The 72,089-nt window shown below is 47.2% G+C and overlaps 1 protein-coding gene across 1 annotated transcript; it reads left to right on the top strand.

Moving 5' to 3' along the window:
- Positions 1-42,161: 42,161 nt before the first annotated feature.
- Positions 42,162-44,960, top strand: LOC109783549 (tryptophan decarboxylase 1-like). Its single transcript, XM_020342147.4, has one exon. The coding sequence runs from the start codon at positions 42,298-42,300 to the stop codon at positions 43,828-43,830; it is 1,533 nt and encodes a 510-aa protein (XP_020197736.1). The 5' UTR covers positions 42,162-42,297; the 3' UTR covers positions 43,831-44,960.
- The last annotated feature ends 27,129 nt before the right edge of the window (positions 44,961-72,089 follow it).

Genomic DNA, 72,089 nt, shown 5'->3' with positions numbered 1-72,089 from the left:
ATGTTGCATGTAATAATATGGATTTGATGATTTGGAAATGTTATTTGTAGTTGTGGAATCAATTTTTTGTGTGTTGTCCGGGTCACTGTTCCCGGACGCGTCCGCGGATGTTTGGAGCCGGATTTTGTTGTTCGGTGCTGTAGATCCTCTAAGCACTACATATTTCAATTATACCTTATTTAATTAATGTACTTAACTACAAATGTACAACAACTCAATATATTAACAAAGCTGGTATGCGTGCATTAGAGCATCTACAACCCGACGCCCCAAACCCACCTCAAACGTCTGGGGGGATAGCCTGGTCAGTGACGGGTCACAAAAATTCGACCCAGACGGGCTCCTCAAACGTTCGGGCTGACTGGCACCCCTCATATCGAGCCCAAATATGTGGCAAAAATGGGGGCATCGGGCGCACCGGGCCCGTCCGCCACCTTGGGCTGACGATGGGGTCCCACAAGAAAACAGTTTGAAAACCAGTGGTCCGAAGCTCGTCTCCTCGTACGGATCTATGGCGCCACATGGCGAGGCTCCGGCGGGCTGCGTAGTGCCTAGCCCATCCATTTAAGTCGACCGCCGGCACCGAAACCCTATCCGTCCACATTTCCAGCCTCCCGCCCGCCGCCGCCGCCACTTTCCACTCCCTATCGGCAATCACTAGTAGTCATGCCCCCCATGCCGTCGAGTAAGGAGCTATCCATATCTAACGCCGGAGCGCTAGCTACAGCTCCTTGAGAAGACCCGAGCAAGGTGCGAAACCCGGATCACCGCGGAGCTACGTCCGGATGCAATGGATCCGGAGGAAGACTTGGAGGAGGAGGAGGAGGAGGAGGAGGAGGACCAGGAGGTTGAGGAGGAGCCGGAGCAGGATGTAGGGGACACAGATCTGTATACGGAGCAGTAGGCCATCCTCGACTCCCTCCGCTCGGAGTTGGATGCGGAGGCGCGACGGCGTCAGCGGCACGAAATGGAGGCAGAGCACACCGCGGTAGAGGAGGAGATGCTCGCCTAAATGGATGAGGTCGAGGAGGAGGAGGGGCACTCCTACGCGCCGGTCTACCCGGCGCCCGGCAATGACGTCGTGGTCATCTCCGACGATGAATCGTAGCTAGGGTGCCATGGTACGTAGGATTATTTTGCATGATTTCTATGGATCTAGGGGATGGAATATGAGTTATTCGGATGCAGAGGTCCAAATATGAGGTGTGAACAGTCATTGTCGGTCGCGTCCGCTGGCGTTTGAGGGGTCGGATTTGTGACCGGCTGTAGATGCTCTTACTAAGTCAACTCGTTGAAGCTTAATTATCATGATCATCTCAGCATCTTTTGTCATTGAAAAAGATTGAGAAAATCTATTTATTTTTTACCATGCATGATTGAGAAAATATGTACTTCATCCGTCCCATAATATAAAAACGTTTTTGACACTAGTGTAGTGTCAAAAACATTCTTATATTATAGGACGGAGGGAATATCTTGGTAACAAGCGTGTGCGCATGCGTATGCATGTAGGCATTCGATCGATGCAGTAGTTACCTAGCTACCAAGGCATAACAAGTGAGAAAGCTCCGATTCGACGTGCACCTACCTAATTGATATTTTAGTTCAACTCTTGTGTAGGCACGCAGTCGGTCGAAAATACAAAAGTGAACATGGGCGCGCGCGTATTCATGTGAATAGTAAATTCATAAAAAATACTTAAATTTTTTATAAATTTCTGAAATTTCGCGGTATGAATCTTAGTCGACCACTCTACTTACACGTGAAGTTTCATGATGTATTAACACCCATGGTATTCTTAGTGAAGAAAATACAAATGCAATCCTACTATTTATTAAACATTGTTTTTTAATATAGCTTCAATTAGCTTTGATTTTGTCATTTTTGCCCAGATTACCACGGATGTGATTTCTTCGTTAAACTTCATATGCGAGTATACCTGTTGACTATGTATATTTAAAAAATAAATTCAGATTTTTTTAATTTTTTCTAGCATTCTATTAAATTTACTATTCATAAAGGGTGCACGCACCACCATGTTCACCAAATCCGCGTCCCGTAGTCGGTTGATTAATTCTGACCGTAGAATCTAATAGAATAGTAGATCTTGTACTGCTCACCAGTCATGACACCATCTTCTCTCCTCTCACAGACGTAAGCTGCTACCCCTCTCACCTAACCTTCTCTTTCCCCACACACACAATTTTGTCACCTTTCCCCTTGCGTGTTTTTGAGTAGCATGGGTGGTCATTTCTACAAAAAGTAGTGTTGTGTGAACTACCAGGCCGCTTTGACAGAGGTTAGGGAGCAAAATGCTCGGTGTTAAAGTTAAAGGTCAAACTAATCTTATATATATACAGTGGTTTAGTTATTGAAAATAAACTTGTTTGATAGTAATTTTTTTTAAATCTTGTTTGATAGTAGTTAGACTCCATGTTATCGGCTGTTCAATCAAAGTAGCCGGTTCCTAAAAGTAGCCGTTCTTTGAAGTACAATTATGAATCTTATGGCCAATATGAACTAGTCAGCACATATTTTCAGGTTAAACTAAGCAAGGTTCGATCAACCTTGCTTAAAGATTTAAGTAAACTAATTTATTATAAGTAAACTAATTTACCACAGTTATACCGATAACATGGAGTCTAACTACTATCAAACAAGATTTAAAAAAAATTACTATCAAACAAGTTTATTTTCAATAACTAAACCACTGTATATATATAAGATTAGTTTGACCTTTAACTTTAACACCGAGCATTTTGCTCCCTAACCTCTGTCAAAGCGGCCTGGTAGTTCACACAACACTACTTCTTGTAGAAATGACCACCCATGCTACTCAAAAACACGCAAGGGGAAAGGTGACAAAATTGTGTGTGTGGGGAAAGAGAAGGTTTGGTGAGAGGGGTAGCAGCTTACGTCTGTGAGAGGAGAGAAGATGGTGTCATGACTGGTGAGCAGTACAAGATCTACTATTCTATTAGATTCTACGGTCAGAATTAATCAACCGACTACGGGACGCGGATTTGGTGAACATGGTGGTGCGTGCACCCTTTATGAATAGTAAATTCAATAGAATGCTAGAAAAAATAAAAAAATCTGAATTTATTTTTTAAATATACATAGTCAACAGGTATACTCGCATATGAAGTTTAACGAAGAAATCACATCCGTGGTAATCTGGGCAAAAATGACAAAATCAAAGCTAATTGAAGCTATATTAAAAAACAATGTTTAATAAATAGTAGGATTGCATTTGTATTTTCTTCACTAAGAATACCATGGGTGTTAATACATCATGAAACTTCACATGTAAGTAGAGTGGTCGACTAAGATTCATACCGCGAAATTTCAGAAATTTATAAAAAATTTAAGTATTTTTTATAAATTTACTATTCACATGAATACGCGCGCGCCCATGTTCACTTTTGTATTTTCGACCGACTGCGTGCCTACACAAGAGTTGAACTAAAATATCAATTAGGTAGGTGCACGTCGAATCGGAGCTTTCTCACTTGTTATGCCTTGGTAGCTAGGTAACTACTGCATCGATCGAATGCCTACATGCATACGCATGCGCACACGCTTGTTACCAAGATATTCTCTCCGTCCTATAATATAAGAACGTTTTTGACACTACACTAGTGTCAAAAACGTTTTTATATTATGGGACGGATGAAGTACATATTTTCTCAATCATGCATGGTAAAAAATAAATAGATTTTCTCAATCTTTTTCAATGACAAAAGATGCTGAGATGATCATGATAATTAAGCTTCAACGAGTTGACTTAGTAAGAGCATCTACAGCCGGTCACAAATCCGACCCCTCAAACGCCAGCGGACGCGACCGACAATGACTGTTCACACCTCATATTTGGACCTCTGCATCCGAATAACTCATATTCCATCCCCTAGATCCATAGAAATCATGCAAAATAATCCTACGTACCATGGCACCCTAGCTACGATTCATCGTCGGAGATGACCACGACGTCATTGCCGGGCGCCGGGTAGACCGGCGCGTAGGAGTGCCCCTCCTCCTCCTCGACCTCATCCATTTAGGCGAGCATCTCCTCCTCTACCGCGGTGTGCTCTGCCTCCATTTCGTGCCGCTGACGCCGTCGCGCCTCCGCATCCAACTCCGAGCGGAGGGAGTCGAGGATGGCCTACTGCTCCGTATACAGATCTGTGTCCCCTACATCCTGCTCCGGCTCCTCCTCAACCTCCTGGTCCTCCTCCTCCTCCTCCTCCTCCTCCAAGTCTTCCTCCGGATCCATTGCATCCGGACGTAGCTCCGCGGTGATCCGGGTTTCGCACCTTGCTCGGGTCTTCTCAAGGAGCTGTAGCTAGCGCTCCGGCGTTAGATATGGATAGCTCCTTACTCGACGGCATGGGGGGCATGACTACTAGTGATTGCCGATAGGGAGTGGAAAGTGGCGGCGGCGGCGGGCGGGAGGCTGGAAATGTGGACGGATAGGGTTTCGGTGCCGGCGGTCGACTTAAATGGATGGGCTAGGCACTACGCAGCCCGCCGGAGCCTCGCCATGTGGCGCCATAGATCCGTACGAGGAGACGAGCTTCGGACCACTGGTTTTCAAACTGTTTTCTTGTGGGACCCCATCGTCAGCCCAAGGTGGCGGACGGGCCCGGTGCGCCCGATGCCCCCATTTTTGCCACATATTTGGGCTCGATATGAGGGGTGCCAGTCAGCCCGAACGTTTGAGGAGCCCGTCTGGGTCGAATTTTTGTGACCCGTCACTGACCAGGCTATCCCCCCAGACGTTTGAGGTGGGTTTGGGGCGTCGGGTTGTAGATGCTCTAATGCACGCATACCAGCTTTGTTAATATATTGAGTTGTTGTACATTTGTAGTTAAGTACATTAATTAAATAAGGTATAATTGAAATATGTAGTGCTTAGAGGATCTACAGCACCGAACAACAAAATCCGGCTCCAAACATCCGCGGACGCGTCCGGGAACAGTGACCCGGACAACACACAAAAAATTGATTCCACAACTACAAATAACATTTCCAAATCATCAAATCCATATTATTACATGCAACATGAAGCCTAATATAAGCGGGACTCGTACAGCTCCGTCGTGCCCATGTCTGACGGTTGGTTGCGCCCCTCGAGTGTTGCTCCGGTTGCCGGCGAGGTAGAGTTGGACATGGGACACGCACTGGCTCATGGGACTCAAGGCGCCGCTGTCTCCCATGCCCCTACTCTTCCTTGTCTGAGCAGGTCGCTTTCACATCGCCGGTCGATGTGAGATCAATGATAGATCTGTGGTGGGAGGAGCCGGCGACGTCCACCACGACACGGTTGTGACACCCGGGGTTGCGATGAACATACGTGACGCCAAAGAGTGGGACTCTGCCTCCCACTATCCGCCGCCATGATGCCTGCCGCCACCTCCCGCAGATGCTACCCCGCACGCCGCGCCATACTTGCGTTGGATGATACGCATGCATTCACCTCCGCCTCGGCACGCCAATGAAGCGGTTGCACATCCGCCGCCTCGTTCGAATGCGAGACGAACCGCACGGCCTCTGGTGAGGCACTGACGACACACCTCCCGTCGGATGTGTGCGCCATTTAAGCGGACGAACTGGATTCCCGATGGAAGGAGTCTGGGCGCTGTCGTCGGTCGGCCTCCTCCCGAGAGCAGCGGAGCTCAAGGCGACCGATCATTGCCTCCTCGGGGTCGCGTGGGACGAGCTTCGGGTCAACAGATCCGGAGGTGTACGACTCAGATCCTTTGCCCGCCATGCCGTGGAAGGTAGGAGATCGCCGGATATGAGCTTGTGGGTGGACATGAGTGTACTGGAGGGCAGCGGAGTGGAGTGAAATGCGACTAGGGTTTTGGCCGAAGTGCGAATACGACCCACTTTATGTGGGGTCGGTGGGCCAGCGTGGGCCGAATCCGACGTGGCAGGCACGTCCGGGCGTCCCCATATCCGCCTTAGATATGGGTTGGACTTGGGGAGTGCCTGTCAATCCGTCCATCTGTGCCGGCTATGGAGAGGCCGGTTGTGTGGCTGTGTTTCGTCCAGGCACTGACCGGGCAGCCCATCCTGTCATTTGGGGGCGAGTATAGAAGGTTTGTTTGTAGATGCTCTTAGTGTTACCTAGTGGTTTGGTTGGTTTTCCTATCGATATGTGGCGATCCGCATAGGCGTATTAAAGATGAGTACACACTAGTAGGAAAAGGGGCTTTTACCCCGGTTTGTAAGGGCCTTTTGTCCCGGTTCTCGAACCGGGACTAAAGGGTCGTTACTAAAGCCCTAACCCTTTAGTCCCGGTTCTTACACGAACCGGGACAGAAGGTCCTCCACGTGGCCGCTGCTGCCAGCCCAGGCAGGGGGGCCTTTGGTCCCAGTTGGTGCCACCAACCGGGACCAATAGGTAGGGCCTTTTGTCCCGGTTGGTGTCACCAACCGGGACCAATAGGCATCCACGCGTCAGCAGCTGGCAGGAGCTGAGGTTTTTGTTTTTTTTGAAAGGGGTGGTTTAGGGGTTTTGGGGGGTTAATTTAGGTGTTTCATATATTGTGTTAGCTAGCTAATTAATAGAGAGAAGTGTCCTCTCTTATCTCCGTGCTTGGTCGATGCTACGTACTATATACGTATGGAGAGGAGTGGACACGCTAGCTAGTAATCAAATGAAGAAAACAGAAGATCGTCATGAACATATGCATACAGAGAGAAGTGATATCGACCACCTCTCCTTCTCCGAGATATTGGTCGAACAACAAGTTCTCGTATATCTATCCGACACTACCGGCTACATATATACAATAATTATCTCTTACAATACAATCTCCTAATTAAATTGTAGGAACACAGGGTCCACATAGTATTCTCCGTTTTCAGCGATCACGTGGTCAAGGAAGAATGCCGCCAATTCCTCTTGAATTCCTCGCATACGATCTGGTGCTAGGAGTTCATCCCGCTTCCGAAACATCTAATTTGAAGAAGGGGGTCAATACATATATATATATGAATAAATGAAACTCAACACAAATGATGGTAATAAAATAAAATTGTGAATATTATTGCTTACGCACTTCATATTGTTCTTCAGTGTAGCCCCGCTCACAGGTCGTATAGCGGATGGACTCGCACACGTAGTATCCACAGTAATTATTTCCGGGTTCCTGCCACAACCACTTTACAAGAAATAGAGGTCAATCAAACTGATAAGCAAGCATGCTAAATGGTATTGATGAAACTAGCGCTTGAATCACTAGGAGATGTGCGGAACATGCTACTTTAGTACTTACTTTCGGGTGATTAAATTGCAGCTTCTTCGGCAGTCCCGGATCTTTTGAGGTGAATTTTCTCCAAACCCTGCCAGACAAAGAAAACAATTACTTGATATCAGGAAATGAACAAAGTTGCTGATATGGTGGATAATGATCGATTTAACTTACTTCTCGAGCATTTGAGTCATGTTCGCATAGTCCTGGGGATCTTTTCGTCTCGAGTCTAAGACGGTTACTACTCCCTGCTCAAGCTTAATCTCTAGGAGAATATAGTGGAAGCTGCGCATGCATGCATAAGTCATCAATTACATTACCATAACCTGGACTAATAAGGGAAACTGAATATGCACAAGACAGTAACACTCACTTGAAGTTGTAAGGAAAGAGTATTATATCTTTGTTTTTATTTAATACCAATGATTGTAGCAAGTTGGCCTCGGCTTCTTTGGGATGTTTTTCAACCGTATATGCATCTATGAGATTTGTGTTACTGATCCCAATATCACCGATTTGTCTTTTCTTCAATTCGGCGATCTTCAATCTGCATAATATAGTGAGGATAATTATAAATACATGCAATGAAAGAGCTGACCTATATAGAGAGACTTAATGACAGAAGTAGTACTACTTACAGACAGTAGCAAGTGATTGTTGTTTTATCGAGGGCCTCTTGATTGTAAAACTGGAAGAAATCCTCAAATGGAACATTCAGCAGATCAATTCCAACGAGGTCATGCTCCGGTTTAACTCTCAGCGTCAAAGTATCCATCCCATCAGACTCTCTGCAGGTTTTCATGTACCAATCATGTAGTCTTCGCATCATCGTTGTTAGAGATCTTTCATCTTTGACGAGAGGCTTCCCGTAATGGTATTTGTGTTCGTCCACCTCCATGATTTCATAATGTACATCGTCGGGCAGGTAATCTCCAAGATTGCTATAACCGGGCACCATACTTGGATCATTAGCGACGATGTCTTTTGACAGCTTGAGCGGGGGGCACGATTGGTTCGCTTGTTCGCCGAGCTGGGCATTTTTTCCCAGCTCGTCGTTCTTTTAACCTTTGATCACTGACAGTACTTCCTGACCGCTCCGCTTCGGCATATTTCTTTGCAAGAATGCGCTCATAGTTGCCTCTCGGCGGAGACTTTGGTGGTTTTGTCAAGGCAGCCAGAGTGCGCTTTGCTTTCACCGGATCTACCTTCTCCTCCGGAGGTGGATGTTTGTTTGCTTTCACCCCTTCAAAGAAGTTTGTCACTTCGGCTCCACGATCTTCCTGGTTTCCTCCTCGGTCCTCTCATATGGTAACTTCTCTGGAGTCTTCAGAGAAGGACCGAATCTGTATTGCCTCCCGCCTCTGGCAGCTGTACTGCTAGACGCCGGCAGAACAGACGGAGCGGCTGCGGCTGTCTTCTTTCCTTGCTTACGAGGCGGAGGAGAAGGACTACGACGCGCCGGAGCAGCCGCAGCGGCAGCGGGTCTCTTCCGCCGTTGCTGATGAGGCGGAGAAGGAGGAGGCTGGCTGCTCTGGCGCGCCGGCGCTGGCGGAGAAGGTGGTGGAGTGCTGCCACGCGCCGGAGAAGGAGGCTGAGTGCCCTGATCACTCGCCGGAGGAGGAGGCAGAGGAGGAGGCGGAGTGCCCTTACTCGCCGGAGCCGTCCAGTTCGGAAGCTTGATGAGCTCCTTCCGCCATAGGCATGGAGTCTTCAGAGCAGAACCCAGCCGAGTCTCCCCTTCACCGGTAGGGTGGTCAAGCTGGAGCTCCTCAAATCCCTCCGTTATTTCATCCACCATCACCCTAGCATATCCTTCTGGAATCGGCCGGCAGTGGTAGGTTGCGCCGGGTTCAGGAGGTAAAACAGAGCCAACAGCCGCCTTGACTTTGAAGTTCTGCCATTCCGCCATAAGGTGGCAATGTTGAGACTCCGTGATAGCATCCACGGGGTAGCTAGCAGGAGCCGCATGCTCCAGCTGAAGCAGCTCGGTGGAAGCCACGCTGCTTCTCCGCTGAGATGGCGGTGTAGCTTCGGGGGCAGTTTCGGCATGTCGATTGCCGTCTCGTTCCTCTAGCGCTTGAACCCTTTCGTGCAGCTTCTGAATTTGGATCTGCTCCACTTTTTTCCTCCTCTCCTGGCTTTTGTAACCGCCCGCGTCCGGAAAACCAGCCTTTCACGGAACGGAGCCTGGCGTGCCTCGTGTCCGTCCAGGGTGCTCAGGATTCCCGAGGGCCATTGTGAGCTCGTCGTTCTCTCTGTCTGGAACGAACGTCCCTTCCTGTGCTGCATCGATATATTGCTGAATCTTCTTGACTGGTATTCTCAAAAGCTCGTTCATCCAAACGCACCTCCCTGATACAGGGTCCAAGGTTCCGCTAGCCCCGAAGAACCAAGTCCGGCAACGGTCTGTCCAGTTCATTGTCTGTGGTTCGATCCCTTTTTCAAGCAGATCATTCTCAGCCTTGGCCCACTTAGGTCGGGCTTTGAGGTAGCCACCTGACCCCGTGCGATGGTGAAGCTTCTTCTTTGCAGCATTCTTCTTGTTTGTCGCTGACATCTTCTTACTCTTTTCCGATGTCTTGTGGGCCACAAATGCGGGCCAGTGATCTCTGATCTTCTCATACCAGCCGATGAATTCTGGTGTCTCTTCTTTGTCGACAAACGTTTTCAGCTCATTCTTCCACCTCCTGAATAGGTCTGCCATCTTCTTAAGAGCATGAGACTTGATTAATTGCTCTATAACTGGCTTCTCCGGATCCTCCTCTGGCGGTAGGGTGAAATTTGCCTTCAACTCAGTCCAAAGATCATCTTTCTGCATATCATTGACATAAGACACCTCAGGGATGCTGATCGGGATCTTGTCCCTAACTAGAACCCCGCACTGAGCAGCAAACGCATCCTTTGCCGGATGGGTTCAATCGGTTGGCCGTCGCGCGCGATTGCTGTGATCTCAAACCTTTCATCCGAGCGCAACTTTCTCTTCGGGCCTCGTCTCTTTACCGCAGTTGTGCTCGATCCGGAGGGCTAGAAAAAAGAAGAAAGACGAGTGTTAATTAATATGTGTACATACCAAAATAATGAATGCATCAATTAGCTAGTCAGCACAGGCTTAACTAATATATTTACCTGGCCGGACTCTGTTCGGTCACCGGAGCCGTCACCACGGGCTCCTTCTTGCACCAGCATTGGGTCACCGGAGCCATCATAATCATGTCTTTCCTCCTCCACTCTTCGATCACCGTAGCCTGCTTCTTCACCCTGTTCTTCCAGACCATCATTGTCGTTAAGATACGACAAGATATCACCTCCGGCTAAGATTATGTCCCCCAACACCTCTTCTGCTTGCTCATCTCGTCCGTGCTCCATTGTTTCTGCAAATATTACAACATGGCAATTATTACACAAACATGACAGCAGGTGGATATATTAGTGCAAACGTAGACCTAGCTTATTCCGGGTTTGGGGTGGCCTAGGCAACGCTTCAAGGGTAGGGGCGTGGCGGGAGGGGGTAGGAGACCGACATCGTTTTTTCTAGGGTTTGGGTGACCTCGAGAGTTTTGGTCGAGCGAGAGGGCCGGGGGGTACTCCCGTGGTATAAGTTATCACGGTCGAGAGGGGGTATAAATATCGACCGTCCATCATGTCGAAGTTATCTGGGAGGGAGTTATATATATCGACAACGACGACATACATACATGGGAAAATAATGTTATCGGGGAGGGGGTATATCGACCCCCCCCCCACGTGTTGAAGTTATCGGGAGGGGGTTATATCGACAACGACGACATACGTACATGGGAAAATAATATTATCGGCGAGGAGGGGGTATATCGACCCCCCCTCGTGTTGAAGTTATCGGGAGAGGGGTATATCGACGACGACAGTCCCGATAAAACATAAGAAAACGAAGAAGAAATAAAAAGAGGAGAAGAAGAAAAGGAATAGAGGAGAAGATCGAAGAAAAAAAAGAAGAAAAAAAAGAGGAGAAGAAGAAAGGAATAGAGGAGAGAAGAAGAAAAAATAGAATTTTTTCTATTTTTTCTTCTTCTCTTCTATTCCTTTCTTCTTCTCCTCTTCTTTTTTCCTCTTCTTATTTATTTCTCCTCTTCTTCCTCTCCTATTCTTCTCCTTTCTTCCTCTTCTTATTTTCCTTTTTATATGAACATATCATCATATATATGAACATACATTTTCTTTGCATATGCATATGAACATACATTTTCTTTGCATATGCATATGAACATACATACATACATTTTTCTTTCATATGAACATACATACATACATTTTCTTTGCATATGACCATACATACATTTTTCTTTGCATATGACCATTCATACATTTTCTTTGCATATGCTTTGCATATAAACATACATACATATGAACATACATACATACATATAAACATAACATACATACACAAAAAGTCTGAAAATCTGCCTAAAAAATATATGAAAAAAAAGCATACATCATCCATCCATCCATATAATGAACATATACATCATCCATCCATCCATATAATCAACATATGCATATGAAAAAAAATTATTTTGTGGGCTTTCAAACAATATCCATTTTAAATATGTTTTGATGAACTTTGAAAATAAATGTTAAGTTTCAACTCTTGTAACTTAGTACGAGCGACAGATAAAATCATGATTTTTTTGCCTGCGATTGACCAAAAAAAGTGTCCTAAAATTTATTTATGAAACTTGCATGGTAAGAGTGAGCGAGAAAATCATAAATTTCAGTTCAAAAATCACAAGTTTCAACGACTGAAACTTTAAAAGTATTGTGCCCTTGTGCTGGATCCTATTTCATGAATCGCGAGACAATCAAGCTGCTGGGCAGATGCGTGCCCCTGCAAATTTTGAGCTCTGCAATTACACCTTGAGAAGAGTGAGTAACTTTTTTTTTTGAGGTAGAGAAGAGTGAATACATTATTATATGACTTAATCGGTACTGACAATAGTTGGCATCTGATCCTGGCCAGCAGCAATCAGTTTGCATGCAATCTCTCTCCACGCGTTACACGCTGCGCGTTTTTCACGAGGGACTCGTACGAGACGGAATAACCCATACCAAACTTCTCGCTCTAGCAAATGATCCTTCAGCAGCCTGCTCAGGCTCCCGTGTGTCAGTGTGTGCCACAACCAGACGCTACAACAAGTACAGAAATAACACTTGTGGCACTAAATGCCAAAGCCCGAACACTCAGGCTTTGATACATGTAAGATTGATCTGAAAGCGTTCATACTCCTCGTAAGGAGCCACATGATGTATATTTATGTGCGACAGAAGAGCCCTGTTCGTGGCGTACAAGAAAGAGCCGATCGCTAGGATACAGCTCAGTATAGAAAGGAGAGACCGAGATAGTGACAAGAGGGAATAGAGATAGATAGTTGAGATTACATGTAGTACCTGATTCAAACTCGACACCCTACCTTAATCTAAACTATCCTATATTGAGATTTCTCTTGAACTCTTCAAAAGGCTTAACTGACAAGGCTCTAGTCAAACATCAGCCACTTGATCCTTAGACTGAATGAACCATATATCCAACTTCTTTTCTGCAACTCTTTCACGTACAAAATGGAAATCAATGTCAATGTGCTTGGTTCTAGCATGAAACAGTAGATTTGCAGAAAGATAGGTTGCTCCCAAGTTGTCGCACCACAGGCAAGATGTATGACGCTGCTTGATTCCTAACTCAAGAAGCCATGATTCCACCCAAATAATTTCAGCGGTTGCATTTGCTAGTGACTTGTACTCAGCCTCTGTACTTGATCTTGACATTGTGGCTTGTTTCCTGGCACTCCAAGAAATAAGGTTTGAACCAAAGAACACCGCAAATCCTCCAGTTGACTTTCTGTCATCACTACATCCTGCCCAGTCAGCAGCAGAAAAAGCGCTGACAAGTGTAGAACTAGAGTGAACTGAAGTCCCAAACTCACAGTGTATTTAATGTACCGTGCAATCCTTTTGACAGATGTCCAATGAGTGAAGGTAGGAGTATGTAAATATTGACAAACCTTGAAGTCAAGTATTGTAGAGCTCCCACGGCACTTCTATATTTTGTGCTTTCCTCCTCATTAAGTGGTTCACCTTGATATGCTGAAAGTTGTTCTGAAGAAGACAATAGTGTAGGTGAAGGTTTACAATCCTTCATTCCCATACGAGTTAAAAGCTCAGTGGCATACTTCTCCTGATTCAAATCTATGCCATCTTGAGTCTTCTTAACTTCAATACCTAGGAAAAAAATGTAATCACCAAGATCCTTCAAAGCAAACTCTGAACTCAAATCACTCAAAAGAGCATTAGTGGCACTTTGTCAGGAGCTTGCAACTATGATGTCATCAACATATATGAGCACAAAAATTATTGTGTTTGCCTTATTGTAAATAAAGAGAGATGTATCTGCTTTGGATAGAACAAACCCAAGGTGGTTCAACTGTGAACATAACCTTGAGAACCATGCTCTAGGTGACTGTTTCAGACCATAGAGAGCCTTGTCAAGTTTGCAAACATAGTGAGGTGTTTGTTTATTTACATACACTGGTGGTTGCCTCATATAGACCTCCTCTTCCAGAACACCTTGCAGAAATGCGTTCTGAACATCTAGATGTCTAAGGCTCCATCCCCTAGAAACAGCAATGGCTAGCACAAGTCTTGTGGTAGCAGCTTTTACAATAGGACTAAAGGTGTCCTCATAATCACTACAATATCGTTGCTTAAACCATTTTTCAACTAGAAGTGCTTTATACCTGTCAATGGAGCCATCCGTTTTTCTCTTGATTCTATAGACCCACTTGCAGTCAATGATTTTTGCCTCTATGATTTGGTACCAGGTGCCACGTTTTATTTTTTATGAGTGCACCATACTCTTCACCCATGGCCTTTTTCCATTTAGGATCTCCATGTGCATCACTCAACTTTGCTGGTTCACCTGAAATACATAGCATGCCATATGGTATAGTGCCATCTTTTCTTAGTTTGGGATTTCTAATACCTTTTTGTAACCGAGTCATAACCCTTGAAGTAGCAGCAGCTTGTTGTTGTAGCTGTACAGAAGGTTGGTGTCGTGGGAGTAAGTCTGACAGTAAGAGTAGGGGGTACGTAGGAGGAGGCAAGATAATAGCTACGGTGAGGTTGTGCACGCAAGGTTTACGAGTTCAGGCCCTTCTCGGAGGAAGTAACAGCCATACTTCTCGGTGGCCGGAGGCTTGGTCGACTGGAATATGCGTGAGAGTTACAGGGGTGCGAACCCTTGTGCTAGTGGAGGGGGGTGGCTTATATAGAGTGCGCCAGGACCCCAGCCATCCTACGTTACACATGGTTCAATATACATTAAGACAGGGCGTTACTGGTATCGCTAGCTATAAAGAGCTATTAATGATCCTTAAGACTACAGAGTGAACGCCTGACCATTGCCATCCTGAGTGACTTTAGGTCTTCTGTACTCCGAGTGGTTTCTTGTATGGTCGAGTGACTTCATCTTGGTCGAATGGAATTGGGGTATCCGAGTGAGAAAATTGGTCGAGTGGATTGCACTCCTAGGTGAACTCAGTCAGTTTCTTCTGTTGTATTTTGAACGTCTCTGACTCTAGGGCAGTGTCCTTGGTTTAGGGTGTCTAGGTGAGGCCTATGACCCTACCCTAGGTACATGTTATATTCAGTTGGCGCTGTTGCATAGGAGACTGAACGGGTTGGCTAGCCGCAGAAGATCCAGAAGACCCGTCCTCGTGGGACGACACACCAGATCCAGTAGCCTGAGGTGTGGTTTGACCCGAACTGGAAAGGCCTGGGGTGACAGAGTCACCCGGCGCAAAAAATCCCGAGACTGGGGATCCTGTCGACTGCGCGCCCGTGGAGAGCGAGGACGATCCCGCGTCCTTCCTTGTCCCCTGCATGCGAGCTGACGAGGCGGACACGGAGTGGGCTGGGAATGACTGACTTTCCTGTCGACTGGCAGGCGCGCGATCCCGCGCAGATCGCCGCCCATGATCCAATGCGGATGTGCGCGCAGGAGTGGCAGGCGCCGCCGAATCCTCCTCGGGTTCCGTGCCTGCTTCTTCTTCTTCATACACATCAAATATAGCCCCATTTTGTACCGGATTTGGATCATTCTGGCCGTTTTGAACTCCGTTTTCTTCAGAGACCTGCATAGTCATAACAGCAGGAGTAGAACTAGATGGAGTATTAGAACATTGGTCAGTACAATTGTTATCGCCCCCTTGACCAAAATCCGGAAGAAGAAGAATGTCTTTACGAAGGAGAGCGCCGACATTTGGATGAAGTGACTCAAATGGGAAAACTGCTTCATCGAAAACAACATCTCGAGATATGTAAACCCTGACAGTGGAGACATCAAGGCATTTAACCCCTTTGTGCAGAGGGCTATAACCTAAGAAAACGCATCGTTTGGAACAAAACGCAGGTTTACGTGTGTCATATGGTCTAAGATTTGGCCAACATGCGCGAAGAGATGTGTAATCTGGGGTGATGCCAAAAAAGCGAGTAATTGGACTCTCAAATTTTATGACCTTGCTGGGACGAATATTGATAAGATATGTAGCAGTGAGGAAGGCTTCATCCCAGAATTGAGAGGCATAGATGCATGAGCTAGCAATGCTAGTCCTACTTCAACAACATGACGATGCTTTCGTTCGGCAGAACCATTCTGTTGGTGAGCATGTGGACATGATACATGATGTGAAATTCCAATTTTTTTTAAAAAGGAATTAAGTTGCTCGTGTTCACCACCCCAGTCTGTTTGCATGGCTAGGATTTTGGAGTTCAGTTGGTGTTCAACAAGGCCTTGAAAATTGCTGAATACTTGAAAAACATCGAATCGTTTCTTTAGCAAATAAATCCAAGTAAACTTGTTGTAGTCATTGATAAAGCTTACATCATAAGAAAATCTACCAACTGAAGTGGGAGCTGGCCCCCATACATCTGAAAAGATAAGTTGCAAGGGAGCACTAGATACACTGGTAGAGATGGATATGGTAATTGATGACTTTTAGCTTGGTGACACGCATCACAAACTGACTCAATTGTGACGCCCCCGATTCAATCGTACACTAATCATACACGCAAACGTGTACGATCAAGATCAGGGACTCACAGGAGGATATCACAACACAACTCTAAAAAATAAAATAAGTCATACAAGCATCATAATACAAGCCAGGGGCCTCGAGGGCTCGAATACAAGTGCTCGATCATAGACGAGTCAGCGGAAGCAACAATATCTGAGTACAGACATAAGTTAGCCAAGTTTGCCTTAAGAAGGCTAGCACAAACTCGGATACAGATCGAAAGAGGCGCAGGCCTCCTACCTGGGATCCTCCTAAACTACTCCTGGTCGTCGTCAGCGGCCTGCACGTAGTAGTAGGCACCTCCAGTGTAGTAAGAGTCGTCGTCGACGGTGGCGTCTGGCTCCTGGGCTCCGACATCTGGTTGCGACAACCAGGTAGAAGGGAAAGGGGGAAAAGAGGGAGAAAAGCAACCGTGAGTACTCATCCAAAGTACTCGCAAGCAAGGATCTACACTACTTATGCATGGGTATCTGTGAAAAGGGGCAATATCGGTGGACTGAACTGTAGAATGCCAGAATAAGAGGGGGATAGTTAATCCTGTCGAAGACTACGCTTCAGGCCACCTCCATCTTGCAGTATGTAGAAGAGAGTAGATGATAAGTTCACCAAGTAGCATCGTATAGCATAAACCTACCCGGCGATCCCCTCCTCGTCGCCCTGTTAGAGAGCGATCACCGGGTTATATCTGGCACTTGGAAGGGTGTGTTTCATTAAGTATCCAGTTCTAGTTGTCATAAGGTCAAGGTACAACTCCGGGTCATCCTGTTACCGAAGATCACGACTATTCGAATAGATAAACTTCCCTGCAGGGGTGCACCACATAACCCAACACACTCGATCCCATTTGGCCGGACACACTTTCCTGGGTCATGCCTGGCCTCGGAAGATCAACACGTCGCAGCCCTACCTAGGCACAACAGAGAGGTCAGCACGCCGGTCTAAATCCTATGCGCGCAGGGGTCTGGGCCCATCGCCCATTGCACACCTGCACGTTGCGTACGCGGCCGGAAGCAGACCTAGCCTAGCAAACATACCAGTCCAATCCGGCGCGCGCCACTCAGTCGCTGACGTCACGAAGGCTTCGGCTGATACCACGACGCCAAGTGCCCATAACTGTTCCCGCGTAGTTGGTTAGTGCGTATAGGCCAGTGGCCAGACTTAGATCAAATACCAAGATCTCGTTAAGCATGTTATTATGAAGTAACCGCGAACGCCGACCAGGGCCAGGCCCACCTCTCTCCTAGGTGGTCTCAACCTGCCCTGTCGCTCCGCCACAAAGTAACAGTCGGGGGCAGTCGGGAACCCAGGCCCACCTCTACCGGGATGGAGCCACCTGCCCCTTCAGCCCCCATCTCCGAACAGTATCATAAGTAATGTAACAGTATAAAGTATATAGCATATGCCCGTGATCACCTCCCGAAGTGATCACGGCCCAGTAGTATAGCATGGCAGAAGGACAAGAGTGTAGGGCCACTGATGGAACACTAGCATCCTATACTAAGCATTAGGATAGCAGGTAAAGGTATCAACAATTGTAGCAACAATGACAGGCTATGCAGCAGAATAGGATTAACCGAAAGTAGTAACATGCTACACTACTCTAATGCAAGCAATAGAGAGAAGGAATAGGAGATATCTGGTGATCAAGGGGGGGGCTTGCCTGGAAGCTCAGCCAAGAAGGAGGGGTCGTCAACACCGTAGTCGTACTGGGTAGCAGCGGCGTTGGTCTCGGTGTCTAACGAGAGAAGAGGGGGAAGAAACAATAAATATAATGCAAACATAAGCATGATGATGCATGACAAGAGAATGCGCAGTGCTAGGTGTGCCCTAAGGCAGTGCTAGGTGATACCGGCGAAGGGGGGGAAAACATCCGGGAAAGTATTCCCGGTGTTTCGCGTTTTCAGACAGATGAACCGGAGGGTGGAAGTTGCGTGTTCGCTATGCTAGGGATGGGTGGCGGATGAACGGGCTGCGCATCCGGATTCGTCTCATCGTTCTGAGCAACTTTCATGTACAAAGTTTTTTCCATCCGAGCTACGGTTTATTTTATATTAATTTTTAAAGTTTTTAAATCATTTTCTAGAATTAACAGAATTAATTTAATACTAAAATATATTTCTGACGTCGACATGACGTCAGCATGACGTCAGCAGTCAAACAGTCAGTTGACTGGGTCAAACTGACGCGTGGGTCCTAGTGTCATTGACTAAGACTAATTAAACAGGTTAATTAGTTTCATTAGTAATTAGCTCAACCTAACTAAGATTAATTAAGTTAATATTTTTATTATTTATTTATTTATTTATTTTAGTTCTTTTTTTAATCTCTTTTTTATCGTTCTCTGGGCGTGGGCCCCGTTTGTCATTGGCCTAGAGGCCATAGCGGACCCGGGCAAACGGGCAGCGGTGCGGGCGAACGAGTGATGGATGCGGGCGCATGGGCGCCCGTTACGGTGCTCGCCCAGGGGCGCGCGGAGCGGGGCGAAGCTGGCTGCGACCAGCGGGCGCGGCGATCCGGCATCAGGCGAGGGCGACGCCGGCGCGGCGGAGCCGAGGTGAGAGGCGGGGTGACAGGGTGGCGCGGCGCGATGGAGTGGAGCCGGCACGGGTCAGGCGATGGTGCGCCGCAAGCCGCGACAACAGCAGGGGACAATGCGGGTGCCGGGGCGCCGTTCCAGGCGCGGCGCGGGGAGGAGGCCGCGGCCGTGTGCACGTGCGCGGGGGGAGGAGAGGACGGGGCCGGTCGGCGCGGTGGGACGCAGCTACAGCAGCATGTGCAGCGACGAGCGGGGAAGGTCAACGCGGGTGGCGCGAGCGGGCGACGCCGGCATGCCACGGGCGGACGAGCGGGGGCGCACTAGGTGCGGGGCTCGCGTCGTGCGGAGCTGCGGGATGCGGCCGTGCGAGGTGAGCGTGGCCCAGATGCGGTGACGGCCACGCGGGACAGAGAGGGGAAGGGAGGGAGCTCACGGATGATGTAGGGCACGTGGCAGTGGGGATCGTGGTGGGGGACGGGGACGACGCGACGTGGAGGAGGCAGACCGGCGGGGAGGCGGAGACAGGCCGGCGAGGTCCAGGCGGGGCGGCGGTGGCCGCGGCGTCTCCGGCCTTCGGGCAGAATCTTGAGCAAGGGGAAAGGGCGAGGGAGAGACGACGGGACGGCGCCGACGGGGTCCGGCGAGCGCTTGGCGACGGGGGACGGCGGGGTAGGCAGCGGGGCGCCAGGCGCGAGGTTGTTGCCCCCGATCCAGAAGGGGAGCGGGGAGTGGGGGAGCGAGGAGTGGGGGTGGGAAGTGGGAAGTGGGGAGGATGGGGGTAATTCATCTAGCTAAAACTAACATTTCTAGAATTTCTAACATTCCTATAACATTTCTAACATTTCTATAACTAAAAAACAGAAAAATTTCTAACATTTCTATAACTAAAAAACATAAAAATTACTAATTTTTTTATAACTAACAATGTGTGTGTGTGTGGCCATGGCGGGGCAGGAGCTCACCGGCGAGGCGAGGCGATGGCGGCGGCGACGGGGGGCGGTGACGGGGACGGCGACGGGGGGCGACGGGCGGCGAAAGGAACGACGACGACGGGGATGGAGACGGGCGCCGACGGGGACGGCGGGGCTACGGGCGGTGACAGGGACGACGACGGGGGCGGCGACAGGGGCGGCGACGGGGCAGAGGAGAAGAAGCAGAAGAGGAGATGAAAACTGACGAAATTCGTAAGTGTTGTTTATATAGGATGGGCCTTTAGTACCGGTTGGAGCCACCAACTGGTACTAAAGGTCAATTTTGGCCGGGCGGAGCGACGGGAAGCGCACCCCTTTAGTACCGGGTGGTGGCTCCAACCGGTAGTAAAGGCACCCCTTTAGTACCGGTTGGAGCCACGACCCGGTACTAAAGGGGGTGAGCTGGCGCAGCTGCGGTGCGGTAAGTTTAGTCCCACCTCGCTAGCCGAGGGGCGTCCGCACTGGTTTATAAGCCCCAGTGCAGTAGCTCTCTCGAGCTCCTCTCTATAGCAGGCTTCTGGACCCAACTTTGCCGCTCTGCCCTGTGGGCCTGCTGGGCCCTGTTGGCCTCCATCCTGGCCCAAGGTCGAGCAGGCACACAGGACAGCGCGCAATTTTTTTAATTTAGTTTTTTTCTTTTCTGCTTTATTTATTTTGTTTTGTTTATTTCTGAGTTGTCTTTTGCTGTATTTAGAGTTTCTTTGTGAATATTTTGCTTTAGGTACAAATAAATTCCAAAGTTTCTGTTAGTGGGTGTAGTTTTTAAATTTGAATAGTTTAAATTTGAATTATTTGACATTTGTGTGAATCACTAGTTTTTGAATAACTTAACTTTAAAATTAGATTTTTTAGTGATTCTTTTTTATTTTGTTTAATATTAGTGTGTTTTATCATTATATTCAATTTGGTAATACTTAGGTTATTTAAAAAAATGAAATGCCTCTGTAACAGATGAGTTTTCGTCCGAAACCCTGATACTTCGAAAGAGATTGTCCATTTTGTACACGAAGTGCATCCAGTTTTTGCCGTAACCCTCTCTACATTTTTGCACATGCTACGTGGGTGAAATTATGATACCATGCCAACTTTCAACCTTTTCAGAGTTCCTTTAAAGTGTTTTTCAATTTCAGGGTCATTTAGCTGACAAAATCAGTAAATGCATGAAAGAATTTGTTTGCACATAATATTTCTTCGCGTTTCAAATGCCAAAACACATAAGTACCCTAACTATTACAAAGATTCCCTCCGGTTTGTTCGAAGCGGGACTTTCCAGATATATAAGTCCGGAAACTCACTAGAGAAGAAAGGGATGACAGTGAAGCTGATCACATCCCAGAGTGGGATCTTTGGGTGTGAAACTTTTTCTTCGCGTGTGTCCCTTTGCGCCGTAACCATGGACAATCTTCATTTTTTAACTGGATGCTAGGGTCAATATTCACTGTGAATGGAGCAATTTCATCAAACTTTTCATAATCTTCTGACATGTATGTCTTGTTATCCACTCCCATCATGTTTCTTTTCCCAGAAAGAACTATGTGGCGCTTTGGCTCATCGTATGATGTATTCGCTTCCTTATCTTTTCTTTTTCTCGGCTTGGTAGACATGTCCTTCACATAAAAAAACAGAGCCACATCATTGGCTAGGACGAATGGTTCGTCTGCATACGCAAGTTTGTTGAGATCCATTGTTGTCATTCTGTACTGCGGGTCTTCCGTTACCCCGCCTCGTGTCATATTGACCCATTTGCACCGAAACAAAGGGACCTTGAAACCACATCCATAGTCAAGTTTCCATATGTCCTCTATGTAACCATAATATGTTTCCTTTCCCGTCTTGGTTGCTGCATCAAAGCGGACACCACTGTTTTGGTTGGTGCTCTTCTTATCTTATCTTGGGCAATCGTGTAAAATGTATTCCCATTTATCTCGTACCCTTTGAAAGTCATTATACTGGAAGATTGTAACTGGGATAGCAAGTACATGCCATCTTCAATAGCGGCATCATGCATGGCACGTGTCTGCAACCAAGGCGTAGAAAATTCTTGTGTTCCTCCATATACGGAGCCACCAAGGCGGAATTTTGTAGAACTGTGTAGTGTGCTTGAGTGAGAGAATGCCCGTCCATACATATTATTTGATCCGCTCCTAGCGTGCCTTTTCCATCCAGTCTGCCCTTATGTCGCGATTCAGGAACACCAATCGGCTTAAGGTCAGGAATAAAGTCAATACAAAACTCAATGAACTCCTCATTTTCATGGCCCTTGGAGATGGTTCCTTCTGGCCTAGCACGGTTATGAACATATTTCTTTAAGACTCCCATGAACCTCTCAAAGGGGAACATATTGTGTAGAAATACAGGACCCAAAACGTTAATCTATTCGCATAGGTGAACTAGGATGTGCGTCATGATGTTAAAGAAGGATGGTGGGAACAGCAACTCGAAACTGACAAGACATTGCACCAAATCATTCTCTAACCTTGCTATGATTTCTGGATCGATTACCTTCTGAGAGATTGCATTGAGGAATGCACATAGCTTCATGCTACATCTTGAGCATAGCGTTGGTTTTCACTTGAAGAGGAAAGGGTGATGCAGCAGAGTAGCATAAGTATTTCCCTCAGTTTTTGAGAACCAAGGTATCAATCCAGTAGGAGACCACGCTCAAGTCCCACGCACCTACACAAACAAATAAGAATCTTGCAACCAACGCGATAAAGGGGTTGTCAATACCCACTTGCAAAAGTGTGATCTAATAGAGATGATAAGATAATATTTTTGGTATTTTTATGATAAAGACTAAAAGTAAAGAAAGCAAAATAAACGGTAATAGAAATTGCTAGTTGTTGTAAGATTAATATGATGGAAAATAGACCCAAGGGCCATAGGCTTCACTAGTGGCGGGAAGCGGAACTCATGTTTTCCCCGTGTACCTGTGGGTCGTTGGCACCGTGCGGTACAAGTTTGGCGACCTGACGACAACGTCGGCGAACTCACTGTCGGTGAAATGCCCGCTTGTGCTGCAGCTGATGGAGGCCTCAAACAGGGTCGAGTGTATTGTGATCAGCTTTTGAATCTACTAGCTAGAACTTTGTATCCGAGACGATGAACGTGCACGGCGCTCATCTGGAAAAGTACAATTGATTCAAGCGCCCGTGGCATCCTCAATGGCCTTGCTCCGAGATTCTTTTAGTTGCGACTCCCCTGAATTGGTTCGGTCATTTCAGTAACTAATAAGCCTGCACATGCAACACACGTCTCCACCAATGATCATTTCTCTCTTTTTTTTCCTGCGAATGGACCAATGATCATTCCAAAGATACACCTACTACAAAGCGTACCTGCACAAGTAAGTTATGACAAACATGAATTCAAAGATCAACTGAGAGCAAGTTTTTTTTTTCAATTTTGTTCTTCTCCACCTCAATATTTATTCTCTGTGACCCCGCAAAAACAATAATTATTCTTTCTGACACTTCCAAGATAACGCTATCATACATGCCCTTAGCACGCCTATGTGGTACCATGTCGCCACATATGGATGGCACACCAAGCGAACCATTAGGTAACACTAAGCATTGCAGATTCGAATTATACCTTCTTTAATTAGTATATACATAATTACAAATGTACAACAACTCAATATATTAGCAAAGCTGGTACGCGTGCATTACTAGTGTCAAGTCGTTGCTGCTTAATTATCCGGATTATCCTGTTTATTTTTTACCATACATGATTGAGAAAATGTGTTTATTGATAACAAGCGTAAGCGCATGCGTGTGCATGTAGGCATGGTAAACGACCCAAATCTTCCTCCATCGATACAGTAGTTACCTAGCTACCAAGGCATAACAAGTGAGAAAGACAAAATATTGGTACAGCTTCGATTCGACGCACACCTACCTAATTGATATTTTAGTTCAACTCTTGTGCAGGCACGCAGTCGGTTGATTAATTCTGGCCGTAGAATCTAATAGAATAGTAGATCTTGTACTACTCATCAGTCGTCACACCATCTTCTCTCTCCTCACACACGTAATCTTCTACCCTCTCACCTAACCTTCTCGCTCCTCGCACACATAATTTTGTCACCTTTCCCCTTGGGTGTTTTTGGGTAGCATAGGTGGTCATTATTACAAAAAGTAGTGTTGTGTGAACTACCAGACCGCTTTGACAGAGGTTAGGGAGCAAAAGGCTCGGTGTTAAAGTTAAAGGTCAAACTAATCTTGTATGTACTGAGGTTTAGTTATTGAAAATAAACTTGTTTGATAGTATTATTATTATTTTGAAACTCTTGTTTGATAGTAGTTAGACTCCATGTTATTGGTATAACTGTGGTAAATTAGTTTACTTATAATAAACGGTCATTTCTACTCGTTTCGTTGGAAAATCTTACTGAATTGCATGTAGGATGAACTGCCTACTTTCACAAATCTAAACATTAGTAAACAAAATATTTACCCAAAAAGGGTTCCCCACTTTGTATACAAAGCATACAAAGCAACCAAACGAGACATCCAACGATAGATGCTGGGGCGAAGCAGCATAGTCACGCCCAAAAAAAAGAAAGAGAAAATACAAGAGAAACAAATGCCGACAACGACGGATCGACAAAGAAACGACGAAGCCTCGTGGCCACTGCACCCACCAAAGATCGCCCACCAAGCTCCGAGCCTCCGAAGCACCGGTACCAATCAACACCTTCCAGAACGGACGTGACGATGACGACGCTGCTGCCAAGGGTTTTCCCCGGTACGCGGTAAGGAGAGAGGAAGGGTAGACCCGACGCCCTCCAGGAAGGTCCGGTGGCACCCACAAGCGCCAACGCGTCGTTGTCGGCCAAGCCAACATGGATTTCTCCCGATCCCGACCTCCAACTCAGGCACTCCAGAGCTCGGCACCAAACAGACCTTCACCCTGCACCAACCAGGACACGAAGCTTCCCACGCTGTCTCACCACGGCACCATGAAGCATGGTCTGCACAATGAAGGATAGGAGCCGCGACTAGGGCAGCAGCACTGTCGGCACGGGGGAGGGCCCCACCTCCACCGCCGAAGACGGTAGCTGACCGGACGCAATAGCAGGAACATACCAGTCCCGTGGCCGCACAGGCCCGGCCGGGATCTCCGAGGACCGAAAAGTTCCCGCCTTCGTGTTGCAGCCGGCATGCCGTTGGCCCCGCTGCCCCTGTCCAAGCTGCTCCCCTGCCTCCCCGCACAGAAAGCCGCCAAGTGAAAGCACCCACCACCACGCGCACCGCCGGCCACCACCACCAAGTCGCTAGACCGCCACCGGCCGAGCCGCACCACCGCCGCACGCCCGAGACGGAGAGGAAACACCGCAGCCGCCAGCAGCCCGAAGCCGGACCCCAGACGCCGCCCACGCCGCCCGCGGCCCGCGCCGCCTGCCGGGCGGATCCGGCCGCCGCGGCGAGGCGCGCTCCACCGCGCAGCCGGCCACGCAGCGCCACACACCACCGGGGGACGCGCACCGCCACGCCGCGGTGCCCCGCACCCGCACCGCGTCCCCCTTGATGGAAGAGCCTGCACCGCCCCCATCGCGGGGAGGAGGAATTCAAGCCCCGCCGGTGGCGGCGCCGGTCGGGCTTAGCCCGGTCGCGCCCCCGGGGCGGCGGGGAGGGAGCATGGAGAAGGAGGGGAGACCGGCAGCGGGGGGAGCTGGGCGCCCGCCCCAGCCGCCTCACCGGTGCCAGCGGTCTCATCAACAAAATATTTCAAGATCACTTTTGCCCTTGACGATCCACCGATGACTGAGAGGAATCAACCACATGCGCGTGCACTACATTAAAAAGGTTTCGGCGTTAGCGATAGATTTTCCGACGTCCAACTCGCTCTAGCCTGTTCGATTTTGTTGACACTAATTGATCACGTGGGCCTGCACGTACCACACGTCTTGAATTGTTTACGAAACGCATGCTGCAAGTGTGGGGTCCTACCCACAGGCTGATCGAGCATTGTTTAGCTTAACCTGAAAATATGTGTTGACTACACCTGCCATAAGATTCATATATTGGTACTTCATTAAAGAACGGTCTGAAGCCTAGCTACTTTTAGAAACAGCTTTAAGCAGCTGGATGGTGGCCTATTAACGAACGGCAGCATGGAGGACGAGGCGTTGACCCGTTGACTGTGCAGCTGAGGTTGCTGCCAGCCCGCCCGAGTTCAAGTCCCGGCTTGGACACGTGGTGCTCGTGGAGTTTCTCCTATAAAAAAATGCCAACGAGGGTTAGACTTTTGGTTGGTCTCATTTTTTAACTAATGGGTGCGACTCGGTGCGGGTGCTAATTACCTTTTGGTCGAAATATTTCACCAATTTCGGCAGTACGCAAAGATTCAAATTATTTGTATATTATTTTTGGAATTTCAAAATATTTGATTGGATCTCAGTCAAATTAACTATAAATTATTCGAGAAAAAATTATAGTCAAGTGAGAAAGAGAAAATATTTGTACAGATCCCATTCGACCCTCACGAAACTAATTGATATTTTAGTTCAACTCCTGTGCAGGCACGCAGTCGGTTGATTAATCCGGAACCCATCTTGTACCACTCGTCAGTCATCAAGCCATCTTCTCTCTCTTTACACCTAACCTTCTCTCCTGACACTTCACACACATAATTTTGTCACCTTTGACCTTACTATTTTTTGAGAGTCCCTTACTTATTTTTGAGTTGCATAGGTTGTCATTTCTACAAAAACAAAAGTGTTGTGTGCACAACCAGACCGCTTTGACAGAGGTTAGGGAGCAAAATGCTCGGTGTTAAAGTTAAAGGTCAAAGTAATCTTGTATATAGCGAGGTTTAATAATTGAAAATAAAGTTCTTTGATACTCCCTCCGTCCCATAATCTAATGCCGAAAATGCTTTTATATTATGGGACGAAGAGAGTAGTACACTTGTAGGAAAAGGGGCTTTTACCCCGGTTCATAAGGGCCTTTAGTCCCGGTTCTGGAACCGAGACTAAAGGGTCGTTACTAATGCCCTAGACCTTCAGTCCCGGTTCTTACACGAACCGGGACTAAAGGCCGTCCACGTGGCCGGTGCGGGGAGCCTAGGCAGGAGGGCCTTTGGTCCCGGTTGGTGTCACTAACCGGGACCAATAGGCTGGGCCTTTTGTCCCGGTTGGTGTCACCAACCGGGACCAATAGGCATCCACGCGTCAGCAGCTTGCAGGAGCTGAGGTTTTTGTTTTTTTTTTTGAAAGGGGTGGTTTAGGGGTTTTGGTGGGTTAATTTAGGTGTTTCATATATTGTGTTAGCTAGCGAATTAATAGAGAGAAGTGTCCTCTCTTATCTCCGTGCTTGGTCGACGCTACGTACTATATACGTATGGAGAGGAGTAGACACGCTAGCTAGTAATCAAATGAAGGAAACAGAAGATCGTCATGAACATATGCATACAGAGAGAAGTGATATCGACCACCTCTCCTTCTCCGAGATATTGGTCGAACAACAAGTTCTCCTAGGTCTATCCGACACTACCGGCTACATATATACAATAATTATCTCTTACAATACAATCTCCTAATTAAATTGTAGGAACACAGGGTCCACATAGTATTCTCCGTTTTCAGCGATCACGTGGTCAAGGAAGAATGCCGCCAATTCCTCTTGAATTCCACGCATACGATCTTCTGCTAGGAGTTCATCCCGCTTCCGAAACATCTAATTTGAAGAAGGGGGTCAATACATATATATGAATAAATGAAACTCAACACAAATGATGGTAATAAAATAAAATTGTGAATATTATTGCTTACGCACTTCATATTGTTCTTCAGTGTAGCCCCGCTCACAGCTCGTGTAGCGGATGGACTCGCAAACGTAGTATCCACAGTAATTATTCCCGGGTTCCTGCCACAACCACTTTACAAGAAATAGAGGTCAATCTAACTGATAAGCAAGCATGCTAAATGGTATTGATGAAACTAGCGCTTGAATCACTAGGAGATGCGCGGAACATGCTACTATAGTACTTACTTTCGGGTGTTTAAATTGCAGCTTCTTCGGCAGTCCAGGGGCTTTTGAGGTGAATTTTCTCCAAACCCTGCCAGACAAAGAAAACAATTACTTGATATCAGGAAATGAACAAAGTTGCTGATATGGTGGATAATGATCGATTTAACTTACTTCTCGAGCATTTGAGTCATGTTTGCATAGTCCTGGAGATCTTTTCGTCTCGAGTCTAAGACGGTTACTACTCCCTGCTCAAGCTTAATCTCTAGGAGAATAAAGTGGAACCTGCGCATGCATGCATAAGTCATCAATTACATTACCATAACCTGGACTAATAAGGGAAACCGAATATGCACAAGACAGTAACACTCACTTGAAGTTGTAAGGAAAGAGTATTATATCTTTGTTTTGATTTAATACCAACGATTGTAGCAAGTTGGCCTCGGCTTCTTTGGGATCATGTTTGACTGTCCATTCATCTATGAGATTTGTGTTAATGAACCCAATATCACCGATTTGTTTTTTCTTCAATTCGGCGATCTTCAATCAGCATAATATAGTGAGGATAAGTATAAATACATGCAATGAAAGAGCTGACCTATATAGAGAGACTTAATGACATAAGTAGTACTACTTACAGACAGTAGCAAGTGATCGTTGTTTTATCGAGGGCCTTTTGATTGTAAAATTGGAAGAAATCCTCAAATGGAACATTCAGCAGATCAATTCCAACGAGGTCATGCTCCGGTTTAACTCTCAGCGTCAAAGTATCCATCCCATCAGACTCTCTGCGGGTTTTCATGTACCAATCATGTAGTCTTCGCATCATCGTTGTTAGAGATCTTTCATCTTTGAAGAGAGGCTTCCCGTAATGGTATTTGTGTTCGTCCACCTCCATGATTTCATAATGTACATCGTCGGGCAGGTAATCTCCAAGATTGCTATAACCGGGCACCATACTTGGATCATTAGCGACGATGTCTTTTGACAGCTTGAGCGGGGGGCACGATTGGTTCGCTTGTTCGCCGAGCTGGGCATTTTTTTCCCAGCTCGTCGTTATTTTAACCTTCGATCACTGACAGTACTTCCCGACCGCTCCGCTTCGGCATATTCCTTTGCAAGAATGCGCTCATAGTTGCCTCTCGGCGGAGACTTTGGTGGTTTTGTCAAGGCAGCCAGAGTGCGCTTTGCTTTCACCGGATCTACCTTCTCCTCCGGAGGTGGATGTTTGTTTGCTTTCACCCCTTCAAAGAAGTTTGTCACTTCGGCTCCACGATCTTCCTGGTTTCCTCCTCGGTCCTCTCATATGGTAACTTCTCTGGAGTCTTCAGAGAAGGACCGAATCTGTATTGCCTCCCGCCTCTGGCAGCTGTACTGCTAGACGCCGGCAGAGCAGACGGAGCGGCTGCGGCTGTCTTCTTTCCTTGCTTATGAGGCGGAGGAGAAGGACTACGACGCGCCGGAGCAGCCGCAGCGGCAGCGGGTCTCTTCCGCCGTTGCTGACGAGGCGGAGAAGGAGGAGGCTGGCTGCTCTGGCGCGCCGGCGCTGGCGGAGAAGGTGGCGGAGTGCTGCCACGCGCCGGAGAAGGAGGCTGAGTGCCCTGATCACTCGCCGGAGGAGGAGGCGGAGGAGGAGGTGGAGTGCCCTTACTCGCCGGAGCCGTCCAGTTCGGAAGCTTGATGAGCTCCTTCCGCCATAGGCATGGAGTCTTCAGAGCAGAACCCAGCCGAGTCTCCCCTTCACCGGTAGGGTGGTCAAGCTGGAGCTCCTCAAATCCCTCCGTTATTTCATCCACCATCACCCTAGCATATCCTTCTGGAATCGGCCGGCAGTGGTAGGTTGCGCCGGGTTCAGGAGGTAAAACAGAGCCAACAGCCGCCTTGACTTTGAAGTTCTGCCATTCCGCCATAAGGTGGCAATGTTGAGACTCCGTGATAGCATCCACGGGGTAGCTAGCAGGAGCCGCATGCTCCAGCTGAAGCAGCTCGGTGGAAGCCACGCTGCTTCTCCGCTGAGATGGCGGTGTAGCTTCGGGGGCAGTTTCGGCATGTCGATTGCCGTCTCGTTCCTCTAGCGCTTGAACCCTTTCGTGCAGCTTCTGAATTTGGATCTGCTCCACTTTTTTCCTCCTCTCCTGGCTTTTGTAACCGCCCGCGTCCGGAAAACCACCTTCCACGGAACAGAGCCTGGCGTGCCTCGTGTCCGTCCAGGGTGCTCAGGATTCCCGAGGGCCATTGTGAGCTCGCCGTTCTCTCTGTCTGGAACGAACGTCCCTTCCTGTGCTGCATCGATATATTGCTGAATCTTCTTGACTGGTATTCTCAAAAGCTCGTTCATCCAAACGCACCTCCCTGATACAGGGTCCAAGGTTCTCTAGCCCCGAAGAACCAAGTCCGGCAACGGTCTGTCCAGTTCATTGTCTGTGGTTCGATCCCTTTTTCAAGCAGATCATTCTCAGCCTTGGCCCACTTAGGTCGGGCTTTGAGGTAGCCACCTGACCCCGTGCGATGGTGAAGCTTCTTCTTTGCAGCATTCTTCTTGTTTGTCGCTGACATCTTCTTACTCTTTTCCGATGTCTTGTGGGCCACAAATGCGGGCCCGTGATCTCTGATCTTCTCATACCGGCCGATGAATTCTGGTGTCTCTTCTTTGTCGACAAACGTTTTCAGCTCATTCTTCCACCTCCTGAATAGGTCTGCCATCTTCTTAAGAGCATGAGACTTGATTAATTGCTCTATAACTGGCTTCTCCGGATCCTCCTCTGGCGGTAGGGTGAAATTTGCCTTCAACTCAGTCCAAAGATCATCTTTCTGCATATCATTGACATAAGACACCTCAGGGATGCTGATCGGGATCTTGTCCCTAACTAGAACCCCGCACTGAGCAGCAAACGCATCCTTTGCCGGATGGGTTCAATCGGTTGGCCGTCGCGCGCGATTGCTGTGATCTCAAACCTTTCATCCGAGCGCAACTTTCTCTTCGGGCCTCGTCTCTTTACCGCAGTTGTGCTCGATCCGGAGGGCTAGAAAAAAGAAGAAAGACGAGTGTTAATTAATATGTGTACATACCAAAATAATGAATGCATCAATTAGCTAGTCAGCACAGGCTTAACTAATATATTTACTTGGCCGGACTCTGTTCGGTCACCGGAGCTGTCACCACGGGCTCCTTCTTGCACCAGCATTGGGTCACCGGAGCCATCATAATCATGTCTTTCCTCCTCCACTCTTCGATCACCGTAGCCTGCTTCTTCACCCTGTTCTTCCAGACCATCATTGTCGTTAAGATACGACAAGATATCACCTCCGGCTAAGATTATGTCCCCCAACACCTCTTCTGCTTGCTCATCTCGTCCGTGCTCCATTGTTTCTGCAAATATTACAACATGGCAATTATTACACAAACATGACAGCAGGTGGATATATTAGTGCAAACGTAGACCTAGCTTATTCCGGGTTTGGGGTGGCCTAGGCAACGCATCAAGGGTAGTGGCGCGGCGGGAGGGGGTAGGAGACCGACATCGTTTTTTTCTAGGGTTTGGGTGTCCTCGAGAGTTTTGGTCGAGCGAGAGGGCCGGGGGGTGCTCCCGTGGTATAAGTTATCACGGTCGAGAGGGGGTATACATATCGACCGTCCATCATGTCAAAGTTATCTGGGAGGGAGTTATATATATCGACAACGACGACATACGTACATACACGGGAAAATAATGTTATCGGGGAGGGGGTATATCGACCCCCCCACGTGTTGAAGTTATCGGGAGGGGGTTATATCGACAACGACGACATACATACACGGGAAAATAATGTTATCGAGGAGGGGGTATATCGACCCCCCCTCGTGTTGAAGTTATCCCCCCTCGTGTTGAAGTTATCGGGAGGGGGTAATATCGACAACGACGACATACATACACGGGAAAATAATGTTATCGGGGAGGGGGTATATCGACCCCGCCACACGTGTTGAAGTTATCAGGAGGGGGTTATATCGACAAAGACGACATATATACACAGGAAAATAAGGTTATCGGGGAGGGGGTATATCGACCCCCCCCCTTCGTGTTGAAGTTATCGGGAGGGGTATATATCGACGACGACAGACCCGATAAAACATAAGAAAACGAAGAAGAAATAAAAAGAGGAGAAGAAGAAAGGAGTAGAGGAGAGGATTGATGAAAAAAAAGAAGAAAAAAAAGAGGAGAAGAAGAAAGGAATAGAGGAGAAGAAGAAAAAATAGAATTTTCTATTTTTTCTTCTTCTCCTCTATTCCTTTATTCTTCTCCTCTTCTTTTTCTTCTTTTTTCCTCTTCTTATTTATTTCTCCTCTTCTTCCTCTTCTCTTCTTCTTTCTTTCCTCTTCTTATTTTCTTCTTTCCTATCCTTCTTTTTCTATGAACTTTCTATGAACAAAAAAACATTTTTGACATATATATTCATACATTTTGAACATCTACATAGATACAATTTTTTTTTGTTCACATATACATTATAGCCACATACACATATACATCACATATGAACAAAAAAATTAAACTAATAAAAAAAACATATAGCCACATATGAACAAAAACATATAGCCACATACATACACATATACATTATATATATATATGATCAAAAAACAATTAAACTAATAAAAAAACAGAGCCGGCGCGGCGGCTCTCACAGCGGGGGCGGCTAGGACGATGGCGACGGCGGGGGCGGCGAGGGCGCCGGCGCGCGGGGGCGGGACGGGGCGGGGGCGGCGAGGGCACCGGCGAGCACGCGCGGGCCGGGCAGGGGGCTCGGGGCGCCGAGGCGGCGCGCGCGAGCAGGGGAGCACGAGGCGGGGCGGCGCGTGGGGGCAGGGCGATGGCGACGAGCACTGGGCGGCGACCCGTCGAGGCAAGGGCGCGGGGCGACGGCGACGAGGAGCGGGCGGCGACGGCGAGCACGGGCAGCCTGGCGGCGTCGGGGGCAACTAGCGATGAAAACTGAAAATTTTCACAAGTGTTTGATATATAGTCCAAGCATTAGTCTCGGTTCGTGGCACTAACCGGGACTAATGCCCCCTTTAGTCCCGGTTGGTGCCACCAACCGGGACCAAAGGCCTCTTTTCAGCACCCCAAAGGGCGGGAAGCGGCGGCCTTTGGTCCCGGTTGGTGGCACCAACCGGGACTAAAGGGGGAGCATTGGTCCCGGTTGGTGCCACGAACCGGTACCAATGCACCCCTTTAGTCCCGGTTGATGGCACCAACCGGGACCAAAGGCCTCTTGCTGCCCGCGTCACGGCCAAAAGTTTAGTCCCACCTCGTTAGTTGAGAGGGGCTCGGTGTGGTTTATAAGCCCCGCTGCGGCTGCTGTGTCGAACTCCTCTCTATAGCAGGCTTCTGGGCCTAACTTTGGCGCGCTGCCCGTTTAGCCTCCTAGCCCTTCTGGGCCTGTACTTGCAAACCTGAGGTTGGAAGGCCAAGCGGGCAGCGCCCTAACAATTGTTTTTGCTGTATTTAGTTTTTTGTTTTTAGCAGCCCAAAGTTTAGTCCCACCTCGCTAGTTGAGAGGGGCTCGGTGTGGTTTATAAGCCCGCTGCGGCTGCTGTGTCGAACTCCTCTCTATAGCAGGCTTCTGGGCCTAACTTTGGCGTGCTGCCCGTTGAGCCCTCTAGCCCTTCTGGGCCTGTATTTGCAAACCCGAGGGTTGGAGGTCCCAGCGGGCAGCACCCCAACAATTTTTTTTGCTGTATTTAGTTTTTTGTTTTCTTTTTTGCTTTATTTATTTTGTTTTGTTTGTACTTACAACAAAAAACTTATTTATTTTATTTTATTTTGTTTCTAATTACTTATTTATTTTACTTTATGATAATTCTTTTTGCTATTAAAGTTTCTCTCAAAAAAAGTTCTTTATGAAAATTCTTTTTGCTGTATTTAGTTTTTTCGTTTTCTTTTTTGCTTTATTTATTTTGTTTTGTTTGTACTTACAACAAAAAACTTATTTATTTTATTTTATTTTGTTTCTAATTACTTATTTATGTTACTTTATGATAATTCTTTTTGCTATTAAAGTTTCTATCAAAAAAAGTTCTTTATGAAAATTCTTTTTGCTTTTAATGATTTTGAACAGAAAATACTTCAATAATTTTAGTTGCATTAATTTTATACGATTTTAGTTTCAATAATACTAGAGGTTTCTTATAATGTTTTGAACAGAAAATACTTTGTTAATTTTACTTTTATAAATTTTATTAAAGTTTATTTTATTTTGTCGTAACACAAGAAGTCCGGAGTTGTAATAAGTTATTAAAAATAAAAAAGAGGCGCAATGCTCGTTGATTTGCATCAAGCCTTTCGGAATAGTGTAGACTGCACTGCACATAGCTCCATGCAGTCTACCTTATTCCTCAAGGATTGAAGCTAAGCAACGTGAAGGTGAGCATTGCACCTCTTCTTCATCGTCTCTGCGCTCAGGGCTTATAAACCGCTCCTAGTGCCTCTCAGCTAGCAAGGTGGGACTAAAAAACTGCTTAGTAAGAAACTCTAGTACCGGTTCGTGCCACGAACCGGTACTAAAGGTGCTCGTGGGGCCACAGCCTCATCAGTACCGGTTCGTGGCACCAACCGGGACCAAAGGGTAGAATTGGTCCCGGTTCGTGCCACCAACCGGGACCAATGGCACTTCTTGTACAAAACGGACAATGGTATCATACTCGTCTATTACAAAGTTGGCATGGTATCATCATAATAGTTGCGGGAGAAAGTCTTCACTTTTTCTTCGCTTGTGTCATTTGCTTATTGCGCCGTAACCATGGATAATCTTCATCGTTTATCAGGATGCTTGGGTCAGCCTTGACTTTGAAGGGAGGAATTTCATGAAACTTTTCATAATCTTCAGACATGTCTGTCTTGCCCTCCACTCCCACAATGTCCCTTTTTCCTGAAAGAACTATGTGGCGCTTTGGCTCATCGTATGATGTATTCGCTTCCTTATCTTTTCTTTTCCTCGGTCTGGTAGACATGTCCTTCACATAGATAACCTGTGCCACATCATTGGCTAGGACGACGGTTCGTCAGTGTACCCAAGATTGTTCAGATCCACTGTTGTCATTCCGTACTGTGGGTCTACCTGTACCCCGCCTCCTGACAGATTGACCCATTTGCACTTAAACAAAGGGACCTTAAAATCATGTCTGTAGTCAAGTTCCCATATGTCCATTATGTAACCAATATATGTGTCATTTCCCCTCTCGGTTGCTGCATCAAAGCGGACACCGCTGTTTTGGTTGGTGCTCTTTTGATCTTGGGCGATCGTGTAAAATGTATTCCCATTTTTCTCGTATCCTTTGTAAGTCAATACAGTCGAAGATGGTCCCCTGGACAACGAGTACAACTCATCACAAACAGTGGTGTCACCTCTGAGACGTATTTCCAACCAACTGCTGAAAGTCCTGATGTGTTCACATGTAATCCAGTCGTCACACTGCTCCGGGTGTTTGGAGCGCAAACTCTTCTTGTGTTCATCGACATACGGGGTCACCAAGGTAGAGTTCTGTAGAACTGTGTAGTGTGCTTGAGACCAAGAATATCCGTCCCTGCATATTATTGAGTCCCCCCCTCCAAGCGTGCCTTTTCCAGTCAGTCTCCCTCATACCGCGATTTAGGGAGACCTATCTTCTTAAGGCCAGGAATGAAGTCAACACAAAACCCAATGACATCCTCTGTTTGATGGCCCATGGAGATGCTTCCTTCTGCCCTAGCGCGGTTACGGACATATTTCTTTAGGACTCCCATGAACCTCTCAAAGGGGAACATATTGTGTAGAAATACGGGCCCCAGAATGACAATCTCGTCGACTAGATGAACTAGGACGTGCGTCATGATATTGAAGAAGGATGGTGGGAACACCAGCTTGAAACTGACAAGACATTGCGCCACATCACTCCTTAGCCTTGGTATGATTTCTGGATCGATCACCTTCTGAGAGATTGCATTGAGGAATGCACATAGCTTCACAATGGCTAATCGGACGTTTTCCGGTAGAAGCCCCCTCAATGCAACCGGAAGCAGTTGCGTCATAATCACGTGGCAGTCATGAGACTTTAGGTTCTGGAACTTTTTCTCTGGCATATTTATTATTCCCTTTATATTCGACGAGAAGCCAGTCGGGACCTTCATACCGAGCAGGCATTCAAAGAAGATTTCTTTCTCTTCTTTCGTAAGAGCGTAGCTGGCAGGACCTTCATACTGCTTCGGAGGCATGCCGTCTTTTTCGTGCAAACGTTGCAGGTCCTCCCGTGCCTCAGGTGTATCTTTTGTCTTCCCATACACGCCCAAGAAGCCTAGCAGGTTCACGCAAAGGTTCTTCGTCACGTGCATCACGTCGATTGAAGAGCGGACCTCTAGCTCTTTCCAGTAGGGTAGGTCCCAAAATATAGATTTCTTCTTCCACATGGGTGCGTGTCCCTCAGCGTCATTCGGAACAGCTAGTCCGCCGGGACCCTTTCCAAAGATTACGTGTAAATCATTGACCATAGCAAGTACGTGATCACCGGTACGCATGGCGGGCTTCTTCCGGTGATCTGCCTCGCCTTTGAAATGCTTGCCTTTCTTTCGACATTGATGGTTGGTCGGAAGAAATCGACGATGGCCCAGGTACACATTCTTCCTGCTTTTGTCCATGTATATACTTTCAGTGTCATCTAAACAGTGCGTGCATGCGTGGTATCCCTTGTTTGTCTGTCCTGAAAGGTTACTGAGAGCGGGCCAATCGTTGATGGTTACAAACAGCAACGCGTGCAGGTTAAATTCCTCCTGTTTGTGCTCATCCCACGTACGTACACCGTTTCCATTCCACAGCTGTAAAAGTTCTTCAACTAATGGCCTTAGGTACACATCAATGTCGTTGCCGGGTTGCTTAGGGCCTTGGATGAGAACTGGCATCATAATGAACTTCCGCTTCATGCACATCCAAGGAGGAAGGTTATACATACATAGAGTCACGGGCCAGGTGCTGTGATTGCTGCTCTGCTCCCCGAAAGGATTAATGCCATCCGCGCTTAAACCAAACCATACGTTCCTTGGGTCAGCTGCAAACTCAGCCCAGTACTTTCTCTCGATTTTTCTCCACTGCGACCCGTCAGCGGGTGCTCTCAACTTCCCGTCTTTCTTACGGTCCTCACTGTGCCATCGCATCAACTTGGCATGCTCTTCGTTTCTGAACAGATGTTTCAACCGTGGTATTATAGGAGCATACCACATCACCTTCGTAGGAACCCTCTTCCTGGGGGGCTCGCCGTCAACATCACCAGGGTCATCTTTTCTGATCTTATACCGCAATGCACCGCATACCGGGCATGCGTTCAGATCCTTGTACGCACCGCGGTAGAGGATGCAGTCATTAGGGCATGCATGTATCTTCTGCACCTCCAATCCTAGAGGGCATACGACCTTCTTTGCTGCGTATGTACTGTCGGGCAATTCGTTATCCTTTGGAAGCTTCTTCTTCAATATTTTTAATAGCTTCTCAAATCCTTTGTCAGGCACAGCATTCTCTGCCTTCCACTGCAGCAATTCCAGTACGGTACCGAGCTTTGTGTTGCCATCTTTGCAATTGGGGTACAACCCTTTTTTGTGATCCTCTAACATGCGATCGAACTTCAGGTTCTCCTTTTGACTTTCGCATTGCGTCCTTGCATCGACTATGACCCGGCGGAGATCATCATCATCGGGCACTGGTTCCTCTTGATTTTCAGCAGCTTCCCCCCTTGCAGCATCATTGGGCACATCGTCTGGTTCCTCTTGATCTTCAGCAGCTTCCCCCGTTGCAGCATCACCGTATTCAGGGGGCACATAGTTGTCATAGTCCTCTTCTTCTTCGCCGTCTTCCATCATAACCCCTATTTCTCCGTGCCTCGTCCAAACATTATAGTGTGGCATGAAACCCTTGTAAAGCAGGTTAGTGTGAAGGATTTTCCGGTCAGAGTAAGACTTCGTATTCCCACATATATGGCATGGACAACACATAAAACCATTCTGCTTGTTTGCCTCAGCCACTTCGAGAAAATCATGCACGCCCTTAATGTACTCGGAGGTGTGTCTGTCACCGTACATCCATTGCCGGTTCATCTGCGTGCATTATATATAATTAAGTGTGTCAAAAACCATTACAGAACATCATGAATAGATAATTAAGTGACCAAATTAATAGAAGTTCATCATCACATTAGAACCAAAGTACATACATAGTTCTCATCTAACAACATATATATAGCTCTCGAGAGCATCTAATTAATTAAACCATACATTGAAACTATGTAAAACATTTCAATGCGAAAACAAATGCGATGATAATCGCAACCAAGGTAACAATTGATCCAACGGCATAATGATACCAAGCCTCGGTATGAATGGCATATTTTCTAATCTTTCTAATCTTCAAGTGCATTGCATCCATCTTGATCTTGTGATCATCGACGACATCCGCAACATGCAACTCCAATATCATCTTCTCCTCCTCAATTTTTTTTATTTTTTCCTTCAAGTAATTGTTTTCTTCTTCAACTAAATTTAACCTCTCGACAATAGGGTCGGTTAGAATTTCCGGTTCAACCACCTCCTAGATAAATAAAATCTATGTCACGTTGGTCGGTATATTTGTCATAAATAATAAATGAACCAAATAGTTATAAAAAGATAATATATACCACATCTGAATCATAGACAGGACGAGGGCCGACGGGGGCGGATACCAAAACCATCGCACTATGTAATAAGAAGGAATAATAAAAGTAACAAAATTAGACAAGTAACTATCTAAAGTAAGAATTTTTTCCTTTCAGAAAGAAGATAAGAACAAGAGGCTCACCACGGTGGTGCTGGCGACGAGATCGGCGCGGGCGATCGACGGCGGTGAAGACGGGGACGGGACGTGACGGACCGCTAAACCTAGACAAATCTCGGGGAAAATGGAGCTCGGAGGTCGAGTTTCGAGAGGACAAAGATTAACTAGTGTGGCTCAGACATTTCATCGAACACCTCATGTGCATAGGAGGTGAGCTAGAGCACCCAAATGCCCTCCCCTCGCCGGCCAGAAAAAACAGAGCACTCTGCTGTGGCGATGGGGTATATATAGGGAACTCATTGGTCCCGGTTGGTGGCACCAACCGGGACTAAAGGCCTTTGGTCCCGGTTGGTGCCACGAACCGGGACCAATGCCCCCTTTAGTCCCGGTTGGTGGCACCAACCGGGACCAAAGGCCTTGTGCTAGAACTGGCGCGGTGCGGTGGGATGTTTAGTCCCACCTCGCTAGCCGAGAGGCTTCGACAGTGGTTTATAAGCGCAGCTGCGCTGACCACTTCGAACTCCTCTCAAATGCAGGCTTACGGGCCTATTCTGTCACTATTTTCCTGTGGGCTTACTGGGCCTTCTGCGGGCCTGAATCCTGGCCCATGGATGGGTTTCTAGTCGTATTCACGCCGTGGTGGCCCAGTAGGTGGCATAATTTTTTTTCCTCTGTTTTTTTTCTCTTTTGCTTTATTTGTTTGGTTTTGTTTCTACTTACAACAAAAAACTTATTTATTTTATTTCTAATTACTTATGTATTTTACTTTAATTATTTTATTTTTATTTATTTTACTGCTGCTATTTTTATTTATTATACTGCTGCTATTTTTACTTAATTTATTAAGGTTTATTTATTGTAGTTACTATAGTTTATTTTATTTTATTTTATTAAGGTTTATGAGCTGTGGGAGGCACGAGGGGTGGCGCCGTGCTGTGGGACACGATGCAGGGGCCGAGGAGGGAATTTAGGGTTAAGTTTTTATACGGGAACGGTTAGACGGGCTTTAGCGGGCTTTCACCGGGCTTGTGGGGTTTTACCAGGTCATCGATGAGAGTTTCCAAAAATGTCATTAGAAATCCGTCATGGATTAACAGGTTTCTTGTAGTGATATGTCGAGCACAATGAGTGGTGATCCTCCGGCCTCCCACTCGCACGCAGCCGCCGCCACCCTCCCGCTCGCTCGCCGCGGCCGTGGTCACCAGTCCCGGCCATGGCGCCGCCGCTGCCGTCGTGCCCCTGAAGACCTATTCATTTTGCCTGAAGGTGATCCTGTGTCAGAACCTCCACTTAACCCGCGTGGGCCGGCTCGTGGGTCACTGACAGTGGGTCCCTTGGGCCCACTGGTCAGGTTTGACCAGTCGCCCCCGCCTCCTTCCTCCTCTGGCCGAACAGAGGCGGGGCTCCGGCGATCAACGCCGGCAAACGGCGGCTCCTCGCGGGGTCCTGAGGGCGGGGATGGATCCGCCAGGCCGGGGCGGTCCTCCCGGTGGTCGAGGAGGTGGCGGGGATGGAGGGAGTCGCTGGCGGCGAGCTCCGCGGCGGACGGCAGCTTCGAGAGGTTTGGGGCTTTGTCCTACGGTGGTTCCCCGACGCAGCTGAGGGTTTGGGCGGCTCCGCACGGTCGAGGGGAGGAGGATGGTGGTGCTATACGCACGCGGGGGGGGGGGGGGGGGGGGGGGGGGGGGCTCTGGTTGCGACTGAATGGACCGGAGGGCGGCGGCGGTGAAATTCCCTGTATAAGACAATGAACATAGATGCGCTTATAGAGAAAATTAAACCTAAATTCACAGTAAATTGAAGTAAATTTCAATTTACTGTGAATTTAGGTGAAATCCCCTGTATAAGGGCATCTATTTTCACTTTAAGAGAAGCTCAACAAGGCATAGAGGGACGGGCTTATAAACTGGTGTGAGCGCCCTTCGGTTGGCGAGGTGGGACTAAACACTGGCCGCAACTAGGACCAGCTCTTTAGTCCCGGTTTGTGTTATGAACCGGGACTAAAGGGTGGTGGGCCAGGAGCGTGGACCTTTGGTCCCGGTTTGTCCCACCAACCGGTACCATAGGGGCCGGACGAACCAAGACCAATGCCCCCACGAGGCCCGGCAGGCCCCTGGCGGCACGAACCGGGACCAATGCTCACATTAATCCCGGTTCGTGACTGAACCGGGGCTAATGTGAAAACTGCCCTGTGACCTAAGCCCTGTTTTCTACTAGTGGTAGTTAGACTCCATTATATCAGTATAACTGTGGTAAATTAATTTACTAAATAAACGGTCATTTCTACTTGTTTGCTAAGAAAAGCCTACTGAAAAGCTTATTAGGATAAAATGCCAATTTTCACATATCTCAACATCAGTCAACATCAAGCACTCAATTTGGCTACCTAACAAAATATTCACGATCAGTTTTGCCCAGGACGGTCGACCGACGAGTTGAGAGGAATCAACCACATGCACGCCCACATGAAAAAGGTTCCAGCGGTAGCGATGGATTTTCCGATGTGCACGTACGTCCACGTACACGTGCAACTAGCTCTAGCTTGTTCCATTTGACATTAATTGATCACATGGGCTTGGATGTACCACACGTCTTGAATTGTCTACGAAACGCATGGTCAGATTGTGGGGTCGAAAGGTTGATCGAACGTTGTTTTATTTAACCTGAAAATATGTGTTGACTACACATGCCATCAGATTCATAGTGGTACTTGAAAGAACGGTCTGAAGTCCGAACCCTAGATACTTTTAGAAACCGGCTGTTCAATCAAAGTGGTGTGAGAGCTTAAGCAGCCCTCCAGGAAAAAGAAACAGCTTTAAGCAGCCGGAAGGTGGCCAATTAACAAACGGCAGCATGCATAACAGGTGCGACTGGGTGCGGGTGCATCCGTATCGGACGAGACTTGCCGGTTCTCACTTTCTTTCAGTGTAATGTCATTACTTTTGGTACATGCTAGAATAATTACCTTTTGGTCAAAAAAATTCAGCTCTTTCGGTAGTACACAAAACTTCAAATAAATTGTATATTATTCTTTGAATTTCAAAATATTTGATTGGATCTCAATCAAATTAACTGGAAATTATTTGAGAAAAATTTAACTGGAAATTCCGCTCCTTTGGCCGAAATGAAAAGCGATATGACTGATTTTTTTTTCTTTACTGAAATGCAATGACTTCAGTAATGACTGAAATTCAAGATTTTTTTGTGTGTGTGTGTGTGTGTGTTGAAACTGTCTTCTTCAAGAGTTGGTCCTGGTCGGCTGGGTCCATGAGAACGATCGTCTGTATTCCGGATTGAAACGCACGGGTTGACCATCCGTCTCGTGTCGGCCGGACCTCTACCTACCCATGACCATGAATGCACTTTCGTAGTAGCAGCGTACGTAAGGGCGCGCGACCAGGACTCATCCAACGCCCACAACGCCACGCCGCTTCCCGAATCCATGCACCTATATATACCATGCCCCGCACAAAAGACCAACTCCATTCACCAAACCAAGCAGCAAACTAGCTCTCCTCTCCTTCTTCTTCTTCCTCTCCGGCAGCAAAGCAAAGCAAAGCGAGCTAGCTCCCCTTCATCAAGCCAGCAAACCTCACACCTCCTTTGCTCCGATCCTAATCAAGGGTTAAGCCTCCTAACAAAATGGGCAGCTTGGACACCAACCCAATCTCCTTATCCGCCTTCCCCGACGACAAGGCGGTGTTCAAGCCGCTCAACCCCGAAGATGTCCGCGCATACCTCCACAAGGCCGTCGACTTCATCTCCGACTACTACACCAATATCGAGTCCATGCCAGTTCTCCCCAACGTGAAGCCGGGATACCTACAAGATGAGCTCAGCGCATCCCCACCGACCCCTTCTGCGCCGTTCGACGTGACCATGAAGGAGCTCAGGGCCTCTGTTGTCCCTGCCATGACGCACTGGGCTAGCCCCAACTTCTTCGCCTTCTTTCCCTCCACCAATAGTGCCGCTGCCATCGCCGGCGACCTCATCGCCTCTGCCATGAACACCGTCGGATTCACGTGGCAGGCCTCGCCTGCGGCCACCGAGATGGAGGTTCTCGCTCTTGACTGGCTTGCGCAGCTTCTGCACCTACCCACCACATTCATGAATCGCACCAGTACTGGAAGTGGCACCGGCGGTGGTGTCATCCTTGGCACGACCAGCGAGGCAATGCTCGTCACGCTAGTCGCCGCCCGTGACGCGACATTGCGTCGGAGCGGCTCCATCGGCGTGTCCCTCCTGCCACGCTTGGCTGTCTATGCTGCCGACCAGACACACTCCACTTTCTTCAAGGCATGTCGGCTCGCAGGCTTTGACCCCGCCAACATCCGCTCCATCCCTACCGGGCCCGAAACTAACTACGGGCTCGACCCGGCCATGCTTCTCAAGGTAATGCAAGCTGATGTCGACACTGGTCTCGTGCCAACATATGTCTGTGTCACGGTAGGAACCACGTCTTCCAACGCCGTCGACCCTGTGGGCGCCATCGCCGACATCGCCGCCTTGTTCAATGCATGGGTCCATGTCGATGCTGCCTACGCTGGCAGCGCGTGTATCTGCCCGGAGTTTCGCCACTATCTCGATGGCGTCGAGCACGTGGACTCCATTAGCATGAGCCCACACAAATGGCTTCTCACATGCCTCGATTGCACCTGTCTCTACGTCCGCGATGCTCACCGACTGAGCGACTCGTTGGAGACTAACCCGGAGTACCTCAAGAACGATGCTACCGAGTCCGGTGAGGTCACCGATCTTAAGGACATGCAGGTCGGCGTTGGTCGGCGCTTCCGTGGGCTCAAGCTTTGGATGGTCATGCGCACCTATGGTACCGCAAAGCTCCAAGAGCACATCCGTAGTGACGTCGCCATGGCCAAGATGTTTGAAGACTTCGTCCGTGGCGACAACAGGTTCGAGGTGGTCGTACCCAGGAACTTTGCTCTTGTGTGCTTTAGGATCAAGCCAAGTGGAGCCATGACAGAAGAGGATGCCGATGAGGCCAACCGTGTACTAATGGAGAATCTGAACAAGACTGGCAAGGCTTATCTTGCGCACACAGTGGTTGGTGACAAGTTCGTGCTCCGGTTCGCCATTGGGTCGTCATTGCAGGAGGAGAGGCATGTGAGGAGTGCTTGGGACCTCATCAAGAAGACTGCAAACAGTATCATGGATTAAGTGGACGGACCAACTCACACAGAGAGTTCCATGAGCTGCACAAATCCCAATATTTAGGGAATTACTATTATTTTCAAATTATTTTCTTTTCTTTTGGTTTGATCGTGATTATTATATTTTTTGGACAGCAGGTTCTTATTTCGTTTTGTGATCTATGACGACCAAGGGTATATCTGTAGCATATGATTCAAAAAAAAGTGATTATAATCTGTAAAAGGGCTTATATTGAATGAAGAAAAGTTGTTGTTTTTTTTGTTACTATACTTTGGTAGTGAATGAGAAATGCATCCCCACACATCTCGATCAATCAAGAAATATGTACGTTGCACTCATTTGGTTTGTACGGTTCAAGATGCCAGACCAAAGCCATACAATTCCATCTCCATAGGCCAAATTGAAACGTGGTTATACTTGCATCTCTCAATGGTGTTTGGACCGCAACACCAGCAATAACACAGCAAATTAAAACACATGGCCAGAGTTTTGACAGGGACGTAAGTAATTGAGTGATCGACTTAATTTGCGCCCAACATTCGATGTGTCCATATCTCCCTGATATATTATGTTCGATGTGGGATATTTGATATCTACATGTTGTTGCTTGCACTGGGAGAGGATTTGTGACATGCAAGTCTCAGGGCACCGAGTACCTCGTGCGTGTTTTTATTTTTGGCTTTCAAAATTTCTAAAGTTTTATATCTTTGAAAAGTCCAAATTAAGTGTTGTTTTCATATTTTGTGGGCTTTCAAATAATATCCATTTAAAATATGTTTTGATGAACTTTAAAAATAAATGTTAAGTTTCAACTCTTGTAACTTAGTACGAGTGACAGATAAAATCATGATTTTTGTGCCTGCAATCGACCAAAAAAATGTCCTAAAAAATTATTTATGAAACTTGGTAAGAGTGAGCGAGAAAATCATAAGTTTCAGTTCTAAAATCACAAGTTTCAACGATTGAAACTTGAAAGTTATTGTGCCCTTGTGCGGGATCCTATTTCATGAATCGCGAGACGATCAAGCTGCTGGGCAGATGCGCACCCCTGCGAATTTTCAGCTCTGCGATTACAGCTTGAGAAGAGTGAGTAACTTTTTTTTGAGGTAGAGAAGAGTGAATACATTATTCTTATATGACTTGATCGGTACTGACGATAGTTGGCATCTGATCCTGGCCAGCAGCAATCAGTTTGCATGCAATCTCTCTCCACGCGTTACACGCTGCGCGTTTTCCACGAGGGACTCGTACGAGACGGAATAACCCATACCAAACTTCTCGCTCTAGCAAATGATTCTTCAGCAGCCTCCTCAGGCTCCCGTGTGTCAGTGTGTGCCACAACCAGACGCTACAACAAGTACAGAAATAACACTTGTGGCACTAACTGCCAAAGCCCGAACACTCTGGCTTTGATACATGTAAGATTGATCTGGAAGCATTCCTACTCCTCGTCAGGAGCCGCGTGATGTATATTTATGTGTGACAGAAGAGCCCTGTTCGTGGCGTACAAGAAAGAGCCGATCGCTAGGATACAACTCGGTACAGAAAGGAGAGACCGAGATACTTACGAGAGGGAATAGAGATCGATAGTTGAGATTACATGTAGTGCCTGATTCAAACTCTAACACCCTCCTTAATCTAAACTATCCTATATTGAGATTTCTCTTGAACTCTTCAAAAGGCTTTACTGACAAGGCTTTAGTGAAACCATCAGCCACTTGATCCTTAGACAGAATGAACCATATATCCAACTTCTTTTCTGCAACTCTTTCACGTACAAAATGGAAATCTATGTCAATGTGTTTGGTTCTAGCATGAAACACTGGATTTGCAGAAAGATAGGTTGCTCCCAAGTTGTCGCACCATAGACAAGATGTATGACGCTGCTTGATTCCTAACTCAAGAAGCAATGATTCCACCCAAATAATTTCAGCAGTTGCATTTGCTAGTGACTTGTACTCAGCCTCTGTACTTGACCTTGACACTGTGGCTTATTTCCTGGCACTCCAAGAAATAAGGTTTGAATCAAAGAACACAGCAAATCCTCCCGTTGACTTTCTGTCATCACTACATCCTGCCCAGTCAGCATCAGAAAAAGCGTTGACAAGTGTAGAACTAGAGCGTCTGAACTGAAGTCCCAAACTTACAGTGTATTTAATGTACCGTACAATCCTTTTGACAGATGTCCAAGGAGTGGAGGTAGGAGCATGTAAATATTGACAAACCTTGTTTACAGCAAATGATATGTCTGGTCATGTTAAAGTCAAGTATTGTAGAGCTCCAACTGCACTTCTATATTTTGTGCTTTCCTCCTCATTAAGTGGTTCACCTTGATATGCTGAAAGTTGTTCTGAAGAAGACAATAGTGTAGGTGAAGGTTTACAATCCTTCATTCCCATACGAGTTAAAAGCTCAGTGGCATACTTCTCCTGATTCAAAACTATGCCATCTTGAGTCTTCTTAACTTCAATACCTAGGAAAAAATGTAAATCACCAAGATCCTTCAAAGCAAACTCTGAACTCAAATCACTCAGAAGAGCATTAGTGGCACTTTGTGAGGAGCATGCAACTATGATGTCATCAACATATATGAGCACAAAAATTACTGTGTTTGCCTTATTGTAAATAAAGAGAGATGTATCTTCTTTGGATGGAACAAATCCAAGGTGCTTCAACTGTGAACTTAACCTTGAGAACCATGCTCTAGGGGACTGTTTCCGACCATAGAGAGCCTTGTCAAGTTTGCAAACATAGTGAGGTGTTTGTTTATTTTCATACCCTGGTGGTTGCCTCATATAGACCTCCTCTTCTAGAACACCATGAAGAAACGCGTTCTGAACATCTAGTTGTCTAAGGCTCCATCCCCTGGAAACAACAATGGCTAGCACAAGTCTTATGGTAGCAACTTTTACAATGAGACTAAAGGTGTGCTCATAATCAATACCATATCGTTGCTTAAACCCTTTTGAAACTAGACGTGCTTTATACCTGTCAATGGAGCCATCTGCTTTTCTCTTCATTCTATAGACCCACTTGCAGTCAATGATATTTTTGCCTCTTTGATTTGGTACCAGGTTCCACGTTTTATTTTGATGAGTGCACCATACTCCTCATCCATGGCCTTTTTCCATTTAGGATCTCCAAGTGCATCACTCAACTTTGTTGGTTCACCTGAAATACATAGCATGCCATATGGTATAGTGCCGTCTTTTCTTGGTTTGGGATTTCTAATACCTTTTTGTAACCGAGTCATAACCCTTGAAGTAGTAGCAGATTGTTGCTGTAGCTGTACAGAAGGTTGGCGCTATTGCACAGGAGACTGAACGGGTTGGCCAGCCGCAGAAGATCCAGAAGACCCGTCCTCGTGGGACGACACACCAGATCTAGTAGCCTGAGGTGTGGTTTGACCCGAACTGGAAAGGCCTGGGGTGACAGAGTCACCCGGCGCAAAAAATCCCGAGACTGGGGATCCTGTTGATTGCACACGCGGAGAGCAAGGACGTTCCCGCGTCCTCCCCTGTCCCCTGCATGCGAGCTGATGAGACAGATGCGGAACGGGCTAGGGATGACTGACTTTCCTGTCGGCTGGCAGGCGCGCGATGCCGCGCAGACTGCCGCCCGTGATCCAAGGCGGATCGGCGTGCAGGCGTGGCTGGCGCCGCCGAATCCTCCTTGGGTTCCGTGCCTGCTGCTTCTTCTTCATACACATCAAATATAGCCCCGTTTTGTACCGGATTTGGATCATTCTGGCCGTTTTGAACTCCGTTTTCTTCAGGGACCTGCATAGTCATAACACCAGGAGTAGAACTAGATGGAGTATTAGCACATTGGTCAGTAAAATTGTTATCGCCCCCTTGATCAAAATCCGGAAGAAGAATTTCTTTATGAAGGAGAGCGCCGGCATTTGGATGAAGTGACTCAAAAGGGAAAATTGTTTCATCAAAAACAACATCTCGAGATAAGTATACGCTACCAGCGGAGACATCAAGGCATTTAACCCATTTGTGCATAGGGCTATAACCTAAGAAAACGCATCGTTTGGAATGAAACGGAGGTTTACGTGTGTTATATGGTCTAAGATTTGGCCAACATGCGCATCCAAAGATGCGAAGAGATGTATAATCTGGGGTGATGCCAAAAAAGCGAGTAATTGGACTCTCAAATTTTATGACCTTACTGGGATGAATATTGATAAGATATGTAGCAGTGAGGAAGGCTTCATCCCAGAATTTGAGAGGCATAGATGCATGAGCTAGCAATTCTAGTCCTACTTCAACAACATGACGATGCTTTCGTTCGGCAGAACCATTCTGTTGGTGAGCATGTGGACATGGTACATGATGTGAAATTCCAATTTTTTGAAAAAAGGAATTGAGTTTCTCATATTCACCACCCCAGTCTGTTTGCACGGCTAGGATTTTGGAGTTCAACAAGGCTTTGCAAATTGCTAAATACTTGAAAACATCGGATTGTTTCTTTAGCAAATAAATCCAAGTAAACTTGCTATAATCATCGATAAAGCTTACATAGTAAGAGAATCTACCAACTGAAGTGGGAGTTGGCCCCCAAACATCTGAAAAGATAAGTAGCAAGGGAGCACTAGATACATTGCTAAAGATGGGATATGGTAATTGATGACTTTTAGCTTGTTGACACGCATCACAAACCGACTCAATACTAGACACATAAGGAAGTTTATTTCTACTAAGGACATGCTGAACAATAACTAAAGATGGATGACCCAAGCGTCTATGCCACTTTGCCGAAGATGGTTTGGTGACACTCCAGGCTTGTTTATTTGACCATGATGAAGAAGATGATGATATGATTGGTTAGAGACCTCCCTCGCATCTCCCTCCAAGGATGACTCTCCTCGTTGCCAAGTCCTTAATCACAAACGAGTAAGGATAGAAAATTATGAGAACGTTGTTGTCAAGTGTAAAACGATGGATGGAGACAAGATTTTTTGATGCATGAGGAACATGTAGAACATTATTTAGATGTAATTTATTTCGGGGGTTTTAACAATTGAATTACCCAAGTGAGCAATATCCATACCAGTTCCACTTGTCGTGTGTACTTGGTCACCGCCGTGGTACCTTTCTCGCATCGTCAACTTGTCAAGCTCCCCCGTGATGCGCTCGGTAGCGCCCGCGTCTGCGTACCAATTTGTGTCAATTCCATAGGAGTTGGTGATGAGATTGGTTTTCTTCGTCTCTTCACGATCCTCCTCATACAGATGCCAGCACGCCCTAGCACCTCCAGCGTGGTACTTGTAGCATATCTCGCAATCGGGGAAATCTCCTTCATGTTGTTGCTGTGCTTGCTGTGGTGGTTGCTGTCGCTGACGCTGCTGATATCCGCCGCTTCCACCCACTCGAACAGGAGAAGGGGAGACCCGATCAGAACGACCGCGGCCCCTATTTCCTCGACCGCGACCTCCTCAGCGAGACTGGCCGCGCCCCATGTACATGGCGTTGGCCGACGATCTGAAACTCGTGGGTCCGTCGCCTAGCATCTCCATCCTCTCGTCAAAAGCAGAAATCTGCGAGAAAAGATCATCAATGGTGATGGAGTTTTTGATAGCGCCGATAGCTGCAACGATAGGATCATAATCCCGATCGAGTCCGGCGATGATATAATCGACCATCTCTGGATCAGAAACTGGACGACCAACAGCAGCTAATTCATCTCCTAGGCTCTTCATCTTGGTAATGAAGGAGTTGCTGGACATGTTTCCCTTCTTGGTGTTGAAGATGGCTATCCTCAGATTGGTTATGCGAGATTGTGACTGCGCAGCGAACAATGTGGTAAGAGCAGTCCATAGATCGAAGGTACTGTCCTTACCGATGACTGGCACAAGGATTTCTTGGGTGAGGGAGTTCAGCAGGTAGCTCAGAACCTGCTGATCCTTCGATAACCACGGACCGTACAGAGGATTGGGTGTTGGGGAACGTAGCAGAATTTAAAAAAATTCTACGCATCACCAAGATCCATCTATGGAGTATACTAGCAACAAGGGGAAAGGAGTGCATCTACATACCCTTGTAGATCGCAAGCGGAAGCATTCCAATGAACGGGGTTGATGGAGTCGTACTCGCCGTGATCCAAATCACCGATGACCGAGTGCCGAACGGACGGCACCTCCGCGTTCAACACACGTATGGAGCAGCGACGTCTCCTCCTTCTTGATCCAGCAAGGGGGAAGGAGAGGTTGATGGAGATCCAGCAGCACGACGGCGTGGTGGTGGAAGTAGCGGGATCCCGACAGGGCTTCGCCAAGCACAAGCGGGAGGGAGAGGTGTTGCAGGGGGAGGGAGAGGTGTTGCTGTGGTGCTGCTGCCCTCCCTCCCCCCCACTATATATAGGCCCCCTTGGGGGGGGGCGCCGGCCCTGGATCCCATCTACAAGGGGGGGCGGCGGCCAGGGGGGAAACTTGCCCCCCAAGTCAGGTGGGGCGCCCCCCACCCCTAGGGTTTCCAACCCTAGGCGCAGGGGGAGGCCCATGGGGGGCGCCCCAGCCCACTAGGGGCTGGTTCCCTTCCCACTTCAGCCCATGGGGCCCTCCGGGATAGGTGGCCCCACCCGGTGGACCCCCGGGACCCTTTCGGTGGTCCCGGTACAATACCGGTGACCCCCGAAACTTTCCCGGTGGCCGAAACTTGACTTCCTATATATAATTCTTCACCTCCGGACCATTCCGGAACTCCTCGTGACGTCCGGGACTCTGAACAACTTTCGGGTTTCCGCATACTAATATCTCTACAACCCTAGCGTCACCGAACCTTAAGTGTGTAGACCCTACAGGTTCGGGAGACATGCAGACATGACCAAGACGCCTCTCCGGTCAATAACCAACAGCGGGATCTGGATACCCATGTTGGCTCCCACATGTTCCACGATGATCTCATCGGATGAACCACGATGTCGAGGATTCAATCAATCCCGTATACAATTCCCTTTGTCAATCGGTACGTTACTTGCCCGAGATTCGATTGTCGGTATCCCAATACCTTGTTCAATCTCGTTACCGGCAAGTCACTTTACTCGTACCATAATGCATGATCCCGTGGCTAACTCCTTAGTCACATTGAGCTCATTATGATGATGCATTACCGAGTGGGCCCAGAGATACCTCTCCGTCATACGGAGTGACAAATCCTAGTCTCGATCCGTGTCAACCCAACAGACACTTTCAAAGATACCCGTAGTGTACCTTTATAGTCACCCGGTTACATTGTGACGTTTGGTACACCCAAAGCACTCCTACGGTATCCGGGAGTTACACGATCTCATGGTCTAAGGAAAAGATACTTGACATTGGAAAAGCTCTAGCAAACGAACTACACGATCTTTTATGCTATGCTTAGGATTGGGTCTTGTCCATCACATCATTCTCCTAATGATGTGATCCCGTTATCAACGACATCCAATGTCCATGGTCAGGAAACCGTAACCATCTATTGATCAACGAGCTAGTCAACTAGAGGCTTACTAGGGACATGGTGTTGTCTATGTATCCACACATGTATCTGAGTTTCCTATCAATACAATTCTAGCATGGATAATAAACGATTATCATGAACAAGAAAATATAATAATAACCAATTTATTATTGCCTCTAGGGCATATTTCCAACATTGGGCTCTATGGCCGTGGTTTTGTCCGCCTTGGCGACTTCTACTGTCTTTGCGGCATCGCTGCCGTCGAGGAGACCGGTCACTTGCGGGCCTCGCAGTGCCAGCATGACCTGCGCTTTCCATAGGAGGTAGTTCCCCCTTGCGTGCTTCTCTGTTGGTGGAGCACCGAGGTTGAGGCCGACGGCGCTTGAGCTCGTAGCCATGGCGATGGAAGGGTGTTAGGGTTTTGTTTTTGCTAGATGATAGGGAAGAGGCTTGGCTCTGTATACCATGTAAGATTGATCTGGAAGAGTTCCTACTCCTCGTAAGGAGCCGCGTGATGTATATTTATGTGCGACAGAAGAGCCCTGTTCGTGCCGTACAAGAAAGAGCCGATCGCTAGGATATAGCTCGGTACAAAAATGAGAGACCGAGATAGTTACGAGAGGGAATAGAGATAGATAGTTGAGATTACATGTAGTGCCTGATTCAAACTCTAACAATACACACGGTTGAGGCCGCTGGATGGTGGAGACGACCCTCATACGGATCTCGGGCCTTCCCAATTCTTCCCATATGCACAAATTTAGTGTCCTTGCTCACGCGGACGACTTCTGCATCTTTCTCCCCCACCAATAATGAAGAGATTCTCTTTCCGACTACATGCACTAAGCATTTGCTAAACTGCAATATGAATGCAAGACTCGGACTAGAATTGAGGGCTATGTTGCAGGAATTTGATTTACGGCCGAATTGTTGTTAAGTCCACCTGGAAGGGGCAACAAAATGGTCCACTTCTCTATTCAGTTCCTTCTAAAATCTCAGCCCACACTAGCAAATAACATATAATCATGACCTTTAGCGCCAAGACATACCACTCATGACCTAACACCCCAAGAAAGTTAGGTGGACACAAACTGTGGTAATGTTGTAGAGATATATAACAAGTCAGGCTGGTCGATGGCCACAACTTTCATTAAAACAACAGCACAGTAAGTGTGAAGGTACGTACTAAGTGGATATAAGTGTGTAACTCATGAGGCAGAGTAGCAACAACCGGCAATGTTTTAACCAGGCAACGGTCTAAGCATGCCCAGTTATATTCCAGCAATAACAGGCATCTAGTAATTACATGGAATTCAAGAGGCGTTGAGGCTGCAGACAAGCGACCTGTTGTGTCGTCTAAGTCATCTTATAACATATACTCCATCCATCCGGAAATACTTGGCACTCAAATGATGCATCTAATAATTCCGGAGAGAGGGAAGATCAAACCAAAACGTGATCATGGTTCATCAAATCTGGATCACTGTACATTTTGTACAGCTGGGCTTCAAATGTATTCATGCATGCAGAGCGGAGGATCAAAAGCATGCACTTAAATGCCCAAACTCTTTTGTTCTTCTGCAAAAAGACTAAATGACGTATATTATGTAGCACAAACCCTTACAAAAATGCTCTTTTAGAAATTGAAAAACCCATTAAGTGCTTGCGAGTGCCGAAGTTCAGTTCCTCCTACTGCACCGACAGCGCGCCTTGAGCAAAACTCGTTGCCGTCTGCCCCCGTCAGAGCGGAGCAAATTTGTCGAAATCCAGGAGCTTGTATAAGAAGCAGTCAGGAAGTCGACAATTTAGACCAGAAGACACAGACGGTCGTAATCTCCATAGCAAATAGCCGCCCCGGAGAAGAAAACACCGGAGAGGGCCTGTAGAACGACCGAGGTCCAGCCAGACAGAATTGGTGAACACAAATCTCACAATCTCCTCGACAGGGCCGAGACTGGCAACGTTGGTCAGAATTGGAGCCGACATACTGAAACGCACATCCACGTTTGTCTGTGCTATTGGAAAGCGTCACCTACACACAACCTACTAAAGAAAAAGACAGACCCGGAGAACAAGATCTAGGAACACACAATCTTTCACACACTTCATCAGTGTCAATGAGAGACCAAACGCTAGAAATTCCTAACCCTACCACCACTAAGCCGAAGCACTGGGGCCCACCCCTCCGGTCACCGGAGCGACCGACCTAGGGAGAGGGGGGCCGTGGTCTCATGGGGGAACTTGTAGATCGGCCGGCATGGTCCTGCCTATGTTGAACGAGCAAAGGAAAAGACTTCAGAGGTGTCGCTTCCGTGTGTGCCGAGTGTGGCTCGGCTGGCGCCGGAGAGAGTTCCCATGGGCGCTGCAAGAGCTCACCTGGGTAGTACTGAGTGTGTTTGTGAGTACCTCCATGTATGTGATCAAGTCTTCGTGAGAAATAAAGCCAAGATGTAGGCGTTTGTGTGCCGCAACATTCGTCGCCGGCAAAACTAGCTTATCTACTGTCTGCTTCTTCGTCTATCTCTGTCTGGCATTTGTGTCGCCGGGAGGCTGCTCGACCTGTGTCGCCAAAGAGTGTTTGTTTACCCCAACAAAGAACGGCCCGTAAATTGACAAGCTCCTTTTGTTATTCGTATTAGTAACAGCTATGGATCTCTGACCATCCAAAGCACCTTCTTCCTCCTCAGCTAAGTCACCGCATAAGTTACTCGCTGTTGGAAGAAATAAATCATGAAGACTGTAGTCCTCAACGTTTATCTGAACTATAGATTTGTTTCAACTTAACTACCACCCACTACACCCATGCATCTTTTATTTCGGGAATAGAGGCGGCAAGGTCCTTGCAATTAGCACCAACCGAAAGTGCCAACCAAGCTGCCCGTAAGCTATAGACCCAGTTCTTTTGGCCGATACTCCCAGACTCTTGAGAATCAGACCTCCCCCAGCTTCTCTCGGAATCTTGAACCCATATATTTTTGACAATCCTAGCTACTAACTAGGATTCTTGGAGAATCGGCTAAAAGGACTGGGCCATAATCTCATCCGAAATTGACAAAACGGACAAACATCTTGCTAAACTGCATTTAGATATGTCATGCCCAAACCAGTGTGTGGCTGCTCTCATTTGCAACCACGTGTTTTACCGCCGAAATTACAAGTGTGCACCAATAGGAACCTAGAAGATGGTCCATATTTTCGTTCAGTATCTTCTAAATTCTCAGCTCCTCAAGTGACACACTAAAAGTTCAACGCAGAATCTGAAACCTCATAACCTGATAACTATCAGAAGGCGAGCGAATACCAGCTTGCCAAATGGTCTAGAGATGTATATAACAACGCACGGCAGGTCATGACTAATATTTCAGTTAAAGAAATCACACGACAAATGTGATGATGTAGTATGGGGGCAACTCATGAATCATGAGAAGAAACGATTACAAGCCTGGCCAGATCACAATGGAACAAGGGCATGAAGGGCCATAAATGTTACTCCCTCCGTATCAAAATATAAGACGTTCTTATAGGCTAGTTTAGCCTAAATAACGTCTTATATTTTGATACAGAGGTAGTATATTCCAGAGCACTAGTGCCATGAGCGCTAAGGCTCCAAGGCAACATCAATTGGAATAGTCTAGATTTACAACCCCAAAAGTTAATTAAACTCCAGGTTAATACCCATAGTCAACTGGGAGCCGTATATCACATGCCCTGGTTAAACTAGATGAGGTGAAATGGCAACCGCGGCACCTGCACGTCGTTCCAATTTTGGAAGTGTCTTGAAGCACTTTACTCATAGTCTGTATGCTGTCATCGAGCGTGGTTGATGTTGATTGTTGTGTTTGCATGCTTGAGTTCACTTCAATGGGACTTTGAAAGGTCGCCTTTTTTTTGTCATTCTTTGTGTGCATACGTGGTTGTTTGTTGTGTACATCCTAGTGATGAATACGTCGGTGTGGGCTTGTCATGCTTGTATTTGCTTGACTTGACATTGTGAATCAATAAAAAACACCTTTAACAGAAAGAAGTAGACGAATGGAAGCCCGCAGATGAGTTGTGACAAGCCAGAGACAAAAAACCTCAAGTTCAGCCAACAACGAATTACACGCCAACCATCACCATGATCCAAGCTGTACGCCCATGATGAGAACAAATCATGGCATGCACATATCATCAGTAAATTGAAATTAAGATCAACAGAATACATCAGAATTGAAATAAGATGGGCGGTACTTTGCATAGTACTTGAAACAACCACGTAGCCACCTTCATGCTTCCCACATCGGCTGCATCTTTTTCAGTTGTATAGATACATGTTTTATGATGCAATCTGAAGCACAATTCTTGCGGCCAATCATTACTGGAACTTCCTTTGCCAGTGCCAATCCAAGGAATTAAGAGAAAAATGAGACAATTCTGCTATAAGTGCATCTATCCAACTCATGCCCATCTTCCTCGCGTCTTGCGCGGTTATTGTAAAAATATGTTACACGTGTTGCATGTTTTCACACAATCGTCGGATGTCACATGCCAACAGCTTGGTATGGTGAATATGGATACATCATGCCCGAATTGGTCTATTGTTACTCTGGTTGCCAACAGTGTGTTTAACGGTCAAAGTTTTATGAAGTGTGCACCACTCTGGGGGACATCAACAGGATGGTCCACATCTTCTTTCGGTTTCTTCTAAAGTCTCAACTCTTCAAGGAAGCACATCAAAACTGAAGCGTTGAATCTTGTTCAACTCCTCGTGGTATTACGACAATGGGAAGGGGAGTGAATAGAACATAAGCATATATATATCAAATGGTCTACAGATATATAACAGGCCAGAGTTAGCGACACCCAAAACCTTTGTTAAACAAATCACACAGCAAGTGTGATGTTGCAGAATTGTGCAACTCATGACTTGTGAAGTAACAGTAACAAGCATGAGAAGTTCACCATAATGCAACAAGGGCATGAAGGATCATACATGTTATACTGCAGGGCATTACTGATGTGAGCACTAAGGATCTAAGGCAACAACAGTTGTTATCGTCTAGATTTACACGCCCAAGAAATTAATTAAGCTCCTGGCCATGTGCACGGTTGATCGGGAGCTGACGTTGCATATCACGTAGCCTGGGTAAGTAGTAGTTGATTTTAAGCTGATGGATGCGCACGGTCATGAGCCAGACTGCCAGAGACCAAACCTCTACGTTTAGTCTATAATGAACCACTGGTCAACCATTACCATGATCCAAGTAGGACGTCCGTAATGAGAGCAAATCATCGCATGTACATCTGGTCTATGAAGTGAAATTAAGATCATGGAAACTCATTACGGCAAAGGGTGCTAGATTTTGTTTCTCGTCTGACTGTGTGCTTGGTCACTCTCGAGTCTTGAATGCAACACACAAATTGTAAGTGTGACCCGTATGTTTCAAGTTCTTTTTTTTTCCTTTTTTTTCATGTTTGTAAATATGTTCTCTATATTTGAAAAACATGCAGGTGTTTAAAAAATGCATTATAAAAATGCTCAATATTTCATAAAAATATATTTGTGGGTTATAAAATTCTTCATGAATTTTATAAAAATTCACATCTTAGCTTTTGCAAAATATTACAATAATTAAATTTAAAATTGTTCACGAATTTTATAAATGTTATCAAATGTAAAAATGACTTACGTTTCTTATAAATAGTTGTGAATTGTAAAGTTTTTCAAATATTGACTTTTTTGATGAAAAAGGTAAACTTTTACAAATGTTCAAGAATGTGAAAAAAACCAATCAAAAACTAGAGAAAACCACAAAAAAGTCCAAAAGAAAACCCATCTGGTGGAAAAAGTTGGGCCTCCGAAACTGAGAGAAAAGAATGAAATGGCCATCCCATAGCTAGCGCTTCCCCACCACGCCAATTAGACACACAATTAGTTGTATAGGAGCTCTCCACGAGATCACTAATTAGAGGGTGCCCCTTGCATTAGGTCACTCACACATTCTCTCGTGGTGATAAACACACACTGCATGCCTGACATTTATCACAACCCTGGAGTTTTACATTTTTGTGTCGATTCATTTTTTCAAGACGTTTTATCTCTTGAATATTGGTGGCAAATCACGAACACTTTTCACCATTGGGTTTATCTTGTCAAGATTTTTAAAACTAGACCCCATGTTGATAGGTTTGAACAAACTTCTTTTTCTTGAAAAAGAAGGAAATTCAAAAACACCAGAAACAGGAAAAAAAAAAGCAGACCGGAGAAAACCCAGAAAAAGAGAAGAGCCAAAATACGAAAACAAAAACCAGAATCCCTAAAAAACCGGAAGCACAATTGGGCTTTTCACTTATTTTTAAGAGCATTTATACTTTTCACTTTTTGGGAACCACAACTGTGCTCCCCAAAAACACACTTATGTTACATTTCACTTTCCGAGAAGTACAGTTATAATTCTCGCGGACGCAAAACTGTGTATTCCACTTTTTGAAAAGCACAACTCTTGGAAGCATAGATGTGCTTCACGCCAAAACACAGTTGTGCTTTGCCGTGAAGCACGGTAAAAAAATCATGAAAACCAAGAAAAATTCAAAAACCTGATTTGTTTAAATCCTCAAAAAAGGTGTGCAAAATTAAAAGAATGTGAGATCCTGCAGGTGCGCCTACTTCTAGACATGTGGCACCCGCTAGACAAACCAAGTGACGCGCTCCCGGTGCACCAAAAGTGTCCGTTGGGTTTCATCCCAAAGGGATACCCTCTCATTAGTTGCACGCCAAGTAGTAGCCAATTGGTAGATATCACACACCTTTCCAGCTTTAATTATTTACGTGGGCAAGTTCATGTAAACTTTAAAATATGTGAATTTTATAAAATTTTCAAATATATTTTAAAATTCCTGGACATTTTTGAAAATTCACAAACATTTTTGTGAAATCTGGGTTTTTTGTATGGTCCTATCGAACCTTCATGGATGGAAACTCATCTTAAAACCAAAAGCCCATCCTGCAAACTAATTGTCCTAGTGCGCCCAGTTCTGGACCGCATCATGCCACCCTATGGACATTTATCGAGTAAACTTCAAATTTTTTTTCTGCTAAAAAAATATTGAAAAAATAGACACCCTATGAACATGGTCGTCTGATTCTCAAAAAGAAAATGGACATGGTCGTCTGCTACCGAGCACTAGTGTTTTCCAAAAAAAAGTTCATAAAAATAAAAAAATGTTCGTCTTCAATTTTGTTCACTCTTTTTAAAAATGTTCGTACTTTGACATTCTGAGCTATTTTAAAAGATGTGAACATTTCTTTGAAATTTATGTACAACGTTTTGAAAATAATAATATTTGTATCTTATGAACAAAATTTGAAAAGGCAATCATTTTTGGAAATTTTGAAGAAATTTTTAAAAGAACAAGCATTTTTTGAAAAAGAAAAAAGAAAAAATAACGAATAAAAAAGAGAAAAGAGAAAAGGAGATAGTGGGAAAAGGATCGGTTCAACAATGGGCCTGCCTAGTAAAACCAGGGGCTTCGGCCAACTAAAGAAGAACAAAAAGAAAAAAAGAAGTAAATAGAGAGGTCATTAGTTCAATTCTCTCCGAACAGATAGGTCATTAGTTTGATTTACGTCGCCCGCAAGTTGAGGGCGACGTGTACGTACGGGCGGTATGTACATAGGCTGCGTATCAGGGCGGGCGACATATTTTTATAAAAGCCATCCTACCCTTTATTATAAAGGGGCATGGAGAGATCTCCTCAATGATGTGTTTAGGGGGGGTGGGGGGGTTATACCAACGTAGAAGTGAACAATAATTAGTTTTTGTAAATGATGAGAAGATATTGATTGTCGAGAAGGGTGTTTCCTTGAGCTATGTTACATCTGGTAGTTTGAGGTAAAAAATAGTATATTGACAAATAATTAGTTCCCTTCTTCACATGCGTAGTGTTTATATTCACTGAGCAATGATTTATTCACCTTTTTCATGTTCGACCTGTTCAGCACCAAGTGAACATGACTCTATTTGCTCTCTTGCACAATCATGGAGTTATAGACAGAACAAGAGATCAATTTGCCTCTGTTCTCTAAACCATTTGATCTTGTACAGTGTGTTATTCTATGATGTACTTTGTCTTTCGTCTTACTGGCAAGCCTTGTGCGTGCAATATTATTACAACAGCTTGCTTAGTTCACGAATTAACATTTTTTTCGCTACTGACAGAGCTAACACCAGAGATTGCTCAATTGGAGTAGAACACCCCTCATGGTTTTACCCGTTGCTATACTATCAATATTCATTTCCTCGTGGCACCTAGGCTCCGAGGAAGAGGCTCTTATTTACTTTCGGTGCTGTTTCCAGCACCCTTGCCACATTAATGTTCCTATTGAATCTTAATTTGTTAAGTCTAGCAAGTCTACTACATAGCACTCTCGTTCACTCTTCAGGATTAATCACCATATATACACGTATTGCTTCACACTCAAACTATTTTTGGTTGGCCTGAATCAAGCTCTTGTGTCTGCGCCTGCCACTGCAAGAATTTCAAGAATTACACAAGCATGTGACATTTGCAGGGTTTACAGTTCATCTCAATCAAGATAATTGCTGAACAAATCATACACTTGGGCTTCCAATGTGGTCTAGCTTGCTGAGCACCCCGTGCTATGTTTATAACAACTATTTATGAAGTCTAACTTCCTGGGTTTCCCCGATGTGGGTGTCAAAATTGAGTTTCAGTTTACTCCAATATCTCACATGCTACCGTGACAACATAACTTTCACTAGAACAGCTCAAAGCAGTTTACTAGTTGGATGAGGATAGATGTACATGACAACATCGACCTGCCAAATGAGAGGAAAAATGTTCGGAAGTTGTAGCAATATATAGCGAGGAACAGAATCCAGTCTTCACCTGAACCAACAATTGACTAAGCGTGATGGTGAATGGTATAACTCACGAGGTATGCCATATAGCATGACCATGAACCAACAAAAGCATGACCGAAGAGAGAGAGAGAGAGAGAGAGAGAGAGAGAGAGAGAGAGAGAGAGAGACGTTTACCGTATTCGGGTGAGTTAGGCATCTCCAACGCGGACCCTCAAACCGCGCGCAACCGTCTAAACTATATGGTTCGGTCATGTTTTGCCATCCAACGCAGTCCTATATCGGTCTGCTCAGCGGTCGGACTTCATTTTTTCGCAAACTAGAAGCAAACCGAGGAGGGCTTTGCGGGCGTTCGGACCGCTACCACGGAACCACCCGACACCCCTAGCCCACCCAAAAAACCTCCCGCCTCCTCCTGCACTTACTATCCACCGCATGCGTCACTTCCCATGTGGTATTCATGCCGGACCAGAGCACGTATAGACCGGCATTGAAGCCATGCGACAATACCAATCAGGAGGGCAGCGCTAATTAATGCAACCTCTCAGGCGTCACCGCTTCAACACAGACGCCGTGTCCCGAGAAACGAACTCTGGCCGTTGCGCCACATTGGAGCTGGCTGACATGGTGGCTTGGCCGCAGCTATATAAGCCATGCTCCGGCGATGGAAATCCACACCTACCCCTCTTCGAGTCCATTCTCCTCCTGCGATGACGAAATCTTGGCATTCTGCGACTGCAGTTGCCGGCGGCAGTGGATCTTCATTAGACTCATGGTGTAGTCGCCCTCTGGGGCCCTAAGCCTCCACGACGGCCGGCTTCTCCGACAAGGAGGAGATCGTTATCTTTTCTGGCGACGAAGAGGACCAGGCGCCGCAGCTGCAGCAGCCATGCCTGCTCATGTAGGCGCTCTGATGGACAAGGAATTGCTTCGTCAGATGGAGCTGATGACGGAGCTATAGCTCCGGGAGTGTGGCAGGACGCCACCCTTGCCACTGTGTCCCATCAAGGAGGATCCGTTATCTCTACCGCACTACCGCGTAAACGAAGAGCCCACATCACCTCTTTGGCAGGTGAATGAGGAGCCCGTGTCCTGCCTACGCAACCATGGCGTCGTCCAGATCGGACGCAACATCAAGGAGGAGTTGGCTTCGCCGGCACGCAACCGTGACGTCCAAATCGATTGCCGCGTGAAAGAGGAGTCGGCGTCGCCGCCAACTCACAGCTGGTTTGCCCGGAGCGACCGCTCGGCTTCACTATCGCCGCAACCGCCACGACTAGTTTGTCAAGGACTAACTACCGCCCGTGATCGGCAAGGCATGCAAACGCATCCTCCACTACCTCTGTGGCAGCGGTCCCTTGGGATTGCGGGTCGTCGTGTCAGTAAAAGGCGACAAGGCAGGCGGTGCGGTATGAGCGGCGCAATGCTGCTCGTCGCTCGTGTTTGCCAAGTCGGGCTTGGTACCGAACTGGGTCCTCAACGACACCGACCTTGCTGCCGCCTAGGCCGTCGACCTCTCCATCACCTCCGCGGAGTCGTACGTGTGCACCGCCACCGCCTTGACGGCGAGCTCGCCAAGATCAGCGAGGAATTGGCGATTAGCGACTCCTCTATCAATGATGGTAGGGTCAAGGGCGTCGTTGGCATTTGCTGCGGCGGTCCTTCGCACAGCGCAAGAGGAAGAGGAGAGGGTCATCTGCAAGCACCTGGCAGCGGCTCGACAAGGCTACCATGGCGAACCCTTGCCCTTCTGCCGCTGGAGGGATGACGATGACATGAACGGCCACGACAGTGCGGTTGAGCATGGCGGCAATGCGAACGTGGTCATCGTCCGCCAAAAGTTGTAATTTTTTCTATTTTAACCGAAGTATCGGCCGTTCTATGTAAATTATGTCCGAACATGAATGAAATCCGTCATGTTTGCTAAGATTTGCCCCGTTTGTTAAATTCTAGTATGAATTGTATGCCGATACGGTTGGATGGCCGGCTCTCGCATCAGTGTCCGCGGACTGGGCCCCCCGTCCATGGACAGAAGCGGTGTACGGTTTGAGGGTCAGCGTTGGAGATGCCCTTATCAAAGGGTGCTGAACTTTCTTCCCATAACTATTGACTCTTCATTAGGTGGTTCCCCGGCCAGAGCACGCCGCTCCTCAAGTTGTTCTCCGTGTAGACTACAAGACGGAGAGGGAGGCCCCTTTTCGCCTCTCCCCTCGCTTCTCCCCTGCGAGCGATCGAGATGGAACCTTAGCCGCTAGCCACTCTCCCCCTCCTTCCATCCCCCTAGCTTGTCGGGCAAAGCCCTGGTGGCATCGGCAGCGGCGAGCAACTTCTCCTCCCCGATTCGGCGCTAGGGCTGGCGCGGGGCGACCTGGCTGGATGGGTCACCACGCTCACGTGCGGCCGGAGGCGCGGCGATCTACAAGGGGACGCGGGAGACAGCGACATGTTCACGGGCCTAATGCGTAGCGGCTACGGGCGGTGGGTCCTTGGCGGATGCGTGCATCCCCAGGTGGCCCGATTGGGCAACCTGATGGGTGACGCGAGCAGCGGTTGGCATCCCGATTGTCATCCATGGTGTGTTGGCCGCCTGAATTGGTGGTGGCACGTTGGCCTCATCCCGGCCAAATCTGGCGGGGCGATGGTGGACGGCCCAGGGCTAGGGGCTCGGGGGTTACGGGGGCGTGATGCGAGCGCGGATCTGGCGGGGCAGCGCGTCCGTCACGGTGGTGTGGCTCGGGGCTTCTCGGGCGGCTACGGCGGTGGGTGTGACTCGTTGCATGCTATTTCTGGGTGGCAACATGGATCTGGCCAGTGCTGATGGCGGTCGACCTAGTCCTTGTTGGTGCTTGCCATCGCATTTGTGTCATTCTATCTTCCTGCTATGTTGTATCGTCGGTCCAAGCGAGTTGGTGCCCATGTTGCTGCAGTATCATTGGTCGGAGCGATGCCGGTGGCCTCTGAGCTAGTCTCTACCAAGGCCGGGGGATTAGTGTTGGGGCTTGCTCAGGAGTGATCGTCGGTAGCTACTAGGCCGTGTCCCCCCCCCCCCCCCCCCCCTCCTTGGTCCACAGGGACTGGTTGGGGACGCAGGAGTGGACGCCTCCTACTGTGCAGGCGATCACCTAGGCCGGTGGCTGATGTCGGCAGGGCCGGTCCTGAGATTTTGGGGGCCCGGGGCAAGACAAAAAATTGGGGCCCCCCTAATATATATAACCAGTAATACTTTAATGCAACCAATTTTGATACTATTTTCGTTCAATACTTTCTACATATTATTCTAGAAGTTTCTTCTAGAATCCCGCTGGCCATCCGGAACCTAGTAGTAAGGCCATGATTCGTGTCAAGAGATCAGTCATTCTTCTGTAGGCGAAACATGTTAGACATCCGTTTATCTTGAGAAACATTCGAATAACTAGGCTACAGAACGACTAAGCAAGTCAAGGAGAACAATATATATAAGATCTTGTCTCTTAAAATAAAGTCCTGCGTGGCTGCGTCCATGTACTCGAGCTGCCGGCGGCCAGCGACTTTTGATCTAAAATTCGGGACCAGGGAACAGAGAATAGGGCAGTGGATTAGGGATGCGATCTCACGTCGCAAGAGTTACGCCGTGATTGCGTGCGTACATCAATGTGGGCCTAGTTTTGTTTACTTGAGCTAATTCGTTTCGGGAGAAGAAAGTAATGAATTCCTGATTGCGTACTTGCGCCTAGGCTGCTACCTCTTTCCTTTGTTTGAGCTAATTTCATTTCAGGAAATGATATGGGCCTATGGGCTATATTCGTACCACATCTGGGAGGGGGCCCCTGGATTTCGGGGGCCCGGGGCAGCCGCCCCCCCTGCCCCCCCATCCGGGCCGGGCCTGGATGTCGGGCTAGGAGTAGAAGGATTTGTCTTGCTCTTCCCACCATGGTCTGCACATTGCGATGGTGATGACCGGTGGGAGCCCCGTGGGGAGTCTAAAGCGTTGATTTTGCTTGAGGTGGTGGGTCACAGGGAATGAGGCGAAGTAGTGGCGCATAGAGGATGTAGAGGAAGCAGTGACACACAGGGGATGAGGGGAAGCGACGGTGGATCAACAAGGACCTAGCCAATCGTCATCTACGTCGACATGGGAAGAGAAGACCAGGAGTGGGTGGGAGGAGGGTCAATCCCTAGCTATTTAGGAGTGCGAGGGGGCTAGGAGGGGTTAGAAGCCAAATAATTTTTCTTTGTTTCCGCACCAGTTAATTAGCCAACAACGATTAATCGGCCTGATAACCGATTAATCAGTCTGATAGGAGTTAATTGTACTGGCAAGTTTGCGCGATGAATAGGTGTTAATCGATTCGGCCATCCTATAAGTAGCGATTAACTGACCCGTTAGCTGATTAATCGTGCGAATGATTGATCAGTGTAACTACTTTTGAACTCAAGTGCCACGGCATTGGAAAGTACTCCTTTGGTAAAGAAATATAAGAGCGTTTATACCACTTCACAGAGTGACAACTATCTTCTTTTGCCTCGCGTCCAGTACTTGATTCCATATCCATTCAGGAAGCCCACAAAATAATATTATCGGCTCTGAGATATAAGAGAGAAACTCCATTATTATTCCCATGCATCTAGATTATAGACACTAATCCACCTAACTGGTCGTATATGTGTCCCGCTTCTTTCGGAAGTATATCGATCACCATAGGGCTCTGTGTTTGCTTCTAGCTTTAGGTGCATGTCAGCAAAAATGGTACAAAGACATCTCAGTTGACGATGAGTGATAGGGGGACGACATTAACAAGTTCTTGCGGAGGCTCATCGGCATCGTTTGACCACACATGTGTCATGGAGGCGAGAAGAATAGCAACTGCAAGTAGGATTCATACATTGTGACGAAAGCATAACTTGATATTGATGGCTATAGCAATCCACCACGAAATCATCACAGCTGCATACATATAACGAAGGACAAAGGAGTCAACTTGGCTAAAATGTCCTCAAGCATATATCATGAGGGGTTAACACCTCCCTTCATTGGCAATCTTGGATTTCAGTTTTCTCCAATACCTCACAATGTTATTGTCACAACATAAGTTTTTTTTGAATGAAGCAACTCATCGAGCTGGCTATACTAAAGATATATGTAGCTACACCCATGTGACCAAACAAGTACCTCAAAACTGGTAAAAAAAACTATAAATGTCTTACAATATATAGCCAAGCAAAAGGCCTATATATATTTTGTGGTAAAAAAGAAGAGAGCAGAGAACTCGATAACTGACTTTGCAGCGGAAGCAACCATGAACGTGTGAAGCAGAATGGAGGAGCCCATGAGCAATGTGATCAAGTATCATCACCAGGAAAAAGAAACAACACGAAGAAAATCACGATGCCTTCTATTTTTGCATGAAAAATAGTATAACACTTTGATTTTGGTTGCGATGCTCTAGTGTCTAGCATTATTAATGGAACATTTTTTCTCTTTTGTAAAGTACAAAGCTTGCACCGATGTTTTCCATAGAAGAATTAGTTCGGTATGACCAGACACCACATCAAGTAAAAAGAAAAGTTGTGGCACTAACAGCCATGCCTGACGACTCTTGTCTGGTCCTCCCGTTCTCCAATATGCGCACATTTAACGTCCTTGCTCCATGGACCACTTCTGCATATATACATGTTTTGACCCAAGAATCCACGGTATATTTATACATTTAATAAAGTTATAAATAATGCACATAGAAAGAACAAAGGTCAATTGTTATACGTATCATTTTTGCATCTTTTTTCGAAAAGGGGATCTCCCCGGCCTCTGCATCAGAGTGATGCATACGGCCATCTTATTAACGAAATAAAAGGTTCCAACAAGGTTCCAAAGTCTCCGACTGAAATGTAATAAAAAGACAGCTCACACAGAGCTAAAGAGGCTGGACACACAGACTAGCCAAGATAAGACGCCACAACCGGCTGGCTAAAGATAGATAGGTAAACTAATTGCCTATCCTATTACATGACTGCCATCCAAACCGGTTGAAGATATCCCGAGCTACCATCTCCCAGCGGATAGATCCAGTAACCAAATGCTCCCTGGCCTCCATCGGAGTGAGTAGCGACCATGAGCGGATCACGGCCGTGGCTCGGAAAATAACCTGCAAAAAGTGAATACGTGATGTTCTGTTAAAAACCAAATCATTTCTGCAAGTCCAGATAGTCCACAACAAAGCGCAAACTCCAACACGAATATGTCTCGCTAATTCAGGCTCAATCCCAGTGAGCCATGTCCCAAATAACGTAGTGACAGAATTCGGTGGAGTAATATTAAAAGCAATGTGAACCGTCCGCCAAAGTACTCTGGCAAACGGGCAATCAAAAAAGAGATGTTTGATCGTCTCGTCCCGATCACAGAAGCTACACCTCATAGGTCGTGTCCAATTACGCTTAATCAAGTTATCCTTGGTTAAAATAACCTGTTTATGGACAAACCACATAAACACTTTTATTTTCAGAGGAACTTTGACAGCCCAAACATGCTTGGAGGTAGGAATGGAGCTCGAATTAATTACATAATATACATTGATTTAACCGTGAATACTCCAGACCTAGTCAGTTTCCAGCGTAATTCATCGGGTTGTTGAGAAAGATGGACATCCATTAGTCTCCGAACTAGACGGAGCCAATCTTCCCAACGATTGCCCACTAACGACCGTCTGAACTGAATATTAAGGGGGATGGATTGAAACACCGTAGCAACGAACACCTCACGTCGTTGAACAATGCGATATAAAGACGGATATTGAATGGCCAAGGGTGTCTCGCCGAGCCAAATATCCTCCCAGAAGCGTGTACTAGCGCCGTTGCCAATAACAACCTTTGTCCTATTAAACAGAGATTGTTTGACTTTCATTAGGCCTTTCCAGAAAGGCGAGTCAGTTGGCCTGACTGTGACCTGGGACAAGGACTTTGTCTGTAGGTACTTGCTGCGAAGGATTTGGGCCCACATGGCATCGGTCTCAAAAGAAAGCTTCCACAGCCACTTGCTAAGAAGGCATCTGTTCTTAACTTCAAGATTCTCAATACCAAGACCCCCTTGGTCTTTCGGTCTACAGATGTTATCCCATTTTGCAAGTCTGTATTTTCTTTTTAGATCATCACCCTGCCAAAAGAAACGCGATCGATAAAAGTCCAGTCTTTTCCTAACACCAACTGGGACTTGAAAGAACGATAAGAGAAACATAGGCATACTCGTGAGCACCGAATTAATCAGAATTAATCGGCCTCCATATGACATGAGCTTGCCCTTCCAGCAACTCAGTTTCTTCTCAAACCGGTCTTCGATGCACTTCCATTCTCTATTGGTCAGCTTTCTATGGTGGATTGGAATACCTAGGTAAGAGAAAGGTAAATCCCCCAAGTCGCACCCAAACAATTGCCGATAAGCCTCCTGTTCGTCTTTGGCTCTACCAAAGGAGAACAGCTCGCTCTTATGAAAGTTAATCTTTAACCCGGTCAATTGTTCGAAAAGGCATAACACCAGCTTCATATTTCTCGCCTTGGCCAGGTCATGCTCCATAAAGATGTTTGTATCATCAGCGTACTGAAGGATGGATACACCTCCATCAACCAGATGAGGTACCAAGCCACCCACTTGACCATTCTCCTTAGCCCTTCCTATCAAGATGGCTAACATATCAACCACAATGTTAAACAAGATAGGGGACATCGGATCTCCTTGTCTTAGGCCTTTATGTGTCTGGAAGTAATGACAAATATCGTCATTCACTTTAATTCCCACACTCCCTTTTTGCGTAAATGATTCAACCTGGCGTCGCCAGGCTTCATCAAAACCTTTCATACGCAATGCCTGTTGGAGAAATGGCCATTTAACCTTATCGTACGCTTTCTCGAAATCCACCTTAAAAATGACACCATCTAACTTCTTGGAATGGATTTCATGGAGCGTTTCATGAAGGACGACCACCCCTTCAAGGATGTTTCTGTCCGGCATGAAAGCAGTTTGGGAGTGCTGCACCACAGAATGCGCAATCTGTGTGATCCTATTAGTCCCGACCTTGGTGAATATTTTAAAACTAACATTGAGAAGGCAGATCGGCCTGAACTGCTCAATTCTCACAGCATCCGTCTTCTTCGGAAGCAGTGTGATAGTTCCAAAATTCAAGTGAAATAATTGAAGCTGTCCAGAGAACAGATCATGAAACATAGGTAGCAAATCCCCCTTAATAATATGCCAGCACTTCTTGTAGAACTCCACCGGAAATCCATCCGGTCCGGGAGCCTTATTATTTTTCAACTGTGCTATAGCATCAAACACCTACTTCTCCAAAAACGGGGCAACCAGAATATCATTTTCAGCAGCCGAAAGTTGAGGCACATCCTCAGTTCTGGACTCATCGAGAGATACACAATTATCCTCCGGAGGTCCAAATAACTGCCTATAATACTCGGTTATATATGTTTTTAGGTTATCCTGTCCTAAAATAGTGCCCTCATCTTGTTCAAGTTGGAATATTCTCTTCTTTCTGTGCTTACCATTAGCAATCAGATGAAAGAATTGAGTATTCGCGTCCACTTGGACCACTTTGCGAACCTTAGCCCGCAAAGCCCACTTCAATTCTTCTTCGCGGAGAAGTTCTTTCAACCTCTTCTCTGCTTCTGTTTTAACCTGGAGCTCAGCGGGCATCAAAATCGTGGATTCAGCCTTAACGTCCAGATTCTGTATAAGAGAGAGGAGCCTGTCCTTCTCAATCTTATATACCCCACTAAGGTGCTTAGCCCAACCCCGTAAGAAGCTTCTCAAACTCCTAATCTTATTTTGCCAACGCTCGACCGCGGTCCTACCGCCTACACCCTTCGACCATTCCCTAGCGATCGGGTCTAGGAACCCTTCGCGTTCGAACCAGGCCATCTCAAAAGAAAAGGTGTTTTTGTTTCTCACATGGTTCGGCTCCCCTGAGTCAACGAACAGGGGTGTGTGATCGGAAAAACCCCGTGAAATAGCTTGAACCGTCACAAGCGGGAACTTCTGTTCCCACTCCACACTCGCAAGAACGCGATCAAGCTTTTCGTAAGTCGGGTTGGGCAAAGAGTTAGCCCAGGTAAACTTTCTACCAGAAAGCTCTATCTCCCTCAGATCCAAGCTTTCAATAATAGTATTGAACATGAACAACCACCTGCCGTCAAAGTTATCATTATTCTTCTCCTCTCTCCTCCTAAGGATGTTGAAATCACCCCCAACTAAGATTGGAAGCTGCTCGAACCCACAAATCCGAACAAGATCCGCCAAAAATTCCGGTTTAAGCTCGGGCTGTGCGGCACCATAAACCGCCACCAACGCCCAGTTGAAACCATCAACCTTAGACCTGACTCGAAACTTAACCGCGAAGTCGCCCATCACTACACTCCGAACTTCAAGCGAATCGCATCTCACACCCAGCAAGATACCACCCGATCTTCCTCGCGGAGGGATGCAATGCCAATCAAAATCAACACCACCCGCAAGAGAGGAAAGGAACTGGGGCGCAAAGTTGTCTCTACCAGTTTCCGATAGAGCAATAAAACCTAAACGATGCTCCAGAGATGCCTCAGCAAGAAACCTTCTTTTAGCCAAGTCTTTCAGACCTCTGCTATTCCAAAAGATTCCTTTCATCACTCATCATGAAATTTTTTAGTAGTCCGAATCCTAGCACTCCGACGAACTGCAGAATCGGGGTAAATTTTCCGTTTCCACTTACGCTTGGGTTTACTAGGTCCTGACTCCCGATCCTCATAACCGGGCTCAGCGGAACAAACAACTGCATTCTCTATGGGCATATCATCGTCCTCAGACTCATGATTGGATGGTGCTAGATCCACACACATATTATCAAGCACTCTAACCCCTAATGCATCAATCTCATTGTCATTCATGGGTTTAACCGCTGCAAGATTACGAATAGTTTCTAAGGCACACTCCGCCCCCAAATCTAACAAATCATTCACCGAATTGGAAATCTCACTATCTGTAGCCCCGAGTGAAACTCCTAATTGGTTTGCATTATTTATAATCTCCTCATTAGAAAAATGCAATAAAGAGTTAGATATGTTGACGGACATACCAGTAGAGATTGCAGCATCCTGAAGCTTGGCCGCCCTCATAGCGCACCGCTGCTGCATATCATCCACCTCCGGGAGCTCGTGGATGCGAGCACTCAACCGTCTCCCCGTCGAGACGGGGTCTGGGATCCCGCCAAAAGCAACGACCTCCTCCCTAGTAAAGCCTCGCACTGAGTCCCTCAAAGGATCAACCGAGGTTACCGGAGGAGGTGGCTGCGGGCTCCCAAGACCCTCAGACAATAACCCCACGCCGGGGTCCACGGCCACGGGTACGAGCGGATAGGAGAAGGCGGGGGCTGCCTGCCCGTGCCCTCCTCCCACCCCACCTGCCGACGCAGAGGGGAGAGCCGTCGGCGTAGGAGCGGCGGTCCTCCTGACCGCTGGGGAAGAAGGGAGAGCCATGGCCACCTGCCCCACCCCCCCCCCCAGCGCGTCTGCTGGCTCGGGTGTCACCGCCACAACCGGAGAAGCAGGAGCCGAGGCCGCCTGCCTCGGGCTCCCTCCCCCGGCACTGGCCGACCCCACCATGACCGGCGTCACCACAGGAGAGAGGGCCAGGTCCACCTGACCCATGCGGCCTTCCCCACAGCCGACCATCGCCGGCGTCACCGGTGTCACCGGCGCCAGACTAAGAGAAGGAGAGGCCGAGGACCCCTGCCCCAGACTCCCCTCCCCATACCGAACCTCCGAGACAGTCGACGCATTCCGGCTCGAGACCACTTAGGTGGTAGGAGAAAGCGGCCCCACCTGAGGCTCCACCTCCCTAACCCCTCCCACGGTCGTCACCGAGAGCGTCCCCAACAAACCATCCTCCACAGGACTAGCCACAGCATCAAGCTCCAACGGCGGAAGCAGACACTCAAAGCTATCATCAGACTCCACCCTGTCACTCCAGAGCCGGGGAGGAGCCGATGCTGGCTCAAAGGATCCAAACCGCAACGTATTCATCGGTACCGCCGGAGCCGAGGGAGACTCTACTCCGGAACCATCACCGGGCAACTGAGCAGCCGGACTCGACCCATTGGCCCTCTCACGTCCCGCCTCATCATTCGGGTTCCCACGAGCACCGGCATCATCATCCCCCTCGTGCATATCCATAGCAGCCCCGGAAACCGCATCGGCAAACAGCTCCGAATCCTCAAACTCAATCTCAAGTGGAAACACCTCGCCCCGATAAAACCATTTGACCATATCTGGGACAAAATCGATGTCCAAAACACCCACTAAGACCCGGGCCACCCCATGTGCGCGGGTGAAAGCCATGTCCACTTCCTCAGTCTTACCAACCATCATACCCAAACTCGCCACAACTCGAGCATCAGTCAAAGACTCAGATGGGCCCCCCAAAACCGCAGCCACACCTGAGTGAGCGGTTTTCCCTTAGGCTCCACCTTCTTCCACTCGTGAAACTCCAGGATGCACTTAGTACCCGGCACCTTGCACAACCCAAAACTCAACAGCTTCTGCAAATCTTCCACCGTTGGGAAATCAACCCTAAACACATTGTCCTCAATCTGGACGAGCTCCCACTGAAAATCACTTGGAGCCAGTTCCTGAAGTCGCTGCACAATTTGAGCCTCAGAAACCACTTCGCGGGTAGCTTTGACAAGTCCAGTAGTCATACTTGGAGTCTCAACTAGAGTCTCCCTCGCCGCCGGAGACTCAAAGAACGTGAGCTCGGCACAGTACACTCCATACATCGTGAGAGCAGGAGCCTGATCACGCATAACCGGGCAATCCCCCATAACATGAGCAGTCTTACCACACGAGTTACAGAGTTCCGCCATGCACTCAGCAATAAAGTGGCCCTTCTCACCACATCGATAGCAAAGCATCTTTTCTTTCTTACGCGCCCATTTGGACGCCCTCTCAGACT

The sequence above is a fragment of the Aegilops tauschii genome, chromosome 7 (assembly GCF_002575655.3).
Source record: "Aegilops tauschii subsp. strangulata cultivar AL8/78 chromosome 7, Aet v6.0, whole genome shotgun sequence".
Taxonomy (NCBI): Eukaryota; Viridiplantae; Streptophyta; class Magnoliopsida; order Poales; family Poaceae; genus Aegilops; species Aegilops tauschii.
This window is presented reverse-complemented; position numbering and strand designations above follow the sequence as displayed.

Coding starts and splice junctions, on each gene's coding strand:
- LOC109783549 (XM_020342147.4), top strand. CDS start 42,298: ATGGGCAGCTTGGACACCAACCCAATCTCCTTATCCGCCTTCCCCGAC.